This window comes from Balaenoptera acutorostrata, chromosome 16 (assembly GCF_949987535.1).
Source record: "Balaenoptera acutorostrata chromosome 16, mBalAcu1.1, whole genome shotgun sequence".
NCBI classification, from domain to species: domain Eukaryota; kingdom Metazoa; phylum Chordata; class Mammalia; order Artiodactyla; family Balaenopteridae; genus Balaenoptera; species Balaenoptera acutorostrata.
The window spans coordinates 46,690,305-46,762,393 of record NC_080079.1 but is presented as its reverse complement, the minus strand read 5'-3'; the positions used below and the strand labels follow the sequence as shown (position 1 = coordinate 46,762,393).

The window sequence follows — 72,089 nt, the reverse complement described above, 5'->3', positions numbered from 1 at the left end:
TCCACACCTCCCCTCCTGGAAGCCTGTGCAGCCGCCACTGCCAGGGTCCCGTGATCCAGGGACAACTTCCCCAGGAGAACACACGGCGCGCCTCAGGCTGTTGCAACGTCATGCTAGGCTCTGCCGCCACAGGCTCGCCGCGCACTCAGTACCCCTGCCTCCCCCCGGCCTGAGTGAGCCAGAACCCCCGAATCAGCTGCTCCTTTAACCCCATCCTGTCTGAGCGAAAAACAGACGCCCTCAGGGACCTACACGAGGGGCGGGTCCAAATCCAAAGCTGAACCCCAGGAGCTGTGCCAACAAGGAAGAGAAAGGGAAATTCCTTCCAGCAGCCTCAGGAGCAGCGGATTAAATCTCCACAATCAACTTGATGTACTCATCATCTGTGGCATACCTGAATAGACAACAAATCATCCCAAATTGAGGAGGTGGACTTTGGGAGCAAGGATATATATATTCTTTTCCCTTTTTCTCTTTTTGTGAGTGTGTATGTGTATGCTTCTGTGTGGGATTTTGTCTGTATAGCTTTGCTTTTACCATTTGTCCTAGGGTTCTTAATCCGTTTTTTTTTTAGTATAGTTTTTAGCGCTTGTTATCATTGGTGGATTTGTTTTTTGGTTTCGTTGCTCTCTTCTTTCTTCCTTTCTTTCTTTTTTTTTATTACTTTAAAAAAATTTTTAATAATTATTTTTTATTTTAATTATTTTATTTCATTTTACTTTATTTTATTTTATTTTATCTTCTTTCTTTCTTTCTTTCTTTTATCCCTTTTATTCTGAGCTGTGTGGGTGACAGGCTCTTGGTGCTTCAGCCAGGTGTCAGGGCTGTGCCTCTGAGGTGGGAGAGCCAAGTTCAGGACACTGGTCCACAAGAGACCTCCCAGCTCCAAGTAATATTAAACGGCGAAAATCTCCCAGAGATCTCTGTCTTAATGCCAAGAGCGAGCTCCACTTAACAACGAGGAAGCTACACTGCTGGACACCCTATGCCAAACAACTAGCAAGACAGGAACACAATCCCATCCGTTAGCAGAGAGGATGCCTAAAATCATAATAAGACCACAGACACCCCAAAACACACCACCAGACGTGGACCTGCCCACCAGAAAGACAAGATCCAGGCTCATCCACCAGAACACAGGCACTAGTCACCTCCACCAGGAAGCCTACACAACCCACTGAACCAACCTTAGCCACTGGGGACAGACACCAAAAACAATGGGTACTACGAACCTGCAGTTGGTGAAAAGGAGACCTCAAACACAGTAAGGTAAGCAAAATGAGAAGACAGAGAAACACACAGCAGATGAAGGAGCAAGGCAAAAACCTACCAGACCTAACAAATGAAGAATAGACAGTCTACCTGAAAAAGAATTCAGAATAATGATAGTAAAGATGATCCAAAACCTTGAAAATAGAATGGAGAAAATACAAGAAACGTTTAACAAGGACCTAGAGGAAATAAAGAGCAAACAAACAGTGATGAACAACACAATAAATGAAATTAAAAATTCTCTAGATGGGATCAATAGCAGAATAACTGAGGCAGAAGAACGGATAAGTGACCTGGAAGATAAATTAGTGGAAATAACTACTGCAGAGCAGAATAAACAAAAAAGAATGAAAAGAATTGAGGACAGTCTCAGAGACCTCTGGGACAACGTTAAATGCACCAACATTCGAATTATAGGGGACCAAGAAGAAGAAGAGAAAAAGAAAGGAACTGAGAAAATATTTGAAGAGATTATAGTTGAAAACTTCCCTAACATGGGAAAGGAAATAGTTAAGTCCAGGAAGCACAGAGAGTCCCATACAGGACAAATCCAAGGAGAAACATGCCAAGACACATATTAATCAAACTATCAAAAATTAAATACACAGAAAAAATATTAAAAGCAGCAAGGGAGGATTAACCAAGATGGCGGAGTAGAAGGACGTGCTCTCACTCCCTCTTGCGAGAGCACCAGAATCACAACTGGCTGCTGGACAATCATTGACAGGAAGACCCTGGACTTCACCAAGGAGGACACCCCACGTCCAAGGACAGAGGAGAAGCCACAGTGAGACGGTAGGAGGGGCTCAATCAGAGTAAAATCAAATCCCATAACTGCTGGGTGGGTGACTCACAGACTGGCGAACACTTATACCACAGAAGTCCACCCACTGGAGTGAAGGTTCTGAGCCCCACCTCAGGCTTCCCAACCTGGGGGTCCGGCAAAGGGAGGAGGAATTCCTAGAGAATCAGACTTTGAAGTCTAGTGGGAATTGATTGCAGGACTGTGACAGGACTGGGGGAAACAGAGACCCCACTCTTGGAGGGCACACACAAAGTAATGTGTGCATCGGGACCCAGGGGAAGGAGCAGTGACCCTGGGGGAGACTGAACCAGACGTACCTGCTGGTGTTGGGGGGTCTCCTGCAGAGGCGAGTGGTGGCTCTGTTTCACCGTGGGGATAAGGACACTGGCAGCAGAGGTCCTGGGAAGTTCTCCTTGGCGTGAGCCCTCCCAGAGTCTGCCATTAACCCCACCAAAGAGCACGGGTAGGCTCCAGTGTTGGGTTGCCTCAGGCAAAACAACCAACAGGGAGGGAACCCAGCCCCACCCATCAACAGTCAAGTGGATTAAGGTTTTACTGGGCTCTGATCGCCACAGCAACAGGGAGGGAACCCAGCCCCACCCATCAACAGTCAAGTGGATTAAGGTTTTACTGAGCTCTGACCGCCACAGCAACAGTCAGCTCTACCCACCACCAGAGCCTCCCATCAAGCCTCTTAGATAGCCTCAACCACCAGAGGGCAGACAACAGAAGCAAGAAAAACTACAATCCTGCAGCCTGTGGACCAAAAACCACAGTTACAGAAAGACAGAGAAGATGAAAAGGCAGAGGGCTATGTACCAGATGAAGGAACAAGAAAAAACCCCAGAAAAACAACTAAATGAAGTGGAGATAGGCAACCTTCCAGAAAAAGAATTCAGAATAATGATAGTGAAGATGATCCAGGACCTCGGAATAAGAATGGAGGCAAAGATTGAGAAGATGCAAGAAATGATTAACAAAGACCTAGAAGAATTAAAGAACAAACAAACAGAGATGACCAATACAATAACTGAAATGAAAACTACACTAGAAGGAATCAATAGCAGAATAACTGAGGCAGAAGAACGGATAAGTGACCTGGAAGACAGAATGGTGGAATTCACTGCTGCGGAACAGACTAAAGAAAAAAGAATAAAAAGAAATGAAGACAGCCTAAGAGACCTCTGGGACAACATTAAACGCAACAACATTCGCATTATAGGGGTCCCAGAAGGAGAAGAGAGAGAGAAAGGACCAGAGAAAATATTTGAAGAGATTATAATCGAAAACTTCCCTAACATGGGAAAGGAAATAGCCACCCAAGTCCAGGAAGCGCAGAGAGTCCCATACAGAATAAACCCAAGGAGAAACACGCCGAGACACATAGTAATCAAAGTGGCAAAAATTAAAGACAAAGAAAAATTATTGAAAGCAGCAAGGGAAAAACGACAAATAACATACAAGGGAACCCCCATAAGGTTAACAGCTGATTTCTCAGCAGAAACTCTGCAAGCCAGAAGGGAGTGGCATGAAATACTTAAAGTGATGAAAGGGAAGAACCTACAACCAAGATTACTCTACCCAGCAAGGATCTCATTTAGATTTGATGGAGAAATCAAAAGCTTTACAGACAAGCAAAAGCTAAGAGAATTCAGCACCACCAAACCAGCTCTACAACAAATGCTAAAGGAACTTCTCTAAGTGGGAAACACAAGAGAAGAAAAGGACCTACAAAAACAAACCCAAAACAATTAAGAAAATGGTCATAGGAACATACATATCGATAATTACCTTAAACGTGAATGGATTAAATGCCCCAACCAAAAGACATAGACTGGCTGAATGGATACAAAAACAAGACCCATATATATGCTGTCTACAAGAGACCCACTTCAGACCTAGGGACACATACAGACTGAAAGTGAGGGGATGGAAAAAGATATTCCATGCAAATGGAAATCAAAAGAAAGCTGGAGTAGCTATACTCATATCAGATAAAATAGACTTTAAAATAAAGAATGTTACAAGAGACAAGGAAGGACACTACATAATGATCCAGGGATCAATCCAAGAAGAAGATATAACAATTATAAATATATATGCACCCAACATAGGAGCACCTCAATACATAAGGCAACTGCTAACAGCTATAAAAGAGGAAATCGACAGTAACACAATAATAGTGGGGGACTTTAACACCTCACTTACACCAATGGACAGATCATCCAAAATGAAAATAAATAAGGAAACAGAAGCTTTAAATGACACAATAGACCAGATAGATTTAATTGATATATATAGGACATTCCATCCAAAAACGGCAGATTACACGTTCTTCTCAAGTGCACACGGAACATTCTCCAGGATAGATCACATCTTGGGTCACAAATCAAGCCTCAGTAAATTTAAGAAAATTGAAATCATATCAAGCATCTTTTCTGACCACAACGCTATGAGATTAGAAATGAATTACAGGGAAAAAAACGTAAAAAAGACAAACACATGGAGGCTAAACAATACGTTACTAAATAACCAAGAGATCACTGAAGAAATCAAACAGGAAATAAAAAAATACCTAGAGACAAATGACAATGAAAACACGACGACCCAAAACCTATGGGATGCAGCAAAAGCGGTTCTAAGAGGGAAGTTTATAGCTATACAAGCCTACCTAAAGAAACAAGAAAAATCTCAAGTAAACAATCTAACTTTACACCTAAAGAAACTAGAGAAAGAAGAACAAACAAAACCCAAAGTTAGCAGAAGGAAAGAAATCATAAAGATCAGAGCAGAAATAAATGAAATAGAAACAAAGAAAACAATAGCAAAGATCAATAAAACTAAAAGTTGGTTCTTTGAGAAGATAAACAAAATTGATAAGCCATTAGCCAGACTCATCAAGAAAAAGAGGGAGAGGACTCAAATCAATAAAATCAGAAATGAAAAAGGAGAAGTTACAACAGACACCGCAGAAATACAAAACATCCTAAGAGACTACTACAAGCAACTTTATGCCAATAAAATGGACAACCTGGAAGAAATGGACAAATTCTTAGAAAGGTATAACCTTCCAAGACTGAACCAGGAAGAAACAGAAAATATCAACAGACCAATCACAAGTAATGAAATTGAAACTGTGATTAAAAATCTTCCAACAAACAAAAGTCCAGGACCAGATGGCTTCACAGGTGAATTCTATCAAACATTTAGAGAAGAGCTAACACCCATCCTTCTCAAACTCTTCCAAAAAATTGCAGAGGAAGGAACTCTCCCAAACTCATTCTATGAGGCCACCATCACCCTGATACCAAAACCAGACAAAGACACTACAAAAAAAGAAAATTACAGACCAATATCACTGATGAATATAGATGCAAAAATCCTCAACAAAATACTAGCAAACAGAATCCAACAACACATTAAAAGGATCATACACCACGATCAAGTGGGATTTATCCCAGGGATGCAAGGATTCTTCAATATACGCAAATCAATCAATGTGATACACCATATTAACAAATTGAAGAATAAAAACCATATGATCATCTCAATAGATGCAGAAAAAGCTTTTGACAAAATTCAACACCCATTTATGATAAAAACTCTCCAGAAAGTGGGCATAGAGGGAACCTACCTCAACATAATAAAGGCCATATATGACAAACCCACAGCAAACATCATTCTCAATGGTGAAAAACTGAAAGCATTTCCTCTAAGATCAGGAACGAGACAAGGATGTCCACTCTCACCACTATTATTCAACATAGTTCTGGAAGTCCTAGCCACGGCAATCAGAGAAGAAAAAGAAATAAAAGGAATACAAATTGGAAAAGAAGAAGTAAAACTGTCACTGTTTGCGGATGACATGATACTATACATAGAGAATCCTAAAACTGCCACCAGAAAACTGCTAGAGCTAATTAATGAATATGGTAAAGTTGCAGGCTACAAAATTAATGCACAGAAATCTCTTGCATTCCTATACACTAATGATGAAAAATCTGAAAGAGAAATTATGGAAACACTCCCATTTACCATTGCAACAAAAAGAATAAAATACCTAGGAATAAACCTACCTAGGGAGACAAAAGACCTGTATGCAGAAAACTATAAGACACTGATGAAAGAAATTAAAGATGATACCAACAGATGGAGAGATATACCATGTTCTTGGATTGGAAGAATCAACATTGTGAAAATGAGTATACTACCCAAAGCAATCTACAGATTCAATGCAATCCCTATCAAATTACCAATGGCATTTTTTACGGAGCTAGAACAAATCATCTTAAAATTTGTATGGAGACACAAAAGACCCCGAATAGCCAAAGCAGTCTTGAGGCAAAAAAATGGAGCTGGAGGAATCAGACTCCCTGACTTCAGACTATACTACAAAGCTACAGTAATCAAGACAATATGGTACTGGCACAAAAACAGAAACATAGATCAATGGAACAAGATAGAAAGCCCAGAGATTAACCCACGCACCTATGGTCAACTAATCTATGACAAAGGAGGCAAAGATATACAATGGAGAAAAGACAGTCTCTTCAATAAGTGGTGCTGGGAAAACTGGACAGCCACATGTAAAAGAATGAAATTAGAATACTCCCTAACACCATACACAAAAATAAACTCAAAATGGATTAGAGACCTAAATATAAGACTGGACACTATAAAACTCTTAGAGGAAAACATAGGAAGAACACTCTTTGACATAAATCACAGCAAGATCTTTTTCGATCCACCTCCTAGAGTAATGGAAATAAAAACAAAAATAAACAAGTGGGACCTAATGAAACTTCAAAGCTTTTGCACAGCAAAGGAAACCATAAACAAGACGAAAAGACAACCCTCAGAATGGGAGAAAATATTTGCAAATGAATCAACGGACAAAGGATTAATCTCCAAAATATATAAACAGCTCATTCAGCTCAATATCAAAGAAACAAACACCCCAATCCAAAAATGGGCAGAAGACCTAAATAGACATTTCTCCAAAGAAGACATACAGACGGCCACGAAGCACATGAAAAGATGCTCAACATCACTAATTATTAGAGAAATGCAAATCAAAACTACAATGAGGTATCACCTCACTCCTGTTAGAATGGGCATCATCAGAAAATCTACAAACAACAAATGCTGGAGAGGGTGTGGAGAAAAGGGAACCCTCTTGCACTGTTGGTGGGAATGTAAATTGATACAGCCACTATGGAGAACAATATGGAGGTTCCTTAAAAAACTAAAAATAGAATTACCATATGACCCAGCAATCCCACTACTGGGCATATACCCAGAGAAAACCGTAATTCAAAAAGACACGTGCACCCGAATGTTCATTGCAGCACTATTTACAATAGCCAGGTCATGGAAGCAACCTAAATGCCCATCAACAGACGAATGGATAAAGAAGTTGTGGTACATATATACGATGGAATATTATTCAGCCATAAAAAGGAACGAAATTGAGTCATTTGTTGAGAAGTGGATGGATCTAGAGACTGTCATACAGAGTGAAGTAAGTCAGAAAGAGAAAAACAAATATCGTATGTTAATGCATGTATGTGGAACGTAGAAAAATGGTACAGATGAGCCAGTTTGCAGGGCAGAAGTTGAGACACAGATGTAGAGAATGGACATATGGACACCAAGGGGGGAAAACTGCGATGAGGTGGGGATGGTGATGTGCTGAATTGGGCGATTGGGATTGACATGTATACACTGATGTGTATAAAACTGATGCCTAATAAGAACCTGCAGTATAAAAAAACAAACAAAACAACTAATACTAAACTTTCATTGGGTTATTTGTATGGAAATATGTTAATATAAATGTTTCAGACATTACATGAAATTTCTAAAAATCTTATATTTGTATTTGTATGGAAATATGTATGGAGATATGTTAATATAAATGTTTCAGACATTACATGAAATTTCTAAAAATCTTATATTTGTATTTGTATGGAAATATGTATGGAAATATGTTAATATAAATGTTTCAGACATTACATGAAATTTCTAAAAATCTTATATTTGTATTTGTATGGAAATATGTATGGAAATATGTTAATATAAATGTTTCAGACATTACATGAAATTTCTAAAAATCTTATATTTGTATTTGTATGGAAATATGTATGGAAATATGTTAATATAAATGTTTCAGACATTACATGAAATTTCTAAAAATCTTATATTTGTATTTGTATGGAAATATGTATGGAAATATGTTAATATAAATGTTTCAGACATTACATGAAATTTCTAAAAATCTTATATTTGTATTTGTATGGAAATATGTATGGAAATATGTTAATATAAATGTTTCAGACATTACATGAAATTTCTAAAAATCTTATATTTGTATTTGTATGGAAATATGTATGGAAATATGTTAATATAAATGTTTCAGACATTACAGGAAACGTCTAAAAATCTTATATGTTCTGGTATAATGTTATAAGTAATAATCCTAGTTATTACTTTAAAATGTATATCTCAGAAATAACTAATTTTCTTGTCAACTGCATTATTATGAACTTTCATCAAATCTTTAACCATGGTCATTTTTAAGTCTTTTGTCATTTACAGACAGTTCTGGGTGTACTCTGATGATTTTGCAAATATGTTCCTATAAAAGAGTTTCATCTTCAAGAAATTCATGGAAAAGACTCTGACAAGTACAGGTTTCTGGTAACTGACTGTACTGCTGAACTGAATGAATAAGCATTTTCAGAACTCTAATGAAAAACTGATGAACTCATAAAAGTGCTAACAAAAGATCAAGATGAAAAAAAAGAAATTAATTACATGGGACTGAGTGAACTGATGAGGATGAGTATAATTTTTGTGACTTTCTGTCTGAATTAAAAAAAAAAAAAAATCCCACAAGGACTCAGAGGAAAAGAATATACAAATCAATTTTCACTGCAAAGTAAAGGAGCTGTTACAGTGGAGGATTACTGGACTGAATGTCAATGTTATGACATAGTATAAGTGTGTTTCATGTTTGGTAATTGCAATCATTGTTGCTTTTGTTGTGGTCATCCATGTACAATGCTTGGTGTCAGTCTATCTATCTCTTGTAAAAATAAAATACAGTAAAAAATAAAAAAAATAAAAAAAAAAAAAAAAAAAAAAAAAAAAAAAAGCAGCAAGGGAAAAACAACAAATAACACACAAGGGAATCCACATAAGGTTAACAGCTGATCTTTCAGCAGAAACTCTGCAAGCCAAAAGGGAGTGGCAGGACATATTTAAAGTGATGAAGGAGAAAAACCTATAACCAAGATTACTCTACCCAGCAAGGATCTCATTCAGATTTGACACAGAAATTAAAACCTTTGCAGACAAGCAAAAGGTAAGAGAATTCAGCACCACCAAACCAGCTTTACAACAAATGCTAAAGGAAATTCTCTAGGCAGGAAACACAAGAGAAGGAAAAGACCTACAATAACAAACCCAAAACAATTAAGAAAATGGTAATAGGAACATACATCTCGATAATTATCTCAAAAGTAAATGGATTAAATGCTCCAACCAAAAGCACAGACTGGCTGAATGGATACAGAAACAAGACCCGTATATATGCTGTCTACAAGAGACCCACTTCAGACCTAGGGACACATACAGACTGAAAGTGAGGGGATGGAAAAAGATATTCCATGCAAATGGAAATCAAAAGAAAGCTGGAGTAGCAATTCTCATAACAGACAAAATAGACTTTAATACAAAGACTATTACAAGAGACAAGGAAGGACACTACATAATGATCAAGGGATCAATCCAAGAAGAAGATATAACAATTGTAAATATTTATGCACCCAACATAGGAGCACCTCAATACATAAGGCAAATACTAACAGCCATAAAAGGGGAAATCGACAGTAACACAATCATAGTAGGGGACTTTAACACCCCACTTTCACCAATGGACAGATCTTCCAAAATGAAGATAAATAAGGAAACACAAGCTTTAAATGATACATTAAAGAAGATGGACTTAATTGATATTTATAGGACAGTCCATCCAAAAACAACAGAATAAACATTCTTCTCAAGTGCTCATGGAACATTCTCCGGGATAGATCATATCTTGGGTCACAAATCAAGCCTTGGTAAATTTAAGAATATTGAAATCGTACCAAGTGTCTTTTCTGACCACAACGCTATGAGACTAGATATCAATTACAGGAAAAAATCTGTAAAAAATAAAACACAAGGAGGCTAAACAATACACTACTTAATAACCAAGAGATCACTGAAGAAATCAAAGAGTAAATCAAAAAATACCTAGAAACAAATGACAATGAAAACACTCTGACCCAAAACCTATGGGATGCAGCAAAAGCAGTTCTAAGAGGGAAGTTTATAGCAAACAATCCTACCTTAAGAAACAAGAATCATTTCAAATAAACAACCTGACCTCACACGTAAAGCAATTCGAGAAAGAAGAAGAAAAAACCCCAAAGTTAGCAGAATAAAAGAAATCATAAAGATCAGATCAGAAATAAATGAAAAAGAAATGAAGGAAACGATAGCAAAGATCAATAAAACTAAAGTCTGGTTCTTTGAGAAGATAAACAAAATTGATAAATGATTAGCCAGACTCATCAAGAAAAAAAGGGAGAAGACTCAAATCAATAGAATTAGAAATGAAAAAGGAGAAGTAACAACTGATACTGCAGAAATACAAAGGATCATGAGAGATTACTACAAGCAACTCTATGCCAATAAAATGGACAACCTGGAAGAAATGGACAAATTCTTAGAAAAGCACAACCTTCCGAGACTGAACCAGGAAGAAACAGAAAATATGCACAGACCAATCACAAGCAATGAAATTGAAACTGTGATTAAAGATCTTCCAACAAACAAAAGCCCAGGACCAGATGGCTTCACAGGTGAATTCTATCAAACATTTAGAGAGGAGCTAACACCTATCCTTCTCAAAATCTTCCAAAATACAGCAGAGGGAGGAACACTCCCAAACTCATTCTACGAGGCCACCATCACCCTGATACCAAAACCAGACAAAGATGTCACAAAGAAAGAAAACTACAGGCCAATATCACTGATGAACATAGATGCAAAAATCCTCAACAAAACACTAGCAAACAGAATCCAACAGCACATTAAAAGGATCATACACTATGATCAAGTGGGGTTTATCCCAGGAATGCAAGGATTCTTCAATATATGCAAATCAATCAACATGATACAAAATATTAACAAATTGAAGGAGAAAAACCATATGATCGTCTCAATAGATGCAGAGAAAGCTTTCGACCAGATTCAACACCCATTTATGATAAAAACCCTCCAGAAAGTAGGCATAGAGGGAACTTACCTCAACATAATAAAGGCCATATATGACAAACACACAGCCAACATCATCCTCAGTGGTGAAAAACTGAAACCATTTCCACTAAGATCAGGAAAAAGACAAGGTTGCCCACTCTCACCACTAGTATTCAACATAGTTTTGGAAGTTTTAGCCACAGCAATCAGAGAAGAAAAAGAAATAAAAGGAATGCAAATCGGAAGAGAAGAAGTAAAGCTGTCACTGTTTGCAGATGACATGATACTATACATAGAGAATCCTAAAGATGCTACCAGAAAACTACACGAGCTAATCAGTGAATTTGGTAAAGTAGCAGGATACAAAATTAATGCACAGAAATCTTTTGCATTCCTATACACTAATGATGAAAAATCTGAAAGTGAAATTAAGAAAACACTCCCATTTACCACTGCAACAAAAAAAGAATAAAATATCTAGGAATAAACCTACCTTAGGAGACAAAAGATCTGTATGCAGAAAATTATAAGACACTGATGAAAGAAATTAAAGATGATACAAATAGATGGAGAGATATACCATGTTCTTGGATTGGAAGAATCAACATTGTGAAAATGACTCTACTACCCAAAGCAATCTACAGATTCAATGCAATCCCTATCAAACTACCACTGGCATTTTTCACAGAACTAGAACAAAAAATTTCACAATTTGTATGGAAACACAAAAGACCCCGAACAGCCAAAGCAATCTTGAGAAAGAAAAATGGAGCTGGAGGAATCAGTGTCCCTGACTTCACACTATACTACAAAGCTACAGTAATCAAGACAGTATGGTACTGGCACAAAAAACAGAAATATAGATCAATGGAACAGGATAGAAAGCCCAGAGATAAACCCAAGCACATATGGTCACCTTATCTTTGATAAAGGAGGCACGAATATACAGAGGAGAAAAGACAGCCTCTTCAGTAAGTGGTGCTGGGAAAACTGGACAGCTACATGTAAAAGAATGAAATTAGTACACTCCCTAACACCATACACAAAAATAAACTCAAAATGGATTAAAGACCTAAATGTAAGTCCAGACACTATAAAACTCTTAGAAGAAAACATAGGCAGAACACCCTGTGTCATAAATCACAGCAAGATCCTTTTTGATCCAGCTCCTAGAGAAATGGAAATAAAAACAAAAATAAACAAATGGGACCTAATGAAACTTAAAAGCTTTTGCACAGCAAAGGAAACAATAAGCAAGACGAAAAGACAACCCTCAGAATGGGAGAAAACATTTGCAAATGAAGCAACTGACAAAGGATTAATCTCCACAATTTACAAGCAGCTCATGCAGCTCAATACCAAAAAAACAAACAACCCAATTAAAAAATGGGCAGAAGACCTAAATAGACATTTCTCCAAAGAAGATATAGAGATTGCCAACAAACACGTGAAAGAATGCTCAACATCATTAGAGAAATGCAAATCACAAGTACAATGAGATATCATTTCACACCAGTTAGAATGGACATCATCAGAAAATCTACAAACAACAAATGCTGAAGAGGGTGTGGAGAAAAGGGAACACTCTTGCACTGTTGGTGGGAATGTAAATTGATACAGCCACTATGGAGAACAGTATGGGGGTTCCTTAAAAAACTAAAAATAGAACTACCATATGACCCAGCAATCCCACTACTGGGCATATACCCTGAGAAAACCATAATTCCAAAAGAGTCATGTACCAAAATGTTCACTGCAGCTCTATTTACAATAGCCAGGATATGGAAGCAACCTAAGTGTTCATCGACAGATGAATGTATAAAGAAGATGTGGCACATATATACAATGCTATATTACTCAGCCATAAAAAGAAACGAAATTGAGGTATTTTTAGTGAGGTGGATGGACCTAGAGTCTGTCATACAGAGTGAAGTAAGTCAGAAAGAGAAAAACAAATACCATATGCAAACACATATATATGGAATCTAAAAAAAAAAAAAAATTGGTCATGAAGAACCTAGGGGCAAGACGGGAATAAAGACACAGACCTACTAGAGAATGGACTTGAGGATACAGGAAGGGGGAAGGGTAAGCTCGGACAAAGTAAGCAAGTGGCATGGACATATATACACTACCAAACGTAAAATAGATAGCTAGTGGGAAGCAGCCGCATAGCACAGGGAGATCAGCTCGGTGCTTTGTGACCACCTAGAGGGGTGGGATAGGGAGGGTGGGAGGGAGCGAGATACAAGAGGGAAGAGATATGAGGACATATGTATATGTATAACTGATTCACTTTGTTATAAAGCAGAAACAAACACACCATTGTAAAGCAATTGTACTCCAATAAAGATGTTAAAAAAAAAAAAGATACACCATGATCAAGTGGGATTTATTCTGGGAATGCAAGGTTGGTTTAACATCTGAAAATCAATTCATATAACATTAATAGAATAAGGACACAAACAACATAGTTAACTTAACAGATAACAGAGAAAGCATTTGAAAAATCCAACACCTCTCAGGGTAAAAGACTCAGCAAACTAGGTATAGAAGGAACGTCATCAACCTGATAAAGGCCAGCTATAAAAAACCCACAAGTGGGCTTCCCTGGTGGCGCAGTGGTTGAGAATCCGCCTGCCAATGCAGGGGACACGGGTTCGAGCCCTGGTCTGGGAGGATCCCACATGCCACGGAGCAACTAGGCCCGTGAGCCACAATTACTGAGCCTGCGCATCTGGAGCCTGTGCTCCGCAACAAAAGAGGCCACGATAGTGAGAGGCCCGCGCACCGCGATGAAGAGTGGCCCCCGCTTGCCACAACTAGAGAAAGCCCTCGCACAGAAACGAAGACCCAACACAGCCATAAATAAATAAATAAATAAATAAATAAATAAATATTAAAAAAAAAAAAAAACCCACAAGTAACATCATAGTTAATAGTGAGGAACTGAATGCTTTTCCCTAAAGTTCAAGAAATAAGACAGGGATATGTACTCTCACCACTTCTCCTCAACATTACACTGGATCCCTCCAAAGCCATTAGGCAAGAAAAAGAAATAAAAGGTGCCCAGATTGCAATGGAAGTAGTGAAACTATCTCCATTTGCAGATTACATATCTTGTGTATATAAAATTCTAAGGTAATCTCTATGAAAATACCAGCTGGCTTTTTTGCAGAAATTGACAAGCTGATTCTAAAATTTATTTTGGGAATGGCATAAATGTTCTAAAATTAGATTGTGATGATGGTTGCATACCTGTGAATATACTAAATCATTAAATGTATACTTTAAATAGGTGAATTGGTATGTGGTTTATATCTCAATAAAGCTATTTAAAAATAAAGGTGTGGAGATGTGTATGAACTTTTAAAGAGATCTGAACTGAAAATATAAAGTGTTAGTTCTCTAGTTTTTTAGGAAATCTGGCTTTATAGAGCATCATTCGCCCTGGGGCAGCAGGACTGGATGGATGGATACAGAGCACAAAGCAGCACAGATGTGGGGCCAGGTTAGGTGGGTTCAAATCTCGATTTCTATGCTTGCCACTATTTTCTCTTAAGTAAGTGACCATTTCTCTGAACCTCTCTAGAGAAATGGTTGTCTATTTCATAGACTTGTTGGAAGTATTAAATTAGGTCCCATGTCTAAAGTTTTTAGCACAATACTTGATAAATGCTATGGTTTGATAACTGATAACTATTTAATAGTATCTTTGTTGTTATTATCATTTGTTAACAGGGACCAGATTGAAACATATAAGACCTTTAAGCACCCAATGGCTATGTATAGGCTCCAATCATCCAGTTACATGCTTTTATTTCATACTGAGGGATTTTGCCTTAGATTTACTGAGCATTTCTTAACCTCTCAAGTATCAACAGACTCTTATTAAAAAGTACTTCTTACTCTACTCAACATGTTATTAGAAAACTATGAGAGGGACTCCCCTGGTGGTCCCGTGGTTAGCACTCCGCGCTTCCACTGCAGGGGGCACGGGTTCGATGCCTGGTTGCATGCTGTGGGGCACATCCGAAAAGAAAAGAAGACTCTAAGAAACACTTTGGGGGTTTATTTCTGGCCTTGTCGTCAACAGAGGGTTTTGTCTTGGTAGCCAAAGGCCAGCTGATCATCCAGTTGAAATTAGCCGTTGGATTTCTGGTAGCTGGTGGGCCTAAGTACAATTTTTTCCAATGGTTTTCTGCTCCTTGAATATCGGGGTAAGGGAATTTGCTGTTTTCCCATTGGGAACTTGGGAGTGGAGAGAAGTTTAGGGATTTGAGCGAGACCACACGGTGGGAACCAGTGTCTTACCACCAACGCTGCAGTGCAGACTTCCCCGTCCTTATTCTCTGAACAGTCAAGGAGCACCTCCTAGACCTGACAGCGATTAGTAATTCTGTTAATATTTTTCCCTCTAAAAGTAAGCTTCTCAAGCAGCAAATCCTTTCAGGACCAGGACCATGTTTTAAAATAATTCTGCTATTACCTACAGCAACCTGTCCTTGTCTGACACATCGACTGCACCTCTGAGGTGACGGTGATGAAGTTCTCGTGGACCAGACAGTCAGACCTTTACATCATTTGTGTATTTGATTGAAAGAGCCACACACTTAATCCTGACTGCTCATAACTGATGGGATAGTGTGAACCTTCAGGCACTTCTGGGGGGGTCACACCATCGCTGGACATGGGAGACTTGCTGAAAAAACAAGGACTAGTTACTTCTCCAGGTAAATGCCTGGAGTAGAGACGGTTAGGTCAGCTGAAGTTGATTTCCCCGGGGTCAGGATTTATCCAGCATCTTAGCAAGGGGGAGGGTGGAAATGTGCTTCTAAGTGCTAAAAAGTTTTTCAGGAAGGATGTGTCACTTCTGACGGTGAGAATAATTTCTTCCCAACTGTATTTGTCTAGGGCTTTGAGACTAGGAGACAGAAAGGATTCCTGAGCAGGAAGACTGTTGTTAGTCTCCCCAGTGTGGAAGCAAACACACTTAAGGGAGGTGATGAATGATGGGCACTTTCTTGCTAACAGATGGCCTCTAGTTAGGTCACTTTGTGTGCTTTTACCTGATGGTGTTCTCAGTGGGATCAGGGGCAGACTCTGGAAGCTCACACACACACACACACACACACACACAACGGGCCTGATTTTTCAGGTCTTCTATTTTTACGTTAGGATTTGGCTGCTGGACTAGGTTAAACCATCTGTCACCTTTACGACTGGTAAGTGGTGGGCTGAAGTCTCAAAAGTACATCAAGAGTGGGGGGCTAACTGGCCTGTGATCCTTCATTCTTATCATATCCCTGTATAAATACCCAGCTTCTTCTCAACCCTCAAATTCACAAATCACAGCGCATGAAGGTCGTCCCATTCAGTCCCCTCACTTTCCAGTTAACAAAAGTGTGATCCAGAGCAGGGAAGAGTCTTGCCCTCAGTTACGATGCAGTGGATGACAATGCCATGAGCAGACCCCCAGTCTCCTGCCTTCAAATCCATCTACTTCCTGATATGCCCCCACTGTCTCCCCATGTGCATCTGTTCCTTGGCAGCCCAAGAGTGAAAAGAGTGCTCATGGCAGCTTAATTAGCCATAAATACTCTCTTAATAAAGTCACCCTGTTACAGGTTGTTTCTGTTAGAAGGAATTATTATTGCCACAACATAAATTTCCTGAAAAAGATATGGTCGGGTCACACAATGTAGCCTATTATGAGAACCAGGGTAATAAAACAGCCAGATTATTTATGTGTCTCTCTGGGTTCCTGGGGCTTATCTCAAAGAAAAGAGCCAAGATGTTGAGACAAATGGAGAAGTAAATGCATGTGGCTGTGAACAGTATGGGCAATTTGTTCAGAACCATTTCTGCAAAGGCACTTTTCAGATTAAAGCCTGACATGGCTAGTGATGAGCACGATTTCTCTGGGAGATGATCAGCCATTCTCTGTCCTCGTGAGGACAAAGGAAATGGGATTAAACCACTGCAGAAGTCATGTTCACTTCATAATGAGGCAGGATCACAAGTCTGAGAAGGGTTTGGGGTCCAAAGGCATTTTCGGGTCAGTGATGGGTTGTGTGGCCCGCCCTCTGTGCTTGGTTGAAGCACATGCCCCTCTGGAGACAGAGGGCTAGCGAATGCCACGTGAGCCCTCCCCCACAGGGCATTTACTCTGGCAGATGTGGAGACACACATCCCTCTCCCCACACCAGACATTCGACTGACAAGGAGATTTCAGGAACGTACAGGCAGTTGCCGAGCCCCAACTTTGTCCCTCTGGCTCCTGTCTTACTAGCCAGCCCATTTGCCGAGGCTGAGCATCCTGGGCCCGACCTCCAGCCAGATTGCTGCTGCCCACAGGCATCTTCCTAGACCATGAGCTGCTTTCAGGTCCAGGACTCTCTGAATGCTTTTATGACACCCCCTGCCAGTAAGGGGTGGGTGCAAGTGATTGGTATCTCATCAGACACCATGGTGACTTGGGACAAAAGAGAAAAATACTCTTTTCCTATAGGAAAAGGTTCCTGTTCACATCTTGACAAAGCAAATTTCCCATTATCCTTGGAGGTGGGGAGTGCACAGAACAGCTCAGGGGGAAGCACAGCCCTTCATCCCCTGCCCAGCATCTCCCACCAAGTAACACCCCCGCCCCACACCTACCCAAGCCTCCACAGGGGCACCGGGACTGGCAGGGCGTGGATTGGTGAGGCTGTGGCCACTCCTGCTATGAGGTGACACTCGTGTTTATCTTTCCTTTAATTTATGTCTTAAGTCTGTGATTTCCTATGTTGGCAGGAAAAATAGAGAGGTAATTTGCTTTCACTAAGAATGGAGCTCAGGGCATGTTCTCTCCTAGTACAATGAGAGAAGAGTTACTCCCTCATCCCTAACCCCATCTACAGTGGCACTGGGACATGAGAGGAGGAATCGGGGGGACACCTCCCACCATCAGGGGAACATCACATCTGTTGGGTAACACTTCAGATGACTAATATTCTTGTTGGTACACGGTTGCCAGATAGACTTCCCACAGAGTACGAATTTTCGTAAATGTAGAACAACCAACATAACTGCCACTAACACTACATTACCCAGAATCAGCCTCTGATACACTGTGGAGTTGTCTGGTGTCTGACGATCAGCTTTAGGCCACAAGCGTTTCAGTTTTATTCTGACAGTTTGCTTAGAAGTCCCATGTATGGAAGAGAGTAGGATGTTTCAGTCTGAAAGGATCCCAGGAAGAAATACTCACCACTTGGCAGGAATGGGTCATTCATTACCTGGCTTTGTATTGATTATATAAGCTCTGGGCCATTGAACCGAGAGAGACTATTTTGCCACTGCTGACTTAAGTTGGATCTAAGAGTCTGAAGCAAACAGTGTAAGAAAATCTGATGAAATCAGTGTTTCCAAGTAGCTTTGGAATCAGCTCCTGTCTTACAAGTAATAGCTTTATTTCTTTCCATGAGAAGGAAGATGTTTCTCCTTAAATCACATGCCCACCTGGAGATGATAAGAAGGCATGGCCAGACTCCTTGGCCCTCAGGTTTCCCACACGTCCTTGTGTTCAGTCCAGGACACTCCCTGCAAAGAGGCACTGCTCCCACCTTTGTGCTGAGAGGCACAGCATCCCTGAATGGCAGGATCTCTGCACAGCGGCTGAGTCCATCAGATTCTTCTCAGATACTGAGTGTCCTCCCAAAAGAGATTTGGACTAGAAGAGCTTTCAGAAACACCGGGCCTCACGGAAGGTGGGCGAGGACTCCATGGTGACCATGGCCCCCTGACAGGTAAGCCAGGAGCACAGCAGATGAACTTTGCTTCCTTCAGTTTTACCCTCCCCAATCTTCTGTCATCACATCTTCCATCAGTCACTCCCCTGATCAGAATCCTTCCATGGCTCCCACTGATAGGGCAGGGGCTCCAAACTGGGCAGCAAACACTCCCTGTAGTGTTAATTCCTGTGGGCTCTCCTCACTCCATCCATCCATTTGCCCTGTCACATGGGATACTTACTCATTTCTGCATATTCCGTGCCTAGTCCTGCCCCTGTATCTTTGCCCAGTTTATCCCTCTGCCTAGAATGCATTTTCCCTTTTTTTTTCCTACCTGATGAACTCCTAATCATCCTTCCAGGCCCAGGCAGCCTTCTCTGACTGTCCTTTCATTCCATTGTTCTATCTTGTTGACTCCAGAATTGACTGCTCAATTTCTGATGGAAGATGTGATGACAGAAGATTGGGGAGGGTAAAACTGAAGGAAGCAAAGTTTCATCTATGTTCCCATGGCACTTTGCACCACGCCTCTCTTCGGACACTCACTGCAATGCCTTGGGAACCGTCTCCTCCATTGAACTATGGACATCTACTTCCCATCTTTTCTCTCCAGCTCCTAGGAAAGTCCCTGGCACTATCTAAGAGCTCAGTTAATTAAATGGAGTGTGTGCTTCAATTAGCATTGCCAGATTCCCCCAAACATTACCAGGGGAATACAAAATACAAGGCTTGGCTAAATACTCAGACTGAAGGAAGACAGTGTCATGGAACACTGTGGAACAAGTGGGGGAAGCATATTAGGAAGTGCATACGGTAAGTGACAGATCAATATCCTGAGGCCACGAGGGGCAGGCAGACAGGTTTTGTGCTCCTAGCGGCAATCTGCTTGTGGTCTGTTCTGGAAACAAAACATTAGGAAGATTTCTGCAATGGTGGACCAGGCTGACCAATTGCAGGGCAATCTTACCCAGACACCTGGAAGCCCAATGGTGTGGTTTGCCTCACAGAAAGACCATTCCTTGGCAACCTGCCCTACTCAGGCCCACACACATCTGTACAAAATAAAACGCAAGGGACAAGACCCAAGTCGGCCCTGCCGGCAATTTTTGTACATTGTAATACAAAATACCAACTATAGTTTAAGTGGAGTCCCCAGTGCCTTGTTAATTCTGAACTACTAATGCTTCTGATCACGCAGCATCTTTAAAGGGAGGTGTGCAGAGCACTTTGTAAGCGGAATATCATCACACTTCCTTTACTGCCTCCCCTTGAGAGATTCCTGCATGGAGGGAAGCCACTATCCAGGTTCCCCACACTGCAGGGGGGATGTGAGGCCCCAATGGAGAGAGGTATCACAACCCTCCCAATGTTCCAGAGGCCATGGGAAACACCACCTTCCTACACCTCTCTACCTGATAGAGAACTAGGCTTGGTCACAAGAGAGAGTGATAGAGAAGGAAAACATTAACAAGTGGAAAAAGTGAAAGATAAGTTGACAAAACTAGAAATGCAAAACAAATAAACCCATTAGCCAAAGAGAACTGGGAACATAAGGAAGCTGCTTCCAGAAGTGTGGCATTCTGGAGATCTGAGAGTGAGGATTACGTATTTTATGTACGAACAAACTAGTGACCAGTGCTAAAATTCACTGCAACCTGTTGAAAGCTGATTTGGGAAATCACCACAGATGGAAATAAAAAAGAAGAAAGAAAGTCAGGCTGTTACTAATGATACCTCTTACTGATCACAGGTCAGAACTGAAGGTCATGGTAAACATTAAAGCCTTTCATTCTCTGATTCCCACCGCCTTACCTTTTGCAAATGACTTTACTTTGAAACCTTAGCTCTGGCAGCTATTACACACACACACACACACACACACCCCATGCACTTCCATGGGCTCCTGCTCAACAACAGAATTATCCTCTATCACCCTTACTAAACCCATCTGAATCCATCAGCTCATTTCTGGAGGATATCCGAACGACACTGATAGCCCTCACAGCTGGTGAAAGAGCATGGTAAACCTTTCTTGACTGCCAGCTCTGGGACAAGTCGCATTGTTGGTTCCTTCTTTTTCCTCCTTCACTCATACACATAACAATATGCAACTACCATGCCCCTCTCTTTGCAGTCTCCACATAAAAATGCTCCTTCTCTCCAGTAAAAATAAAACCTTGTCTCAGTCCCACATCTCTCGAATAACTCTCATCCTTTCTGTGTTCAAAGGCAAATTTGCACACACAGATCACCAGGCTGACCAGACGCTTCCTCAGACCCCGCCCCTGCCTCCGTTCCTCCACCCCCACTGCAGCTTCTCTGGTCACTAGGCATGAAGGACTTCCGAGTCTAAAGCCAATGATTCTTTCCAGTCTTTCTCTTATGTGAGACTGTTACAACGTTCACTGAACTTGCCCATCTCCTATGACACCACACCTTCTCCTCTCCCTTTTCCTCTGACCACCACGGCTGCATTTGCTTAGCCTCTTCTACAGAACCTTGGATGTCAGAGTTGCTCAGGGTTCTCTCTTAATTGACTCTCCACGTGCCTCCTCCCTGCCACATGGCTCCATCACTGTGGTGCTGCAGACCTGCCTATCTCTCTCTCTCCAGTCCGGCTCTCCCTCCAGGCACCAGACCCCTGAGAAACTAGCTGCCTGCTGGTCGCTTCACTGGGCATTTCTCAAGTGTGTTAAACTCAGCTTTTTCAAAATGTCACTCATCTACTTTGTTCCACATGTCTTTTCCTCAAGGATCCCATCTCAGGAAACGCCACCAACTGTTGATTCTTCATCTTGGATCTTGTCTGTACCAGTTATCAGTTTAATGTGTCTCAGCTCCAAAATCCATTCTTTATTTCTTGTTCAGCAAGCTGTAAGCATTTCTTGTCTGCTACTGGCGCCCATGTGTTCGACTTTATCAGTAGAGGATGCTGGAGGAACACTGCAGGAGGAAGGGGCCTCTTCCTGGTGCCGGCATGCTTCTGTTCGCTTATTCTTCCAACCAGGTTGGGGTGAGGGGTATCCAGTGGCACTCGGCCCTAGCAACAGGTCCAGAGCACTCAGTCCTCTGGCAAGCTTGCAGCCTCAGCCCAGCCCAGTGACACCTCATCACCTTCCCCTGGCCACTGTTCCAACCTCAGCTCTCAACATCCCTCCTCCCTCTGTCCTTCCTAATGTTGGTAATCTGTGCTCTCTTTGCTGCTTAATCAATCTTGCTGGTAGAACTGTACCGTTCCACAATGTGTCTTCTCAGAAAATAGCTTTTGTTTTTGTTTTTTTATCTTGTATTTTTTTAAAAAATATCCTACTTCATTAACTTCATTAACTTCCTCTTTTTATTATTTTTTTCACACTTTGGGATAAACTCAATTTTATGTTAACTTTTTGAAATGACAATATAGCATATTGAAAGTGGCATTTATCCCTTTAAATATTGCTTCAGCTATACTCCACCGCTTTTGATATACAATCCTTACATTGTTATGAAGTTCTAAATCTTTGATAATATTCATGATGACTTCTTTTGATCCACGAAATTTATAAAGGTGTGTTTTTTAGTTTATTGTGTTTTGCTGTTGTTCTTTCCTTATTTTTTTCTTTTTGCCTTTTAACATTTGATATCTAATTTTATTTCATTGCAGTCAGAAAATATGGTCTATATGATAACGATTTGTTAGTATTTGCTGAGATTTCAATCTTTACACATTTCACAAGTGTTTGAAAATAATGACTAATTTCTCTTTTTGTTTCATGTAAAGTTATTTCTATAAAGCTATTATACCAAGTTTATTCAATTAACTCATCAATTATGACAGACGTGTATGAAAATCTCCCACTATTATTATAGGTTTATCAATCTTTATGGAAAACTTTAACCAATTCTATTTTATCCCTCTGATATTATGTTTTTTAAATATATACATATTTTCCCATTGTTTTATCTTTCTGATTAATATTTCCTTTTCCTTATTGAGTAATTATGCTTTCCATTCCTATTAGTGCTTTTTGGTTTAAAAAATATATTTAATCTAACATTCATATTGCTTTAGTTTCTAATTTTTACTTTTATTTTAGGTTTTAGGTTTAGTAGAACCTCTTGTAAAAAGAACAAACATAGCTGAATTTTTTAATCTAACTTAGCAAAGTTGTTTTTAACTATAAGATTAATCAACTTAAATTTATTGTAAATATTGATATATTTAGACTTATCTTTTTTTTTTTTAATAAATTGAAAGTTCTTCTACTGAAAGTTCTTTTTTATTTTTAAGTTACTGTATTATTTTCTTTCTTTCTTTTTTCTTTCCTACATTTCTGTATATTTATCCAGGCTTAATTCATCCTACTCCCTTGTTCTCTAAGTTACAATTACACATTCTATTTCTATTAGTTTTATTAGCTTCCATTACATTTTAACGTGCATGCTAGACTTTACAAAGTATAAAGTTAGATTTTTAACTTCCTCCCAGACAATACAAGAACTTTAGAATGATTTTTTTTTAAATATTTTTTTTATATATATATTTTTTAAAATTATTTATTTATTTATTTATTTATTTTTGGCTGTGTTGGGTCTTCGTTTCTGTGCGTGGGCTTTCTCAAGTTGTGGCAAGTGGGGGCCACTCTTCATCGCGGTGCGCGGGCCTCTCACTGTCGCGGCCTCTCTTGTTGAGGAACACAAGCTCCACACGCGCGGGCTCAGTAGTTGTGGCTCACGGGCCTAGTTGCTCCGTGGCATGTGGGATCTTCCCAGACCAGGGCTCGAACCCGTGTCCCCTGCATTGGCAGGCAGATTCTCAACCACTGCGCCACCAGGGAAGCCCTAGAATGATTTTTGTCCAGCATATCTCCTCCTCCAATCTGCCAACTTATTGTATTGTCTAGTGTTTTAATTCCACCTTTTTTTAAATCCCCAATTTTAGTCATTTTAAAAATTGCTGACAGGTGTACTTTTTTCTTCCTGAATGTTATTTCACTGGGAGACCTTCCTTCTGATTTTAAAACTAACTTCCTTCTTGCTGAATTATATTCTTTAAGTCTTTCATTAGGTTTTGTAGAATCCATCAGATTTTCTACATGGACCATCATGTCATCTGTGAATAAAGACAGTTTTAATTCTCCCTTTCCAATCTGGATAACTTTTATTTCATTTTTGTGCCTATTTGCCCTGGCAAGAACCTCCAATACAATGTTGAATAGAAGTGGTAAAGGCATACACCTTGTTTTGTTTTGCATCATAAAAGGAAAACATTCAGTCTTTCAGCATTATGTATGAATGTTAACTGTAGGGATTTTTCCCCAGATGCCCTTTATTGGATCAGGAAAGTTCCTCTCTATTCCTAGTTTTCTGAGAGTTTTTATCAGGAATAGATTTGGATTTTGTCAAATACTTTTCCTGTGTTTATTGAGATGATCAAATTTTTTTTTCTATTTCAGTTTGTTAATATGATGAATTGCATTGATTGATTCTCAAATGTTAAATCAACCTTGCATTCCTGGGATAAATCCGTTTGGTCATGATCTATTTTATATATGATTGGCTTAAACTTGCTAAAATTTTGTTAAGAACTTTTGCATCTATGATTATAAGGGATAGTGGCCTATAATCTTCTTTTCCAGGAAAGTTTTGGTACTAGGATGAAGTTGGCTTAATAGAATGAGTTGAGAGGTACCATACTCACCTCAATTTTCTGGAATAATATATCAGAATTAGTAGTATTTCCTTCTTAAATATTTGGAAGAATCACCAGTGAAGTGGGCCTGGAGTTTTCTTTGTGGGAAGGTTTTAATAACAAACTATTTTCCTTTGATATAGATTTACTGTATTCAGGTTATTTCCATCTGAGTGAGCTTTGGTGGTTTGTGTCTTTCAAGGAATTTCTCCATTTCATATAAGTCATTGATTTATTTGCATTAAGTTGTTCAAAATATTTCTTTTTTTTTTTTTTTTTATTTAAATTTTTTTATTTATTTATTTATTTTTGTCCGCGTTGGGTCTTCATTGCTGCGCCTGGGCTTTCTCTAGTTGCGGCGAGCAGGGGCTACTCTTCGTTACGGTGCATGGGCTTCTCTTGTTGCAGAGCGGTAGTTGTGGCACGTGGGCTCACTAGCTGTGGCTCGCGGGCTCTAGATTGCAGGCTCAGTAGTTGTGGTTCTCAGGCTTAGTTGCTCCGCGGCATGTGGGATGTTCCCGGACCAGGACTCGAACCCGTGTCCCTGCATTGGCAGGCGGATTCTTAACCACTGCGCCACCAGGGAAGCCCTCAAAATATTTCTATACTATATTTTCAATATCTGTAGAATCTGTAGTGATGTCACTTCCTTCATTCCTGATATTGGTAAATTGGTTCTTTTTCTTCTGTCCTAATAAGTCTGAACAAAGAGTTATGAATTTTATTAATTTTCTCAAAGAACCAGTTTTTTATTTTATTAATTTTCTCTATTTTGTTTCTGTTTTATATTTCCTTGATTTCTGCCCTGATCTTTATTTTTTCTTTTACTTGATTTGGGTTTAATTTGTTCTTCTTTCTCTGATTTCTTAAGGTACATGCTGATGCCATTAATTCGAGATCTTCTTTTCCATAATTGACCTATAGTGCTATAAATTTCCTCTTGAGTACTGCTTTAGTGGATTCCTACAAATTTTGCTACGTAGCATTTTCTTTTTCATTTGGTTAAAAATACTTTTAACTTCACTTTAAATTTCTTTTTTGATCATGGTTTATTTAGAAGTGTGCTATGGTTTCCAAATGTTTAAGGACTTTTTATTGGTTTCTAATTTAATATCTTGTAGTCAAGGAACGTATTTTGTACAATTTGAATGCTTTTAAGTTTATGGACACTTAATTTATAGCCAAAATATGATCTAACTTGGTAAATGTCCTGTGTGCACTTGAAGAGAATATATATTCTGTAATTGTTGGGAGGAATATGTCAATTAGTTCAAACTGGTTGATAGTGTTGTTCAAATTTTCTATAACCTTTTTGATTTTCTGTCTATATAGTCTATCAGTTTTTGAGAAAGGGGTATTGAAATCTCTGACTATAACTGTTGATTTGTTTATTTCTTCTTGAAATTCTCCCAGGTTTTGCTTCATATATTTTGAAGTTCTCTTTTTACAAAAATTTAGAATTGTTATGCTCTCTTGATAAATTTATCCCTTTTTATTTTGAAATTACCTTCTTTATCTCTGGTATTATTTGCTGCTCTGAAGTCTACTTAGTCTTACATGAAAATAGCTACTCCAGCTTTCTTTTGATTAGTGTTAGAATAGTATATTTTTCCATTATTATTTTTTAATTTATTCATATCTCTATATTTAAAGTGAGTTTTATTTAGGCAGCATACAGTCGGCTTGCTTTGCTATACAACCTGATAATGTCTTCTTTTTTAACTAAGGTATTTAACCCATTTACATTTTATGTGGCTATTGATTTGGTTAGGTTTAAATCTATCATCTTGACATTTGTGTTTTATTTTTTCCATCTGTTCTTTATTCCACCTTTTTCTGCTTTCTTTTGGATTAACTGAATATTTTGTAATTGCATTTTATCTCCCTTGTTAGCTTACTATCATCTTTTTTCATTTGTTATTTTAATGGTTTCTTCATGGTTGGTAGCATACATCTGTAACTCTATAAGAACCTTAACAGTACACTTCCATTTCTCTCCTCCCATCCTATATGCTATTGTTATCCTTTAATTCACTTCCTTGAACACATTTATTGAGATGCAATTTACATACCATATAATTTAATCATTTAAAGTATACGAATATATTTTTTGTATAGTCACAGATAAGTGCAGCCACCACAATAGTCAATTTTCACGTGTTCATGTTTTCATCACCTCAGAAAGAAACCACACACCCTTTTGCTATCACCCAGTTATTCCCTTCCCTTACCTCCAGCCCTGAGAAATCACTAAACTATCTTCTGTCTATGTAGATTTTCCTGTTCTGGACATTTCATTTGAATGGAATCATATAATGTATGGTCTTTAGCGACTAACTACTTTTTACTTACCATAATGTTTTCAAGGTTCACTCATGTTGTAGTGTGCATCAGTACCTCCTTTTTATAGTCAAACAATATTGTATTGTATAAATATACCACCTTTTGTTTATTGGTTCATCACTTGATTAGTATTTGATTTGTTTTCAGCTTTTGGCTATTATGATTATGCTGCTATAAATATTTGCATACAAGTTTTTGTATGGACATGTGTTTTCATTTCTCTTGAGTATATACCTAGGAGTGGAATTGCTGGGTCATATAGTTACTCTATATTTAATTATTTGTAAGAACTGCCTGATTGTTTTCCAAAGTGGCTGTACCATTTTACATTCCCACTAATAGTGGGAGAAGGAAGCATGGAGCTGAATGGGGAGTGTCCAGAATTACCCATTTTCCACCAGATTGCTAAATTTTCCACTGATTTGTATAATTTGCCATCTTTATCAGAAACAAACATAAGATTTCAAAGGTTTTTTCCTTTGAAAAAAAGGTGACGATAGACTACCTGGTTTGGGTGGGAAAGCTGAGGATGCCTACCATACTCTGTACCTTCACACTCACCATAGGGACCCAAAGGGACTTAACAGACACTAAATGAGAAAAAAGCACAATGTATTAAGTGTGACTGTAGGTTCCTGAACTAACACCGACCATACTGGGACTCCTGAGGTCAGCACAAGGTCAGGACCCCACCTGGCTTCCTGCTGCCCTGTGCTTTATTTTCAAAGGTGGGTAAATTATCACTGCTCTTCTCCATGGGTGTGCTCTCCTTGACATGGTATATCCTCTCCAGCCAAGGCAAGGATCCCTCCCATCCTGGATCCCATTTTATTTAGATGAAGTTTCTTGTTGGCCAACATAGTTGTTATAATTTGTACTTCAACTTAAACAAGTGTATGTGTTTTTCCTTTCCTTTTGTTTCCCCTGGGTGGGGGGGATCAGCAATTATTTGACTGCTATGGAAGCCTAACACATAAAAACATAAGGGTAAAAGTAAAGACACAGCCAGAGCGATTAGGCAAGAAAAAGAAGTAAAATGCATCCAAATTGGAAAGGAAGCAGTAAAATGATCTCTGTTAACAGATTATATAATCTTATATGTAGAAAACCCTAAAGATTCCACAACAAAACTTAGAACTAATAAGTTCTAAGTTAAGTCAGCAACGTAGCAGGATACAAAGCCAACACACAAAAATTAGTTGCAATTCTATACACTATAAATGAACAATCTGAAAAGGAAAATAAGAAAATGTTTATTCCACTTATAATAGCATCAAAAAGAATAAAATACTTAGGAATTAACAAGTAGACAAAAGACTTGCACAATGAAAACTATAAAACATTTCTGAAAGAAATTAAAGACATAAGTAAATGTAAAGATATCCCATATTCACTGTTTGGAAGACTTAATATTGCCAAAATGTCAATACTACCCAAAGCAATCTAAAAATTCAACATAAACCCTATCAAAATTCCACTGACATTTCTTCAAAAGTAGAAAAATTCATCCTAAAATCCATATGGAATCTCAAGAAACCTTGAATAGCCACAATAATCCTGAAAAAGAAGAAAAAAGCTCAAAGACTTATACTTCCTGATTTGAAAACTTAACTACACAGCTACAGTAATCAAAACCGTATGGTACTAGTATAAGGACAGACATATAGACCAACAGAATAGAACAGAAAGTCTGGAAATAAATCCTCACATATTTAGTCAAATGATTTTTGACAAGGGTGCCACAATCATTCAATGGGGGAAAAGATAGTCTTTTCAACTAATGGTCCTGGGAAAACTGAATATCCACATGCAAAAAAAAACTGGAGTTGGACCCTTACCTAACACCATATAGAAAAATTAACTCACAATGGATCCATGATCTACATGTAATACCTACAGCTGTAAAACTCTTAGAAGAACACACAGGACAAAGCTTCACGATATTGGATTTGGCAATTATTTTTTGGATATGACACTAAAAGCACAGCCAACAAAAGAAAAAAACAGGAAAATTAGACTTCATAAAAAAAATTTGTGTGTGAAAAAACACCATCAGTTGAGTAAAAAGGTTACCCACAGAATGGGAGAAAATATTCACAAATCATATATCTGATAAGGAATCAATATGCAGAATACATAAAGAACTCTTACAACTCAACAACAGCAATAACAAAAACAACCTGATTAAAAAATTGGGAAAACACTTGAATAGACATTTCTCCAAAGAAGATATACAACAGATGGATGAAAAGATGCTCAACATCACTAATAATCAGATAAATGCAAATCAAAACTACAGTAAGATACCACCTCACGACATTAGGTTGGACACCACCAAAAAAAAAATAGAAAATAACAAGTGTTGCACTACTATATATAAAATAGATAACTAATATGGTCCTACTGTATAGCACAGGGAACTCTACTCAATATACTCAATACTCTGCAATGACCTATATGTGAAAAGAATCTAAAAAACAGTGGATATATGTACATGTATAACTGATTCACTTTGCTGTACAGCAAACACTAACACAGCATTGTGAATCAACTATAGTCCAACAACAAAAAATTGTTTTTAATAATTAATTTTAAAAACAAGAAAAAAACAAGTGTTGGTGGGAATGAGCAGAAATCGGAACCCATAGACTTCCCTGGTGGCGCAGTGGTTAAGAATCCGCCTGCCAATGCAGGGACACGGGTTCGAGCCCTGGTCCGGGAAGATCCCATATGCCGCGGAGCAACTAAGCCAGTGCACCACAACTACTGGGCCTGCGCTCTAAAGCCCGGGAGCCACAACTACTGAAGCCTGCATGCCTAGAGCCCGCGCTCTGCAACAAGAGAAGCCACCACAGTGAGAAGCCTGCACACCGCATCGTTGCCCCCGCTCCCCGCAACTAGGGAAAGCCCGCGCGCAGCAACGAAGACCCAACGCAGCCAAAAGTAAATAAATTTATATTAAAAAAAAAAAAGAAATTGGAACCCTTTGTGCACTGTTGGTAGGAATGTAAAATGTTATAACCACTGTGGAAAATAGGCAGTTCCTCAAAAAATTAAAAATAGAATTATCACATGATCCAGCAATATAGATAGATTAAAGACACAAATAGCTATCTATCTACATATTTATATATGTAGATATAGATATGGCTGTGATATATATCAATATATATATATATTGAATAATGGAATATTATTCAGATTCAGCCTTAAAAAGGAAGAAAATTCTGATACATGCTACAATTTGGATGAACCTTGAAAACCTTATGCCAAGTGAAATAAGTCAATTACAAAATGACAAATACTGTATGATTCCACTCATATGAGGTACACAGAGTAGTCAAATTCATAGAGTAATAAAGTAGAATGGAGGTCGCTAGGGCTGGGGAAAGGGAGAAATGGGATGCTAGTGTTTAATGGGTACAGATTTTTAGTTTGGAAAGATGAAAAAGTTCTGGAGATGGGTGATGTTGATGGTTGTACAACAATGTGAATGTACTTAGTGCCACTGAACTATACACTTAAAAACAGTGAATATAGTGAACTTTATGTTATGTACATTTTCCCACAATTAAAATGAATTGGGGGAAAAAAAAGGAAAGACTTCTTCCTTCAGATATGCTTGTCTGAGTCAGTTTGGTCTCTTGGCTTCATTCTACATATGGAGCTCTGGTCAGTGGTCCAGGCACCCCACTGGGCATTCAGGAGTGTAAGTATAGTTTGTTCTGTTTTCTTCTGCATACCTGAAATTTGCTGACAGTAAATCTTAAGTGTGTTCTCACTACCCCCCAAAAAAACGGTAACTATGTGAGGTAATGGACATGTTCATTAACTTGACTGTGGTAATCATTTCACAATGTATATATATATTACAGCATCAGGTTGTCTACCTTTTAAAAAAATCACATTAATAACCTAAATATATACAATTTTTTTCAATCATACCTCAAAAAAGCTGGGGAAAAATTTTACAAATTACATTCAATTTAATTAAATATCATTAAAAAGCAGCCATGTCTACCCCTCAGTGCCCTAGTTATACTCAGAGGGAAATGGAAACCATACTGAGCCCCTCTGAGAAACCAGAGCCCTCGACAGGAAGAGTGGATGACTAGAACCACATTATCAGTTCTTCTCAGTCCCAGAGGAAGGAACTGATTAACCAGACCACAGTAAAGGATGAGTTAGTTTTACACTGGAAACAGCTAAAATTGCTTAGCATGTATTCATTTATTCGACAAATATTTATTGAATGACTACTGTGTGTTAGGCATTCTTCTAACCATGAGTGCAGCGGTCTTGACTATTAATCTTTACTCATTATAGCTGTCATGTCCCATGACATCCTAGGGAAAATAATGTGTTAAGGGGACTTCTCCTGTGTCCAGGACCATTGAGATAGGCGGGCCCCCTTTCTGGAAGACACTGGATCTTTTTAGACATTTGAGACAAGTGGGCCCAGGCAAGAGGAGGCAAGAGACCAAAGGCATCCACTGACATCCCTATCCCCAGAGTGGCCCCGGCTTCAGAACCCTAATCTATACCAGGGAACTCAACTCCTTCTCATCCCCAAGGGGACCCTGGACTTGAGAAGAGTGCTGGGCAGTTGCCTTTGAGGAACTGGGAGCATTAGAGTAAGATGTCCAAATAAGCACCAGATCATCAATATTATTCTATCACCCAACAAATAGTTATTAAACACTTATTATATACCAAGCATGGATCTAGATGCTGAAAATCTAACAACATGGGTAAAATCCCCTACCCTCCTGGAGCTTACCTTTAGTGGAAATACAGACAAGAAGCAAATGAATCAGTACATTGTATGATAGGGTGTGACAAAGGTTATGAAATGGCATACACGAGAAACTGAGATAGGAAATGCTGGGGAAGCTGGGATAGCAGAGGCAATTTTAAGTAGGAGTCAGGAGAAGTACCGAGAACTGCCATCTGAGCAGACCCCAGGGAGGGAGGGCTCCCATGGTCCCTGCAGGCATCCAGAAGGGGAGGGCCGGCAGCTGGAGCCAGGGGTGGGTGGGCATCCCTAGGGAAAAAATACAGAATGAGAGGGGAAAGGGACTGAGGATGAAACTCTGAGAAACCCAATGTTTAAGAAAAAGGTAAAGGACACCAAGAGTTCACAGCAGGAAGAGATCAGGAGAGAAAATGAGCAATTGTATCACTGCTTCTGGGATAGTAAGACAGGGGATTAACAGGAGCTCTGCTTGACTGCGGGGCTGGTTACAGGACTCCATGAACTCAACACTCCTAGCACTCGACACCAAAAAGAGTGAATGCTATTGTATGCAATATTTTAAGTAAACTGATGGGGGCATCTACTAAATTTGCTAGAAGAGCACTGGTGACCCCAAGAGGTGCAGCAGCTTCAGAGGAATGGCAGGGAGGGGGAGAGATGCCATTTTGATGGTGAGGCAGGTGTGGGGTGTGGTGAACATCCAGGTTTCTGGGCTCCCCGGCTGGAAGCTTCCCCGTGGCTTCTCATAACACTGAAACGACCCACCAGGGAAAGCCTTGGCGCACCCTCTGCTTGGCTCCAGTCTCCTGCCTGCTCTGCTCAAACCCCTCTGGCCTTCTTGCTGGGTCCCAACCCGCTACTTGTGTTCCCCACACAGGACCTCGTGCTCCTCCCTGCCAGCCTTTCACACGGCTCCTTGGAAGACTTCCTCAATCACTTCTAAAATGCACCCCTCCATCCATCACTCTCTACCACGTCAGGATGCTTTATCTTCATCACACCACTCTGTCACCCTGAAAATTATTTAATATTTGGGGTACCACGTTTATTATTTAGCTCCTCACTAAGAGCAAAGCTCCAAGAGATTGGAAACGTGTGAGTCTCGAGGCTCACCATAACCCGGGTGCCTAGAACACTGCCACATATTAGGTGCTCAATAAAATTTTCTTATTTTTATTTTTATTACTATTATAAAGTTCAAACTGCTAGATTTTGAAAATTGAACCACAGGTTTCATTTCGAGATTCCTGATGGCCATGGAAAAATGGGAAAATAAGGTGATTGATATTACCCATGAAGTAAAAACATAAAAACCCTTCAGGGTAAAGCAAGATTGTCAGAGAACTTGCTTTGGTCAGATCATCATTGTGGCCTTACTGAGCAACACAGAAGAAAATATTTTTAACATTATTTTTGCAGTCAATAAATAAATCCCATGCAATTATTTCTTCTTTAATTCTTTCAAGTAAGCTGAAGTCAAAAGACTAAAGAACAGCCACAGGGCAGGAATTATTTCTAATTCAGCCTCACATCCAACAAAAAAATTCTTGCACTGACCTCATTGACAGTGTGGATGATCCTCTCCTTTTGTATTTTAGAGGCACACATTTAATTAGTGCTTCAGAAGTGCTACATTTCACCTAACCTCTAACTCTCTGAAATACGTGTTGCATACCCATTTTACTGATGCGGAAACTGAGGTTCACAGCCTACAGTCACAGAACTGATAGGTGATGGAGACAAGGCTTGAACTGAGGTCTGTTTGACTGTCTAGAGTAGGGGTTGGCAAACTATGCTGGAAGATCCGATCTGCTTGCTGCTTGTTTTTGTAAATAAAGTTGTGTTGGGACCCAACACACTTATTTAGATGTATCATCTATGGCTTTTCTCACACTGCAATGGCAGACTTGAGTAGTTCCATATGGTCTGCAAAACTGAAAATGTTACAGCCTCTTATAAATAAGTTTGCCACCCCCTGCTCTAGACTTTGTGCTCATCCCTTTCATCTGTCTACCACCTTAACAAATATGTCTCAGTTTATCTGTTGCTCTGAAGGAAAAAAAAGGCTTTGTATAAAAATAGAAAGAAGAAAATGTAAATTGGGAGCTCTACGTGCAAAATTATTCTGTTACTGAAACATCAAAGAAGAATGTTTTGTAAACACATTTTCTGGGGGAGAAGTTTTCATCTTTTTTTGGGGGGGGGGGGTCCTGGTTCCTTCCAGACCACTTAACTGAAATGGAACACATATAAAAAGGATATTAAAAAATACATTCAATAAGATCATGGCAGTGCAGTATATGCAACAAATCACACAAGCGGCTCTGGTTTTGAATTCTGTGGCTTCACAGCAAGCAGAAGTAAATGAACCTGTTGATATTTATGAGGACAACACCCATCTTCAGTGGGTAACTTAAATGTAACTCTATATTTAATCAGTCAGGTTAACTCAAGTCCAGCAAACACATCCAAATTAACTGGTATTTAAGAGGTCTTCCCAGTTAATCTAATTTTCACTTTATGTATTTCTGGGAGAGGTTACAATAAATGAGGCATAGTACATGCATTGAAGTGACACCCCAGAACTGTACAAGGAGTTTCACTTGGGAGGAGGACTTTCACATTTACTTTCAGAATATTCTTGACAGCAAAGGAATAACGATGATGATGATGATTGTCAAGACTCATGCAGCTGGGTCTGTCCCTGTTTGTGTGCCCCTAAGAGGACAGGAAGCAGAGGAGCCCGTCGGGGGTGGGCCATCTCCAGAACAGATGCTCCCCATGCAGTCACACTCAGCAAGGATGTGTATAGAAAGTGTGAGGTTATTGATTAGAATCTGGGCTAAGGAACACGGCTTCTCCAGGGCTCCATGTAAGGGCTAAATGTGGTGCTGCCATCAGATCTGGAAGCAGCTTGGGGGGTGTGGGGCCAGTCCCACTGCATATGGATATTGTGGATGAAATGCGATCAGCTCCGATGTCTGGTCACCAGGTGATGGAGAGCACAGGCTGTGGTGTGAGACACCCCTGGGGGGTCAGGTCCAGGCTACGGGCTTCTAGGCAAGTCATCTAAACTCTGAACCTCAGTATTTCCATCTTTAAAGTGGAGTTAGTAGTTTCTTCCTCTGAGAATTATTGTGAGAATTCAGTACTGCACTTGACTGCATGTAAAGTGTCCAGCCCAAAGGAAGCAATTAATAATTGCTCATTATTTTTATTATTACCTCAAATTACCTATTTCATTCTGTTGATGGTATTTTTCTAATTAACATTACATTATATTAAAATATGAGCTATTTATTTGTGGAATAAATATTCTTTGGTAACTGTTATATGCCAAATTTGGAACTAGTTCTGAGTTATAGAAAAATTTATAAGACCTAAGTCTTATCTTCAGAGAACTGGTAACATAGAAAATAAAATAGGCACATGCGATTACCTAAAATAATGAGAACAGCAACAATTAATAACCTGGGGCCTCAAAATGTGCCAGTGGTACGTGGGCTGTAGACTGTTCTACGGTGTACGGCATACACGCTTACATTTTTAAACCTCACGACAACCACCAAGTTAACCACTGTTTTTTACAGATGACGACACTGAGATCTGACAGGACAAATAACTTGTCCAGGGTCAACCCAGCAAGCACAGACAGAAGTGGAACCTGGATTGAGTTTTGTCACAAGACTGAGTAGAGCAGAGGCCATCTGGAAACTCTTCTGCTACCAATTTAGGAATAAAATTACAGACCAAGGTTCTGTGATGGTTCCTGGGACCTGTGCAGCTTTATCAAAGGCTCCCCCTGACCCCAGTTCCCTTGCCATCCCCCAGAATGGGAACAGGAAGAGCATCAATCTGGCCATAGTCCAGTGATATGAACACAAAGTGAGGCTAATCTTCTGGTGCATGAGCCTTAGTCACTGCACAGCAGCTCAGTCGGTGGGTTCCCCAAGGAGCCGAACCTCAGCCTGGAGGCCCAGGGAGGTCAGGCCAGGCCCAGGACATGCCATAGTCTCAGCTGGGCCTCCTCAGCCTGGAGGATTCCTCTGGGCTGATAGAGTGAACTCCTTATCTCCACTTAGGGAAGATGCAGTTCAGCCTCCCAAAGGTCACTTTGAGAAGTCCCATTGATTAAAGATGTTTCATGTCATTATCTAGGGGAAGGAGTGGATTTTGCTTCTTAAAGAGGACTAGCCTATATCCACATAGACTCCAGAGAATCATGGTGCCAGAGGTGTCTTAGCGATGGCATAGGCCTTCTTTCCTCTGCTCAGATATTCAGTACTCGCTTTGCAAAGCAGGCACCCTCTTTCTGAACACCTTGAGTCATTAGAATATCTTTGTATTTTAAGCCCAAGTCTTCCTTCCCGTGACTTCTGCCCTCCAGGTCTGTCTGAACAGTCGCTACCAGTCCTCCATGAGAGTCTTCAGAGATGGAGACCATGTCTTAGAGAGGTCTTTTCCAGGATGAACAACCCAGTCTCCTTTACAAATTCCTCCAGTTCCTGGCTTGTCCATGGGTCTTCAGGGTTCTTGGAGCTGAGCCAGATCAGGGTCTGCCAGCGCTGCCTGGGATGTTTCTTTCTTTGCCACAGGACAGTCCTGGCTCCCCATGACTCACTATGTGCTAAACTGAAGTCACAGAGTGTCTCCTTAGATGCTGCATCTGCCCAGCTACAGTTCTTCTATATTATGCTTATGAAATGGATTTCTGGAATCTAATTTTAGAATCTTCCGTGTACTCCTAAGAAGCTTCACCTAGTTGGTCTTGGCTCAATTTACCATTTTTCAAATTTATTTCAAATCATGATTCTGTTTTCCACTGTATATGTTTTCATGTTTTAAGTTATTAGAATGTTAGATAAATATCTTCCATGGTGTCACTCAACTCACTGACTGAATGTTAAAGAGGATAAATGCAATGACAGAGCGCTGTGGCCATCCACTAGCAAAAACACCAACTTGACAAAGAGCCAATATTTAACATTCTTAGATGTAATTGTCCCCTAACCAACAGTCGCTAAACTGAAAATCCAGTAGACCAGAGACGATTTCAAAGGGACTCAGAGAGCCAGGCCTACAGCACTTGCCTTCATGCAGTGTTTCCTGTCCTCAGAACTGAAGCCTCTGGGTTCTCATCCTTAGTTTTTGGATCCACTGCCCTTGACTAGTCCTCAGTCTGCTGATCCAGCGTCTAACTTAAACTGTCAGCCCAGCGTGTAGGCCCAGAGCCCTGCAACCCTGACCAGATGCTCCAGGCACAGCTTCCTAACGCTCGCGTTGTCACTGTTTTTGTCGTGTTAATCTTGCTACAAGGGGCACACAATTTCTCTCCAGTACCCCCTGGCAGACTCTTGGGGAAAATCAGTGTGTGTGTGTGTGTGCGTGTGTGTGTGTGCATGCGTGCGCGTGTGCATGCGTGTGTGTGTGTGTAAAGTGTGTGAAGCCAGAAGGCCTGAATTCCCCCACTAAGCGGGGCTCCTCCCATCCTTCTTTTCATAGCTAATTTAGAATTTAGTTAAGTGTTTAAACAATGTAAATGTGGCAGCTCCCCTCTGTTAAAGCCACAAGATTGAGGACAGCTGCCGCCCAGCTACCAGCCCTCCAATCCAACCTCCACCAGCTTTCCTGAAATAGCAAGGCCCGCTTCCGTCCCTGCTTCCCTGGAATAACCCTGGGGGAAGGATACTCCATTTCCTACGCCCAGACTGCATTATTTATTACCACCTCAAGAGTCCATATTTGGAGAAAAAAATATCACCACCGTGTGGAATGAAATCATGCAGTTGCAAATAACTGATGTGTCTGAATTCAAAGGAGCTCTCAAGGAGATTGTATATGTATGTAAATAGGCGTGCACTTCTCAGACAGAGAGTATATGATCTCAACTCCATTCCCTGACACGCAGGGTGACCCAGGACAGGGCAAGCAGGGCTCTGGCAACCTCAGGGACCCTGGGGAGCTTTTCTTCTAGATCACTTTCAACTCACCTGGATGAGGATACCAGGGAGTTCATCTCCTTAAAAACACAAAGTCACTGCCGAGTCGCTGGTTAGAATGGAGCCCACACAGCACGTTGGAGCACATGCCCATGCTTTTTCTTAATTATCTGCTTACTGAAAACAGTCTACTCACCTTGCACCAGGTGACTTAGTTTTAGGCACAGATCACTCCTGTCCAGACCACACATGGTCTCTTCATTTTACACTCCAGCTGGCCATGGAGAGCTTCAATGATTTTCCTTCCTAGGTGCACAATGGCTGTGCCTTCTGCAATAAATGCATTCCAGAAAAGTCATGTGGAACCCTAATCTAGTTTGCAACACACTAAGAGTGTTCAGTATTTAAGGTCCCTTGAGTTAGTCTGTGCAGTGAAGAATCACTTTATAAATCACTTTATAATCACTCTATAAAGGATCACATGTGCTCCTGCAATGTTTCTCAAAATGAGACATGCCTTCCTGAGTTACACAGTTTATACTTCCAGAGCACTTTAGGCTCCATAATAAAATTCGCTTTTCCCAAAACACAGCCCTTCTAGAGTGAGTTATTCTCGTTCCACGACGGCAGTCCTCTTAAGTGTGTAAGTCTGAAATCCAAGGCAGGAGTGAGAATGAGTAAAAGGTCGCTGTCCTCATGTTGGAAATGGAATCTATTTGCTCCATGGACACTAACTAGATTTTAATTCCATCACTGACCGAGGGGTCAACAGTTGCCATCTAGATGAAGAATCAGAGCTTGGGAGTCATTCACAATGGATCAAAGCCTCGTTTCTCTTCTTCTCCTTTTTAATGCATGGCTATGGAATCTCCTGACCTCCTGTCTACGGCACATGCAGGGGGATGTGCTCATCACAGGCTCTCAGTGAATATTTTATGATGACAACGACCATCATCATGGGGATCTGCCAAAAGCACTGAGTGGTCTACAACACAACCAAAAACTCATGGACTGCTGGTCCACTGGTGGAATTTTAATTGCTAGAATCTACTAAGATATTCTTTGTGATGAAATTGTAGAAATGTTCTAAGTACATTTTGAAAAGTTGTACCTTCATTTTAGGGACACAAATAAGTTACATTGTTTGAACCCTCTACACACTTACTCATTTTTGTCCACTAGATTTGTCCCAACAGAGTGTGTCAACATCACCTACTACAACAGCACTTCTCTTCCTCTTGTTGTATTGCTAGAAACTTTTGTTTACTACATTTAATGATTTTACATTCAGCATAGAAGAGTATAACCTGTTATATCTTCATGGCGGATTTTTTTCTTTTAGTGGAATAAATTAACACTATTTATCATATTGACTGTGTCAGCCTTGGGTTCCACCTTGTCTCCTACTCATGTTCCACTCTTGCCTTCTTTTTTAAGAAGAAACATCACTTGGTCAAGATTTATTTCAAGGCCTGAAAACAGTGACTAATCGAAAATGGTCCTACTGCAATTTCTTATAATATATAAATACTTAATATAAAACTTAAAAAAATGTAGACACTATTAACTAACTCCTAAACCACACACTATAGATTTTTCAAAAGCAATAGTTATTTAACAAAACGTAAGATGACAATATCAAAGAATTTTCACACTTAATGAGGACACAATCAGTCACAAGCTACTCAAACACAAATCTTTTTTACATTTTCCATGTTTGTTTTTAACCTTGTTTCATAGAACCAGTGATAATTGAGGCTTCTTTCAAGTATAGGATTTCTAACATTAAATTACATTTTCTAAGTATTTCTATAAAGAAGAAATGAAAAAGACACATACTACATTGTTTGCCATAAATTCATACACCAAAAAGTCAAAACAATCCAACTGAATTTATTCCTGCTTCTCCCTTCTCCAACATTAGCTTTAGATGTTTTTCTAAATATTATATAAACAGTTTTGTTAAAATCAGTTCTCTCATTTATGCAGATTAGGGGAAAATGGTTTTATAATGAGTTATCTTTAAAATTACTTTCTAGATAGCACTCTTTAGCCTTAAATTACATTGTGCACACACAACTACAACTGTTTGCATTTGCTCAGGAACATATAATCACATTAAAAACAAATAACTTTGTATTTCATAGTTTAGTTGGTTCTTAAATAGTTTCCCAGGGCCTGGTGGAGGGGAACAAATATTTTGTGTTGTTTAAGAAACTGGTATATATAAATGAACTGCTAGGTGTTCGTTTAAACTTTGAGGAAACCTACAGATGAAGTTTTGGGTGTTTTTTCTAAAATGCAAGAGATATGAGCTTAGTCACTGTTCATATAGTGAAGGGATGGGATGGCAGATCGCAGATGAAACTCTACATTTTGTAAATGTAGAGTTGGATATTCTAAATGGAAAAACTGACACTGACAATTGTTTACAGGAAACAAAGGTTAAGAAAAATGTTGAAGAATATGTACTCTTAAAAAGAGAGAAGTGTTATACAACACAAAAGTGAGACCTAGAGATTCGAAAAACACTCATTTTACTGTTTTAAAAGAAAAACAAAAAATAATAGGGAGAGAGTCTAGACCAATTAGAACTGAGGCAGCTGTAAAAAAAAATGGAACACAGTACAATGATTTGAGCCCTTAAAGGAAATGACTAATTAAAATGAAATTTCACAAGTTTTCATGTCTATAATAATATATAAATGCACGAAATACAAAAAATACTAAGTCTGGATTTTTCCCCTTAGGTTTGTAATAAACTGTCAACCCTCTGCTTAATATAGTTACTTTTATAAGCCTTCCGATTAGCAGAGCATGCTATACACGTACGTGCATGCTGAAATTTTACCACGAGAATTATAGTTCTCATCTCAAACTAGTGACTTGCCTGTTACCCGTATTTATATATATTTCATTTCCATTATAAAACACTTAAGACCTTTCCAGTGGTCCATTTTAATCAACATATTATGTAAAAAATAATCTTGATTTTTAAAATGAACCTTTTTAGTACTGTAATATGATGGGTTTAATTGAACAGTTGGAACATAATATGGTAACTACATTGTACTGTTTAATTCACAGCTGTAGGAAAATGTTTGATTTTTAAAATATAACCAAGATGAGACTGTAGAGTTATGAGCAGTAAAATATTAGAAAACAGTGAATGAATAAATAAGATGCTTTTCCATCAGTGGCCATTCATTATTTTACTTTTAGGAACCTGGAAGAAATTGTCTTCTCTGAGTTTCAAATGTTCTGGTAAATCTAGTCTTTTCTTAGCTTCCTCAATATCACCTTGAATTGCTGAAATAAGTGACTCTAAAGAATCAAAGTTCTCTTCTGGTCTGAGGTAGCCAACGATGGCCACATTGAGAATTTCCCCATAGAAGTCCTCTTTGAAAGCATTCATGTTATGAGTTTCCATGGACTTTTTTGTATTCTTGCAGTATGGGTTCCATCCTATGCTCACCACCATCTTATGGACGTCTCCACTTCCAACAGTGGCCCAACCATAATATATGCCAGTGGATGCATCAGCTGGAAGATTATCTACTACTTGTTCAGGAAAGTTAGCTGTAGGGATGCCCAGCTGCTTGGAGCCGCGACCGAAGCTCCGCACCACCTGGCCGCGGCATTAAGTACGGCAGGCGCCTCATGACTCCGTCCGCTCGGAGTGCGGGCTGCGGTCCAGTCCGCGCGTCCGGCGGAGCCGCAGTCGAGGCGGTGTCCGGACCCCCGGACCAGCCGGGGGACACGGGCGGGAGCTCCGCAGGCCGGCCGCCCGGGCTAGCGCACCGGCGTACACGGGCAGAGCGGCGCGGACGACACGCCGCGGCGAGACTCTCCCGCCGCTGACCGAACAAAAGGTGCCGAGTGACTCAGAGGCTGCGTCTGGGCTCCGGAACGCCGGCGACCGCGGAAGTCTCTTGCCCTGCTTTTGTTTGGATTCATCTTCTTATGTCTTTGCCCATTGCCTTATTTTTATTATTTTTGGATTGGGTACACTAATACAATATTTAGTTTTAACCCAATATAAAAGTCTGTGATTCAAAATGAGAGTTTATCCTGATCATTTTATTAACAAGATTTATATGTTTAGTTTTATTTCTACTATAAAACATGGTTTTATGGGTTTTGTTGTTTTATGGTTCTTTTTAATGGACCTTTTTAAAAAAATTTTTATTGGGGTATAGTTGCTTTACAATGTTGTGTTAGTGTCTGCTGTACAGCAAAGTGAATCAGTTATACCTTTTTATAGACTACAGTTATCTTTTTTAACTTGACTTTTCCCGTGATTTTGGAAGTCATATCTACTATTTTTATCCTATTAGTAGTGACATTAAATTAAAATGTACTGATATCTATTTTCTCTAATTTCATTATCAAAAATAGAGCAATGTCAATTGATTATTCCTTATGTAATATGAGGAATTTACTTTGCTTTTACTTCTTGTCAACACACATTTTAACTGACAATCCCATTTGGGTCACAATCCTTTTTTCCTCATAATTCTGTAGACAATTCTGTCTTCTTCATGTTGCTAAGGAGAAGTGGGAGGCAAGCTTTATCTGCATGGATACTCACTGAATCTGTTTTTATTCTTGAAATTAAAATAAATTATCAAGATTAAGTCTAGGCATTAAAATTTTTTCATTATTTTTGTCTGATTTTCAGAAAACTCAAGACTTTCTCTAGCTCAGGAAAACTTCCCCCAAATTGTTTTTTAATAATGGATCCATTTTTATTGGTTCTTTTTCTGAAATTCCTAGTGTTTACATATTAAACATGTCTCTTGTCCATGCTTTTTATATATTCTCCCATTCTTTTTATCTCTTTGTCTTTTTTCTCTGAGTTTTGTGATGTAAAAGTTGACTTCTGCTCCATCAAACCTGTTTGCTGCAGGATCCATTTTGCTGTTCACTTCCTCCATTTCAATCTGAAATGAACATTTTTTTTTAAATCTCCGTGCTGGCTTCCATAACCTGTTTGTTTTTCTCTTTATGGTTCCCTGCTCAAATTTCATAGAAGAAATGTCTGTTTGAAGCTTTTTGGAAACAAAAATCAGGAGTGTTTCCCGCGTCTCTTGTAGAAACTATATTTCATAGAAAAATATTTTCTCTGATTCCTCAGAGTGGTCCCTTCTGTTGAACTCTGCTGTCTTTTCATTTGCCTGGCAATTTTTCTCTGTGTGCTCATCATTACAAAGGGAGCATAATATTTGTCCAGGACCAGGAATTGAGATCCCAGTCTGAATTGTTCCGACCCAAGGGAAGGGAAAGGAAGAAAATATAGGTTTAGATTTACTAAATACTCAAGTTTTGCTTTGCTGATTCAGTGGCCTGGGGAGCTAGGCAGCTCAGGAGTGAACCAGCAGAGGTGGCCCCGCAAGGAGCTCTTCACCTCTGCTCAGTGTCTTTCCTAAGTTTCGGAGGGCGTCAGGTGTTTTCTGGGAGTGTCCTTGTTCTTTGCTGAGTGCTGGCCGAGGGTCACTCCTGTTCTTGACCTGGGCTCATCGTCCACAACAGGTGTCATCTGGGGGTTAGAGCCACCGTGGGTTTGTGAACTGACAGCGTGATTTCCATCTGCTGAGTCCTAACTCCCCCCAGCGCCCCTCCCCCGCAGCGCACTGCCCGGTAAAACTACTACAGGGCATTGGAGGGAGTCTCCCAGCCTTTCCTCCTAGTACTTCCTGGGTAGATTCCTCCTTTACATGTGAGGAACTGCACATCCTCACAGTGCTCATCTAAAAGAAGCTCTGGGACATTTTGGACATGAGGCTGTCACGCTCCCCTACTCTCTACAGCTGATTCACATTTCCCTGTTTTCATAATAACTGAACATGTTAGTACGAAAGTTGCTGAGGATAATTTCTCTTATTTCACAGTATACATGTTTTGCTGAATTTTCTTCCTGGAACTGAAAGAGTCCAATTTTCTTTCCTTTGGAACAAATGGTATGTAAAACGCCATATAAACCCCATTTTAATTTGGAAGCTGTTCCATGGAATATATTGTCCAGTTTAACAATGAGTCCCATTGTCAAATTTATTCTCAATATAAAAAGCAGTCACAGATTATCAAAACTTGCAAGCTGGTCAGTGTTGTTTCTATAGGTTTCTGGTGGGATGTTTTGCAGATAACATTTTGTGTAGGAAGCAATCATGGCTTCATTCCATGATAGGCAAGTTGCCAGGAAATACTAAATCAAGTGGCAATAGAGTCCCTAAAGAAAGTTGTTCCTGATTTATGATGATTGTTCCAACAATACTGCTGAACTTTTTACACATGGAAATGACCACTGAGTTATGTTTTGCATTATGTCAGAGAACAGCCAACCTGCCAGATCCAACGTTGCAGCTGGAATGCAGAAAAGCCCCATTATGTTAATTTCCAAAGTCTGGGAAAAATGACTTATTATTCCCAAAGGGTAAGTACTTTTTTTTCCCTCCAGCACATCTCACACCCTGAATCTATGGTGGCATTTAAAAAAGTGGGAAACAGCCTAAGCTGGGTTTGAGGTGGGGTATGGTGGAGGCAAAGATGGCAGGAGTGGAGGGGCTGACGACAAGGGGAAAAAAGGAAGACTGATCAATAGCAGGGGGTCGCCAAGGGCCGAGGACGGGTCTGCATTATTTTCGAGATTGATCACAGTTTCAAGAGAAAAGTTCAGCAGATTTATCTTCCAACTGTTGGAGTTGCCTGGAACCCTCAACAGAGTGTGTGTGTGTCTGTGTGTGTGTGGCTGTGTGTTGTATCTGTGTCTGTGAGATTGTATGTTCCTGTATTTTGCTCCTGGAGCTTTAAGAAAGCCTAGACCAGCATTATCCAGCAGAAATGTAATACAAGCCACATATGTAATTTAAAATTTTCTAGTAGCCACATTAAAAAAAAAAAAAACTAAACAACTGGTAAAATGATTTAATAATACAATTTAACCTAATATGTCAAAAATATTATCATTTCAACATATAACATACCTAAAACTTATTAATGAGATAGGTAACACTTTTCTTTTCATAGTGGGTCTCTGAAATCTGGTGTATATCTGGTGTGTATTTTACACTCACTCACAGCACATCTCCCTTTGGACCAGCCACACTTCTCAATCCCAATAGTCACATGTGCTAGCTTGTGGGATGGGGCAGGCTGGACAATGAAGAACAATCACCCTCTCAGTTCTGACTCATTCAACTCTGCTCAACTCTTGGTGTTTCCCTAAACCTGCAGCTCCCCCTCCTCTGGAGACCCCAGAACACACCTGTCAAAGGCACCCCCACTACCAGCTCCTTGAAGAATGGTACATGAAGCATCACTCTTTTGGCTGTTCCATCAGCCTTCCTTACTCAACAGGTCAAGAAAAACCTTATGATTAAAAACCCAAGAACCTGGGAAATACATGTGTAAAAAGCACCTTGACACATCAACATTACATTTGGACTTCCAGGAGAAAGCCATTCTTTCTCCCTTGGTCTTCGCTGCCCCCTTCCAACCTGTGTCTTGCTAACATTTCTCAATAAATGTTCTCCTTCCTTCCTCCCTGGTCTCCTTTTCCAGACTGAGCAGGATGTGGGCGAGGGGGTGCTGCTGGGGGCATTTCTGTGTCCTGTCCTGGGGAAGATGCTTGCAGAGGGGAGGCAGGGAAGGTGAAGCTGCCTCTCACTTCACTGTCAGTCCTGCAGCAGAAAGTCTGAAGCTGGACCAGTGCATCTACATAAAACAAAAGGCAAGGCTGGAGGGACTCCCTGCAATGGTTCTCGAAGATCTACAGAGGGGTGGACACATGAATGAAGCTGTCCAGATGTCAGATGAGATTGGTGGGAACAGTGGAGAACTGGAGAACACTGGCCCCACCCAGGGCATTTCAATTTACTTTTTAACCCTGTGCAGGCCAAACTACACTGGACAGAGCCCCAGAGTCATTAGTTTGTGGTTCCTAGTAAAGGGCCATGTCCTGGGGATTCACATCACAGCCTGACAGTGGATATCTGGAGATCTGAGGCTTTGCCTCCTGGCTCCCTCTTCTTGGGATCTGCTGTCTATCAACTGCCTGGCTTGAAGTTTGGGGAACCTGCTCACCTTCATCTTCATGCATATTGACAACCATATCACTGACCTTACAACCAACCTCCTGACCTTGCAGATTCTCAGTCCTCACTTCTAATGGCCCAAATTCCATTCAGAACTGGATCCTCAAATGGGGTGAAATGTAACATGCAACTTGGAATCATGGGGCAGTTTGTTACCTCTGAACCTATGTCAGTCACTGACTTTCTCCACAAAGCTGTAGGCACACCGAAGCCCAAGTATTTGGAGGCTTAAACCCACCAGCTCTGCCCAGAAGTCCAGGTGGAAGCACTGATGCCCTGCCCAGTCCTGACCAGACCTCTTCTCAAGAGGTTAGACTCTGCCCTAAACTTCCAGCAAAGTGCCAGACAGATCAGGTTGAATAAAAACGTCATTACCTTCCTATTTCACCTGCATTTACTGGAAACTTCTGCTATTGCCCAATGACTGGAACAGATTTCCCCTTGGAAATGACACTGGCTTGGATCTTGCCTGCCTCTGCCACACCTAGTCCAAGCTTCCTCTTCCTCCTGGCTCCGGCCCCAACACACTGCCCTGCCAAGTCACACAGGTAATGACCTTTTTTTTTCCCCATGTCTTTCTTCTTCTTGGGAGGAAATAAGCTAGAATGAGGAGAGGAAGGGCTTTTGAGTCTGAGAAATCTGGTTTTGAATCTCAGCCCCAAGATTTAATGTTTCTGTGATCTCAGGCAAATTACTTAACATCTTTGAGCCTCAATTATTTTCACCATTAAAATGTGATCAATCCTATTTCATAAGCTTGTGGGGAAGATCAGAAAAGACAGTGCTCCTAAGATACTTAGCATATAACAGACATTTGGTACACATTGGCTAGTGTTACCATTGAACCAGCACTTTGCCCACGTTGCGACTACCAGTCTCTTCTTCCCTCTTCCCTGTTCTCGATCACCATTAGGAGCCTTTTGACCCCACTGGTAGCAACCATAGCCTGGGTCCCACGGATTGCTATTTTCCACTGGTCTCCCATAGACCGCCTAGCAACGCCCTACCCATCCCCAGCTCTCTTGGCATATTCTCTGCCTGTGGCCGGGACCCATTTAGTCCTTCTCAGGTCCCTCCCTGTCTTCTTCCAAGAAGCCACATCCCATGCTCTGGATGACTGGATTAGGGAGGGGCACTAGCCTCAATCATCAGGAGGGCCAGAAAGAGATGAGGAAATAGTCCAGCTCCTAGAGATTTCCAACACAGCATAAACCACTATGGGGTGAAAACAGCTTCTCTAAATATAGGCTAGATAGATATGGCAACAGTTCACTGTCAAGACCTTTCCAGGGTTGCATCTTAATGGGTACAATGTTTATTTAAAGTCAACCATATCTGAGCTATCTAATAAGAGCAACCATTGAATACTGTTCTTGTCTCTACCTAGAGTCTATTCTAGAGCTCAGCCCTTTTAGGTTATAAATCAATGTCTCAGGGTGAGTGATGCTAGCTCCTACAACTAACCCTAATATCTCAGTCACTTAACACACAAAGGTTTATTTCTCAGACAGTATTTGATGTGGGCCAGGCAGACCCCTCCATCTTGAGCTATATGACCTAGGACAGTGGCCTCCAAAGTCCCAGCGGGAGGGAAAGAGGAGGCACACTGACCTGAGCATCCCGGAAGAGACCCTTGTCACCTCTGCTTACAGTTCGTTGTCCAGAACATTTGACTCACTGCAAGGAAGCCTGGGAAATGTGGAAAGCGTATGAAATACTGTTGAGCAGGGCTCTGCTCTAGAGTGTGTGTTTGTGTGTATGTGTGTGTGAGGGGTGTTTATGGACGGCTGATGCACGTCCCTATGTGTGTGTGCCAGTGCCTTTTCTATTCCTAAAGTGTCCTCGCCCTGCTCCTCTACATCCCTCTATTCCTTTGAGGGACTTGTGAGGGACCAGCCTCCCACAGTGTTTGCAGAAAATAGGTGCTTTATCATTTCAATTTAGTACAACTCACTCAGCTTCTGATGAGTGTCTCTTATAGTAATAATAAAAATAGAAAAAGGTGTCATTTATCAACTCTCCTCAAAGTTGTAGGCTCTATGCTAATAAGCACTTCATATTTCTTATGTCATTTAATTGGCCTATGAAATAGGTGCTGTTTTTATCATCATTTTACAAATGAAGATACAGGTTTGTAAAGATAATATAACATCCCTTGGTCAAAAGCAAATAAAAGGAGATCTTGGGACTCAGCCAGCCCATCCGACTCAGACCCTTTGGGGCTGGCCTTTACACCACACATGTCTCTGAGGAAATGCCAGCATGACAGGGTGAAGACGGGAGCTATCTGCAGGCTCACAAGTGAAATGATTCCTATGGGTTTTCTTGTTTAGATTGTAATCCCCAAAAATTCAGGAAAGTATTGGGAACATTCACAAATATTTGAAGTTCTCATTTCACAGCTTATATATTTTTCTCTTACAATGCAACACAACAATATTTCCAATGAGACAGCATCAAAAATCCTTAGCACCATGGGGCTTTGCAAACTAAGACTATAGTGTGATACAAATAAAACTGTTTTTCTTAAGATATTTATAATGTTATTGGATTTATTTAAATAAGCTTCATTTGTTATATCAGCTTTAGAATTGTTGTGAACTTTAAAAAGGCAATCAATAATACTCCATAAAATTTGTTCCTAACTTTTTACAAATTTATTTTTCCTCACTATTTTAACGTATCACGATTTTCTCCAAAAGCCTGAAAATTAATTTTGGGAAAAATAGATAGATATACTACACTAAAGTTGCAGAGAGCTAAGTGCTCATGAAGACTTACACCACTTTACAAAGAGGGTTTTTGATTCAGGTCAGGCTAGATGTCAGCACCGCAAACACATGAAACCTGGCTGTTGAAAGAATATTTGACTTTTGTATCCCCAGTTCTCTCTCACTGGATTTTCAGTTTCATGTACCTGTATGAGTGTATCTGTGTCCTTTCATATTCCCACATTACCCTAGTATTCTTCTTCAGTATCTGATTTTGTCTAATTTCAAATTTTTCTTTTTAATAACTCTGGCCCTGGGACTACTCAATTTTCACCTAGGGACCAGGAGAAAATACACATCAGCACACTGATAATAAAAGTTTCTTTGAAAGTGCTCCTCACAAGTCATGCTTGTTCAAGGTCCACAATGAAGCTATATTTCTAGTTATTTCCTTCAATTGCACACAGGCGAAAGGCTCATATTTCCAGCACACTCTTGCTCCTAGAAAGCCGAATTGCAGGGGAGCAGCTTGGCCCCCTGCTCATCTTCAAGCTGGATGCAGCCCTGCAACAGTGCAAATGAGGCCAGACGGAACTCACTGTGGCAGCTAAATCCCCAAGGTTTGCTTACAGAGCCTGTTCCTGTGCCACTGTCATCAACCTGTCATGAGACTCCAGCCATCATTCCCAGAAATCCATGTACCTGGCCATCTGCTCCCAAGTCAGATTGCTTACTTTGGGGCACACCTTCTACACAAAGAGAAATGAAACTTTAGGAAATTCAGACTGACTCCAAGCCAAGCTCCCAGGCTGAAATAGCATGCCAGTGCTGAAAGCGTCTGGACCTTGCCCTCCTTCTCAAAGGCCTCCACCAGGAGCCTGGACCCTTGCAGCCCTTAGAATGCCCAGCCGTGCATGCAGTATATAGAGTTCATAAAGCACTTGGCCAACTTTCTATTCAAGATGATTTTGGTTACAACTTAGTTGTATCCCCATATGAGAGAGGTATAATTTTAAAAAATCGACCTGGGACATACTCCATTTCACCCTTCAGTTATCAATCCCAGGTCACCAGCTGGCACTTGGAAGAATCCTGGGGACAGATTTGCATAAACAAGAGCAGTCCCTCGTTTGCTTAATTCCCAAGATATTTCTGAACACCACTGCCCTAAGCCCTAATTGTGGCAGCTCTAATTCATTCCTCTTTCCTCTCGCAACCTTCAGCTACAAAAGAAAAAAGAAAAAAAGAAAAGAAAGAAGAAAAAGCAGTGTGACAACTAAACAGGATGATACATTTAACATTTGAATAATGCTTTACAGTTTAAAGTGTTTTGTGTGTATTATCTCATATAACCTTCATTATAAAACTGTGAGGAATATAGGGTAGATACTAACTGCACCATTTTTTCGGGTGGAAATAAATGAACTGGCCCTTGAGAACGCTAATGCCGTAAACACAGCTTGACTGACCTTTTAGAGGCATGAAGTGCAGAGTTCTCTGATTTGAAAGCACGAATGTACTCTAGATGCAATCACAGTAGGGCCAAAAGAAAGGAGATAAATCCTGCAAGGTTTTGCTCCCCCTGGCAAAGCCGTAGCATCCAGTGGTCTGGGGCGTGCTAGGCCATTTCCTCCCAGACGAAGGGCACATTGTTGCACCTTATACCTCCCCGCCACTAAGACAGGACATTGTGTTTAGTAGGCCTTATGGATTTTGGAAACAAAATAGACCACACTTGGAAGCACTGATTTGACCCACTTATCAGATAACCCAGTAGGCTGCCATTCTGAGTGGAGCTCAGAATAAGAAAAGGCTCTACCACAGGTCCAGCTATGCACTAAGTGCCCTGCCTCTCAGGCAATGCAGCATCTGGTGGAACAGGACTCTGCAGGGTCTCTGCAAAGCCCCAGTAGCAGAGCTGGGTCACAGACCCCTAGGAGGCTGAAGCAGGACCTCCCCTTCTGTGGCAGAAAGCTACTCACTCTTTGAACAGCAGCTCCAGGCATGTCAGTGGGCCCTGGTAAAAATGAGCTCCTAGCCCAGGGAGGGCAAGTTACCATGCAGCTGGGGCTGGATGTAATCATGAGTTTGGGTGGGCACGGCAGCAATCTTTTGCCACAAAGGAACTGGCATGTTCAAGATCTGGCCTATGCAGACCCAAAGGGAAGGGAACATTATGTAAACTGATGGCCCAGTCTCCTATGTCTGCCCCGCTGTTTCACTGACATCTGCCTTCAGCTCACACCTATGGACTCATGGAGCTTCCCTGTGGCCAGCTGCCAGAGGAGGGAAGAACCAGGCCTGGTCCCACACCTGGGCTGGCATCCTAAAGTGGTGCTCACAGCTGAAGCAAACTGCCGCTGTTCTCGGTACACTCATGGCTCCCGAGAGGAGGACAAGAGTAAAGGAAAAAATCCCCTGCTAGGCAGCGCTGCAACAACACATGTGGCTGATGAAGAAACTGATTAGAAGACGGGGGAAATCAAGCAAGGTATAGAAATAAGACTGGGCTCTCCCACCATCACCCCCTCGACCCTCTTATGGATTTTGTGCTTCCTGTCACTGCCACCTTAGGCTTTGACCGATCAGAGGCCCTGGTTCAGGGGATGGAAGAGTGATGGTCGGGGAGAGGCTTCTCTCTAAGTGAACATAACAGACTGTTCAACTTGAAGTAGGAACTCTCACCTGGTCACTTCTGGACCACTAATGCCAGTGAACCAGTAGGTTAAAAAAAAAAAAAAAAAAAAAGAGGAGTTCATGGTGGGGGTCCTGGATCCCGGTTGCTCTGAGGAGCTAGGGTTTCTCCTGTGTAATGGAGTCAGGGAAGGGTCTATATAGAACTCAGGTGATTTATTGGTTTATCTCTTGGGGTTTCCATACTGGTGAGAATGGTGAACAGGTAATTGCAGCAACTGCCAGCTGACAAAGGCAAGACAACCAAGGACTTAGATGCTTTGGGTAAGAAGATCAAAGTTCCCACACCAAGAAAGTGACCTAGACAAGCCCAAGTGCTGGCCGAGAGTGACAGAAATCTAGACTAGGTGGTGGAAGAATGGTCACTGAATACTAGTTATTGCCACATAGCAAGCTGCAATAGTGACTTGTTTCACTAATAATATTTAATTAAATATTTGCAGAGATTGCAGCAGCTACTACCTTGAAGCTGACTCTGTGACAGATGGCACTGAATGGATGGCCTTAGCAGATACGACTGGTACAAGTGTGGCCTGCAGCGGACACCTGTTGGGCATCCCTTCAAATGCTCTCAGCCTCACCTGCCTCCTGTTCTAGCCACTATGGAGCATCCAGTGTCCTGTAGGAGCCAACATCCTTCACACAGGTACAACCCGGAAGTATCACTCCTGTGTGCCTCTCATTTCCTGTCAGTGTTTCTCTGTAACCTGCTTAGTATCCAGAGATGCTCAACCCAGAAATCTGGGGGGGAGGTCACCCTATTGGGGGGGTTCTTTGACTAATGGGGATGGGAGTCAATGCATAAATGTTTCCCTCTTTCTCCTCCATAGAGAAGATTCTGATATTCCTTTCACATGACTCCTTAAACTGTCCCCTGGGATCAAGGATCCAGTTGCCTGTAGCAGTGAACAACACGATGATAAATCTTTTTGTGTTTTTTTCTCATTCCTTGCCTCACTCCTCCTGACCTTACTCCTACCCCCTGGAATTCAATAAAGCATTTTCACTCAAGTCTCTGTTTCAGGCTCTGCTGTCTGGGGAAATGAGGCTAAGTTACATCACCCATTTCCAGCTACAACCTTTGTCATCTTCCGGCCTTGTGATCATTCCATTGCCTCCGAGTCCTATCACTACCCTGGTGAATTTAACTTTCAAGCCCTACACCTAGAGTTCTCAGTCCTTTGATCAGCTCATTTCCAGTGAACTTCACCTCCATTCCACACTATCACCTCGCTTCCATTGCCTCCTTGAATGCTGTCATCACTGATTACTGCTGTATGCATAAGTCCAAAAGTTAGAAATCCCCCTCTCTTCCTCAACCTTTCATCCTCCAGTCCCTTTCATTCAGTTACTCCCACTGCACCAATGTTGCAACATCATGAAGACTTTGTGGCCCAGGAACTGTCTATGTTCCCATTACCCAGCAGCTTTCTCTTGTCCTCCTTTTTTTTTTTTTTAATCCAGTTAAAATTCCACAGAACACTATTTCTATCATGCTTGCCAATTTCCACAACTCCCTTGCCCTCCCAACTCTCTTCTTGAAAAATCCCTCTCAGGATTAATGCATCTGTCCAACTTTTTTTGTACTTATATCCCAGGTGTTAATCACTGTTAGAGAAAAACCATAAAGCTGAACAATTTGGTGCCATTATAACAGCTGCCAACATTTATTGAGAGCTTAATCTTTGCCAGGCACTATTCAAAACACATTACATAAATTATCTCATCTTGCTTCCTACATCAGGCTGGAAAGTTGCCCAGAAATTCTGTTCTCAAACCTCTGAAGTTCATTCTCATCAGAACACTTTCTATGCTGCTACTCAGAGAAAACAGAACTCATCAATTAAGAACATGGTACACATCATCCTTCACATTTCAGTAGCATTCAACAGAAATGAGTCCTCCCTTCTAATCCAAACACTCTCTTTATCCTTCATACCACACTCTGCTAGGTTTTTTTTCTACCTCTTTGTCCCCATTTTGCTTATTTCCCATATTCCTTTTTCTCACATAAACTTTTTCCATTATCTCTATCTCCATCACCATCTACCAAGCCCTCCAAAAATAGCAATGTGGGTTGCACCCATAACGTTCCCTCTCCCTCACTGTCTACCCCCACACCTTCCAATCTCTAATTCCATAGTTCCTACTTCTTAAATATCTCTGGGGATTGTCGACTTCTCTTTCCATCTATTGCTGTAGTCTAGATCATCATCTCCCACCTGCATAGCTGCAAGAAATTTCTAGCTAGTCCACTTGCCTTCAGTTATGGCTGTATCAAATGCAGTTGACTTCTTCAGGCTCATGCCCACAAGTCTTTTCTCACAGCTGTCAACACATATTGATATATGTTTTTAGGACTGACTCCTCACCATTGAGCTCCCTGGGAACAGCCACTATGTCTTGCTCCTATCTTGGTTTTCCCCAACTCATGCCCTGCCATGAGGTTGTTCTCTATAAAGTTTCACTGACTGAGTGGATGACCATTAAATAAATCAAAGACTTAATCCATCAATTAACAAGTAGATAAGTGGTATCTATTTTAAACTCCTCATGACTGACTCAGTTTCCATATTTTATTTACCTCCCATCATAACACAAACCAAACTTGAAATTACAATAATTACTAAATTTATTAAATGAGTGTATGCATCTCAGTTCCAGATAAAAATTCTAAAGCATTTAGGTATATTTTTGAACACACTGGATAATATTTTACTTCAATGGACCAGAAGGATCTGTGAGCAAATTTGTTGGACTTCAGAAAGACAGACACTCCACAAACTTCCATCTTCATTTTATTTCCATAACTGGGATTTTGTGACCTGCAAAGGGGTGAAGGTGGGGCCTGAGTACCCTGAAACAGTGAGTGTGGACATCTGGATTCTGGGGATGCTTGGCTCAGCTGTGCCATGGATAAGATATGGGGACATGTCTAACGAGCACGGCCAACAGCAGAGGGGATCTGTGGCAATCTTCAGACTCTTGAGTCCAGAGGCTTAGAGTGAGAATGAAGAGATATGGCAGAAATGAGAGGACCCTGGAGGGGAGGCAGGGTGCCTCAGATACAAGGGCAGGTGGACCTTTGGTCTAGGGTTCTGTCCGAAGATAACTGTGTTCCAACCCCTTCTGGCTTCTTTTTCTCCACTCAGGTTTTCATAGTCCTAAAAGGGAGGATGTGACTGGCTTGAATCAGGCTCCTCTCCCTTGAATCAATCAGCCATGGCCTGGAGCAGGATGGATGACCACCACTCACACCTTGCAGGAATTGTGAGCTAGATAACACCACTTTCTATATTCTGCACATCCCAGGAGAAGTTTTTTTAAAGTTCTAATTAAAACTTGCTTAACCAATTCAGGCCTAATTCCAGTGATGCAAATCTTACATCTGTTACATACAAATAATTTATGGGTCTTGATGTATTTAGTCTTCAAAAACATAGGATCATAGGCCAGATCAAGCAGTAGCAAGTGGATATTAAAATTTGAGGTTCAATAAATGTTTGAGAGGCAGTTATGGAAAACAAGATGAAGGCAAAGACTTTGCTCTGATAGGAGCCGATGAAAGAAATGGGCTTGCTGTCTGCCATCCAGCATGGAAAGGGGCAGAGCTGGGCGACTGGGAGTCTGAGCTGTCCCTCACATGTGCATATCTACAGCAATAAAGAATCCAGGGCATTAGCAAGTGACACCAAATCAGCCTGCACCATTTAGCTCTGACATGCCTGAGTGTGAACTCTCCATAATATGTCACAGTGCAGAGAGAACAAGAGTGATAGGGGACCTGGTGACCTCTCCAAATCACACACACACTGCCCATCCCTGAAAGCTGCTGGGAGTCATGGGCCTCTCAGCAGAGCACGGATTTAATGCACCTCATGATATCTACTCCCACATAGAAGTGGAGGAAATGTTTGGAAAAGGAGAGCTTTGTATCAAGGCCTCGCACAGATGTGTTGCATCAGTGGCAGTGCTGCCTGGGGACTTCCCTCCCCAGTCTGCACTCAGAAGGGCAGACATTGTCTGTCTGGGGCCCTGCAGTCACCCATTCCAGGAATTTGGTCACAACCACAGACGTCTAATTTGTAATATCTGTCATTGTTCTGTGGTCATGCAACAGAGCCCAAGGGCACATGGTACAATGTCTTTGCAATAAAAACTTGTAGTGTCTCAGAGAAAGTGCAGTGCTTTACCAAAATGCATTGCTCTGTAACTGCTGCCTTGGCTACCTCTGAGTATCTCAGCCCAGGATTTGTAGAGTACTTAGTAATGATCAAGGTGGCTTTAATCCTTTGACCTAATTTTGCACTTTTCTATGATACAGGTCAAACAAGCATTCAGTAGTTCATTCATTCAGTGGGCAAACATTTAGTAAGCATTTGTCTATTGGTCCTTAGGTGAAGTAGAACCGTGACTACAGGTTCCTTCCTAGCTCAGCATGACTTACATCTTAATATAGGATCTAACACATTCTTTTAACTTGGCCTAAGGAGACAATCAAAATGTTGTCCAGGTTAAAAAAGGGAAGAGAGTCAAGAAAATTCCACCCATGTTTTTGGTTATTAAATTTGAATAGAACTGACCCTATTCAAAGATAAACATATTTAAAACCACAGCATTCAATATTAAATAAAACTTTAACAAAAGGAGGAAGAGAGAAGCAGATACAAGTTTAGTAGGAGAGAAGAAGAAGGGGGAAAAGTAGGAGAGGACAAGGGAAGGAAAGCATGAAACATGCAAAAGGTAATTGAAGAGAACACTGTAGGTTAATTACTCTAGGAAAACAGAGAAGAAAAAAACAATGGTAAGAAAGACAAAGAAATGAAAGTTAGAGGGGCAAAACTAACAGAGATGAATAGGAGAGAAATGGAAACCTAACATAAAAATAGTTAGGATACCTAAAGTAGATACTAAAAAAAAAATTGTAAGGAGTGTATTCAGACACAAATAGGATCTTTCATGCAATGAAAGAAAATATAAATACAATGCAAAGTCTTAATATGTCCCAATAAAAAGAATATAGGATGAAAAACACCAAGATTTGTCCAATAAAGAATCATAGATTCACTGAGAAAGTAAAAACTGGTACCCTAAAAAGAAAACAATTCATTGACTATAATATTCTCCTCAGCATTTCTCCATAACAGAACACAATGAAACTACAGAGATTTGAAGGAACAGTGTGTCTCAGGAGATCTATTACTTCCCAAATTGTCATGTGTCTAGTCTATGGGCAACAGAAGCACATTTTAAGATAGGCAAGTCATCCAAAAGCAGATTATCATATAACTTCCTGAAAATTATTCTTTAATTTAGCAAGAGCATATTAATCAAAATTAGGTACTAATTTATTGAGAACATAAAAATTAAATGACTTACAGTGAACACTTAACCTACTTAAACTAAAATTAAATGTAACAGAATTTATGTTTTAAGTAACTTAACTGAGTCCAAGGACAAAGATCACAAATATTTATAGGAAGACAAAAATACTGAGCATCTAACAAGATAAAATTCATAATATCTGGCATCCAATAAAAAACATTACCAGGTACGCAAAGAAGCAAGAAAGTATAACCAACAATGAAGAGAAAAATCAATGAACTGAAACTGACCAAGAAATGAAACAGATGCTAGGTTTAGTACAGCAGGACATTTTTTAAAAATGTTATGACTAATTTCCATATGCCCAAGGAAGTAGAAGACTGAACAGATTAAGTAGCAATCTGGAAGATATAAAACTGGCCAAAATAAATTTAACTTCTATAAATGAAGACTACAATGTGTAAGATAAAAAATACACTGGATGGAATTAATGGTAGATTACACAATCTTGCAAAAGACTGCAAAGATTAGTGAACTGGAACACAGAAATAGAAACAATTCAAAGTGAAACACAGAAACAAATAAGAAATTTCAAAAATGAAAAAAGCATTAGTGAACTGTGGAAATACTTCAAGAAGCCAAGTATGGGTATAAGTTGAGCCCCTGAAGGAGTCAGTAGGTGACTCAAAAAATATTTGAAGAAATAACTGCCAGAAATGTTCTAAATGTGAGAAAAATTATAAACCCACAGATTCAAGGACCTCTATTAACCCTAAAGAAAAGAAACATGAAGAAAAACTGCACCAAAGTATATCATTATCAAATTGTTGAAAAACAATATAAAGAGAAAGTTCTAAAAGAAACCAGAGAAAAAAAGACATATTACTGCAAAGAAATATAGGGATGACAGCATATTTCTCAGCCAAAAAGTACAGGCTAGAAGACAGTGGAGCAACACCTTTAAAGTACTGGAAGAAAAAAAACTTTCAGGCTAGAATTTTTTAAGCAGTAAAAATATTTTTCAAAACTTGTTCCAAAATAATGGCTTTTTTTTGACATACAAGATCTGGAAGAATTCATTACAAGCAGGCTTAAGTACAAAAATGTGAAGTCTTACAAGAGAAAGAAAAATAATATCAGCTAGAAATCTTGATCTACACAAAATAATAAAGGAATAAATCAGTCAGTAAAATCATCATGTTAATAAACATAAAGAAAATCACATTATCATTTCAATAGATGGAGAAAAAACATCTGAAAAAAATCTATCATCAATTTCTATTAAAAATTCTCAGAAAGAGAAAAGACTTCTGATTCCTGCCAAAATAAAATAGACCCATTCCTCCCAAGTCCTCCTTCTTACAACTAAAAACCCTTAGCATAACACAACAAACAGGCATTGGAAGGGACTTGAAAAACAACATGGTAGTGAGTTCTCTGGGTGTCTTATTGCCTTCCATATATTCTGGACTGGGTCCTGCAGAAACCTCCAACTGTGACCAGGCACAGAAAAGTTCCAAGAAAAGCCTATTCCCCTAGCCAAAGGACTGGGGAAAGGATGGCCTTGCAACAAGAAATCTTTCTTGTAGTACCTGCCCTGCTCTAGCAAACACCAAGAGAAAATCACCTACCAACTCCTCCACCATGGTTTCAGTGGGCCAAGCAGGGATCTTTCATCTCACCCTCCCCACATACTCACAGCCTACAGAAGCAGATGGCAGTGCTCAGATTCCCTGAACCAGTGGCATCACTGGGGCTGAGCAAGGAGCTAATTTCCCATCATTCACTTGGCAGAAACAGGCATCACTCTGTTTCCCTGCTAAGATAGTGTCCGTGGACCTAGTGGAGAGCCATCAGAAGCAAGCAGTACCCCCAATTCACTGCCAGGGTATTGTCAGTGGTGTCCAGCAATGAGCCCAGTCTGTACTGCCACCAGTATCAAGGAGTCAGTGTGAGTCGGGGCTGCTTGGCACTCCCCTGCTCCTTCCCCGGTGTCCTAGAGCCCAGTGGGGAGTGAAACCTCCAGAAACACCCAGCATCAAGGAGACTGAACAAGGTCATATAAAGCAGGGCTAGACGATACTCTGCTTCTCCCCTTCACCAATGTCAGTAGGGCCAAGTGAGAAGCTAAGACTCCACCACAACTTAGTTGACACTCTGCTCCTGTTCCTCTTTCCCCGCAGTGTCAGCATAGCCTGGGGCAGGGAGGGGTGGCTGAGTCTCAACTCCCACACAGAACCAATGAGATGGAACCAGTTGGTCAGCAAAGGGGCCAGTTGGCACTTTTCTTCCCTCATTCTCCTCCCTGGTGACAGCAGGTCCCAGCAGAGAGCTTCCACTCTCATCCTGCAGCAACAAAGCAGTAGTCAGCCCTTCACTCCTTGCCCCAGGTGTGAGGGCACGCAGCAAGGAACTGAGTTTATACTCTCATTCAGAGGCAACAAGTTGGTGAGAGCTGGTTTCCCACCTGCACCAGGACGGTGTCAGCAGCACCAAAGGGGAAGCTGAAGCCCTACCCTTGTCATTTGCAGTGAGGCAGCATGAGCCAGTGCTCCATTTTTGCTGAGGTAGTGTCAGTGGAGCCCAGCAGGAAGCCTAATAAACTCATCTACCCAGCCCTCAGGCTACACCTCAAAAGGGGGACTACCTGATAAAGCAAGATTAGATAGACTCCAGAGTCTCTAATATAATATATAAAATATCCAGAATACAATTGAAAATCAACTTATACCAAGGACAAGAAAAATCACAACTTAAATGAGAAAAGAAAACATGCAATGACATTCAGATAAATTCATGTTAGAATTATCTGACTAGAATATTTAAGCAATTTTATTTTATAATAAAAACTGGCAATGACCAATTCTCTTGGGAAAAAAACAAAAAATAGAAAATCTCAGCAAAGAAACAGAACTTATTAAAATAAAGAACCAAATAGAAATTATAGAACAAAAACATGCAATGTGTTTGTCTGTTCAGGCTGCCATAATGAAATACCCCGAATGGGTAGCTTAAACAACAGAAATTTATTTTCTCAGAGTTCTGGAGGCTAGAAGTCAAGGTCAAGTGCTGTAACATTCAGTTTCTGGTAAAGGCTCTCTTCCTGGTTTGTAGAGAGCCATCATCTCACATGTGTCTTCACATGGCCTTCCCTCTGTGCAAGCTCAGAAAGAAAGACAGAGAGAGAGAGACAGCACTCTGGTATCCTTCACTCTTCTCCTTTTCTAAGGACACCAATTCTATCAGATTAGAGCCCTGCCCTTATGATCCCATTTAATTTTTTTTAAATTTTATTTATTTAATTTATTTATTTTTGGCTGCATTGGGTCTTCGTTGCTGTGTGCGGGCTTTCTCTAGTTGCAGAGAGCGGGGGCTACTCTTCTTCATTGTGGTGCACGGGCTTCTCATTGCAGTGGCTTCTCCTGTTGCTGAGCATGGGCTCTAGAGTGCAGGCTCAGTAGTCGTGGTGCACGGGCTTAGTTGCTCCGTGGCATGTGGGATCTTCCTGGACCAGGGCTTGAACCCGTGTCCCCTGCATTGGCAGGCAGATTCTTAACCACTGTGCCACCAGGGAAGGCCTCCCATTTAACTTTAATAACTTCTGTAAAGGCTCTATCTCCAAATACAGTCACATTCAAGACTAGGGCATCAACCTATGAATTTGGAGAAGACACAATTCAGTCCTTAATATGCAGTAAGTGAAATTTTAAAACTGTCTGGATACATTCAATAGTAGAGAGGAGCTGGCAGAGGATAGAATCAGTAGACTTGAGGGCCAACAAATAGAATTTACCCAATCTGAACAACAGAGAAAAAGCAGACCGAAAAAAGTAAGTGCAGTCTCAGAGACCTGTAGGACAATAACAAAAGAGCTAATTCTTATAATGAGAATCCTAAAAGAAAGGTTAGAGAGTGGACTGAAAAAGTACTTAAAGAAATAATGGCTAAAAAGTTCCCAAAGGTGGACAAAACAAAACAAAACAAAAACAAAAGAAATCTACAGATTTAAGAAACCTAATGAAACCCAATAGAATAAAGCCAAAGAAATCCAGATTAAGACATATCGTCATAATTAAATTTCTGAAATCTTTAAGACAAAGGGAAAAAAAAAACTTGAAAGTAGCCAGAGGAAAATAACGTATTACTTAGAACACAAATTTGAATGACAGTGGAATTCTCACCTAAAACCATGGAGACCAGAGGAAGCAGCACAACATTTTTCAAGTACTGAAAGGAAAATATTGTCAACTGTAACTTCCATATCTGGCTAAAATCCCCTTTTGGAAGGAAAAGCACATAAAGAAATTCTTAGATGAAGGAAAACTAAGAGGATTGGTCACTAGCAAACCTACCCTTGGAAAATGCTTAAAGGAAGTTTTCTAAACAGAAAGGAAATAATAACAGAAGTCTTCAGGGGAAAAAATCAGAATGTGTAAAAAGAAGATCAAATATAAATATAACTTTTATGAGTTTGTTAAATCATATTGAACAGTTAAACAAAAGACTATAAGACCTTCTGATGCAGTGTATGCAGAGCAATTGATTGAATCAATTATATTTTAAAAGAGGGGAGGGTCAAGAGACCTAATGGAGGTGAGGTTTCTACATTCATTTAAGGTGGTAAAATATTAATACTGTAAAAGTAGACTGTTACATAAGTATGTTGTCACACAGAGAGCAAACATTAAGAAAACTATTTTTTGAAAAGCAGAAGTAGCTACATTCATACAGAAAATAAACTTGAGAGCAAAAAAAAAATTATTATAGACAAAGAAAGATATTACATAATGATAAAAGAATCAATCCTCCAGGAAGACGTAACGATACTAAATGTGCATGCACTGAACAACAGAGCCTCAAAATACATGAAGCAAAATGGATAGAGCTGAAAAGAGAAATAGACAAATCCACAACTATAGTTGGGAACTTCAACACTCCCTCTCAACAACTGATATAACTTGTAGGCAGAAAATCAGCAAGGACATAGAAGAATTATCGAACAACACAATCAAGCAAGATGATCTAATTGATATGTATAGAACACTCCACCCAAAAACAGCACATTTATTTCAAGGGTCCATAGAACACTTCACCATACCCTGAGCCATAAAATAAATCTCAACACATGTTAAATTTTTTAAAAAACTGAAATCATAAAGAATTTTTTCTGACCATAATGGAATCAAATTAGAAATCAGTACAAGAAAGACTACTGGAAAACCTCTAAAAATTAAATAACACATTTTTAAGCAATCTATGGATCAAAGAGTAAGTCTCAATGGAAATAAAATACATCAAACTAAATGGAAATTAAAATACAACCTAACAAAATATGTGAGATGTAGCTGAAGTAGTACTGAGATGGAAATTTTTAACACTAAAATGTTCACATTATAAAACAGAAAAAGTATCAAATCAGTAATCTAAGTTCCTTCCTCAAGAAACTTGTAAAATAAGAGCAAAATAAATACAAAGCAAGCAGGAGAAAGGAAATAATAAAGGTAAGAGCAGAAACAAATAAAATGGAAAACAGAAAAACAATACCTCTAGGAAGATCCAAATCAGCAGTATCAGAATTGAAACACGACCTCTAGGAAAATACAAATCATCAGTGTCAGAATTGAAACAAGAGATAGATATCATTACAGATTCCATAGCCACTAAAAGGATAATAAGGAAATACTACGGACAACTTTATACTTAGAACAATTTAGAAGAAATAGACCAATTCCTTGAAAACCACAAACTATCAAAATTCAACGAAGATAAAAAGTGTAAATAGTCCTATAACCATTATAGAAATCGAATTCATAATTTAAAAGTTCCCACAAGAAATATGCAGGCTCAGTAGGTTTCACAGGAAAATTCTATCAAACATTTAAAGAGTTAATACCAATTTTACACTCCTCTTCCAGAAAATAAGAGGTAATAATACTTCTCAACAGATTTTAACAATACAATAAAAGAAAACTACTAATTAATTTATCTCAAAACTTAGACATATTAATCTAAAACAAAATATTAACAAATCGAATCCAGAAATCTATAAAAAGAATTTTACAGCATGACCAAGTAGAGTTTATTCCAGGGAATGTAAAGCTGGTTCAATATTCAAAAATCAATCAATGTAACCCACCATATCAATGCACTAAAGAAAAAAAGATAAGTGCTCATATCTACTAATACAGAAAAGGCTTTTGACAAAATCTGAAGCCATGATAAAAAGTACAATATCGGGCTTCCCTGGTGGTGCAGCGGTTGAGAGCCTGCCTGCCAATGCAGGGGACACGGGCTCGACCCCTGGTCTGGGAGGATCCCACATGTCGCGGAGCAACTGGGTCGTGAGCCACAACGACTGAGCCTGCGCGTCTGGAGCCTGTGCTCCACAACAAGAGAGGCAGCGATAGTGAGAGGCCCACGCACCGCGATGAAGAGTGGCCCCCACTTGCCGCAACTAGAGAAAGCCCTCGCACAGAAACGAAGACCCAACACAGCCAAAAATAAATAAATTAATTTTTTTAAAAAAGTACAATATCCAAAATTATCATAAAAACGCTCAGCAAACTAGAAGTAGAGGGGAACTACTTCAGCTTAAATAGAGCATCTACAAAAAGCCTACAGGCAACATCATACATGGTACTGAAAGACTTAATGCTTTACTCCTAAAATCAAGAATAGGGCAAGGATGTTCACTCTCACCTCGCTTATTCAACATAGTAATGGAAGTCCTGCCCAGTGCTATAAGAAATAAAAAGATACAAAAAAAAATACAAATTGGAAATGAAGAATTGAAACTATCTCTATTTGCAAATAACACAATTGTCTACACAGAAAATCCCAAGGAATCGGAATCTACAGAAAGAAAAAAATCCTGACACCAATAAGTGAGTTCAGCAAAGTTACATGATACAAGATCAACACACAGTAATCAATCAAATTTCTATTTACTAAAAATAAACATGTGGAAACTGACATTAAAAGCACAATACTATTTATAATTGCTTCTCCAAAAATGAAACACTTAGGTACTAATCTAACAATACATGTACAGGATCTGTATCCTAAAATTAACAAAATTCTAATGAAATAAATAAAAGAAGACTTAAATAAGTGGAGAGACGCCCCCTATTCATGGATTGGAAGACTCAACATAGTAAAGGTACCAATTCTGCCCAAACTGATCTGTAGATTTAATATAATTTCTATCAAAATTACAGTCACATTTTAAAATAAGACAAGTTTATCCTAAAATGTATATGGAAAGGCAAGGACTTAGAGGATTGAAACTATTTTTTGTTTTTTTTAAATTAACCATTTTATTTTTTAAATTTATTTATTTATTTATTTTTGGCTGTGTTGGGTCTTCGTTTTTGTGTGAGGGCTTTCTCCAGTTCTGGCAAGCGGGGGCCACTCTTCATCGCGGTGCGCGGGCCTCTCACTGCCGCGGCCTCTCCCATTGCGGAGCACAGGCTCCAGACGCGCAGGCTCAGTAACTGTGGCTCACGGGCCCAGCCGCTCTGCGGCATGTGGGATCTTCCCAGACCAGGGCTCGAACCCATGTGCCCGGCAATGGCAGGCAGATTCTCAACCACTGCGCCACTAGGGAAGCCCGAAACTATTTTTTAAAAAAGATAATGAGGTAGGAGAAATCACTCTACCCAATGTTAAGGCTTACTATATAGCTACAGTGATCAAGAAAATGTGGTATTGACAGAAGTAGATCAATAGAACCTAAAAGGAGACCAACTCAAATATACCCAACTGATCTTTGACAAAGGTACAAAAGCAATTCAAAGGAGAAAGCAAGGCCTTTTTAACAAATGATGCTGGAGCGATTGGACATTTATAAGCAAAATTTTTAAAAGTAGCCTAAACCTCACAGCTTGTGCAACTATTAGTTCAAAATAAATCGTGAACTTAAATGTAAAATTATAAAACTTTTAAAATTATAAAATTTTAAATGTAAAATTATAAAACAGGAAAAAGTCTTTGGGATCTAGAGATCTTAGACTTGACACTCAAAGCACAATCCATAAAAGGAAAAATTGATAAATTGGACCTCACCAAAATTAAGATCTTTTTGCTCTGCAAAAGACTGTTTAGATGATGAAAAGGCAAGTTAACAGACTGGGAGAAAATATTTGCAAACTACACATCTGATCAAGGAATAGAATCTAGACTATATAAAGAACTCTCAAAACTCAATTGTAAAAGTCAATCACACCAATTAGAAAATAGGCAAAAGACATGAAGAGACATTTCACTGAAGAGGATTATCACATGACCCAACGATTGCACTCTTGGCCATTTATCCCAAAGAAATTTACCCCAGATTTATGTTCACACAAAAAATCTGTACATTAATGTTTGCAGCGTCTTTATTTGTAATAGGCATAAACTGAAAACAACTCAAATGTCCTTTAATGGATGAATGGTTAAACTCTAGTACATCTATACCATGCTTGGCAATAAAGAGAAATGAACTACTGATACCAGTAACAACTTGGGTGGATCTCCAGGTCATTATGCTTAGTGAAAAGGCCAATCTCAAAGGGTTAGACACTGTATGATTCCACTTATATCACATTTTTGAAAAGACAAAATCATAGAGATAAAGAATAGATTAGTGGTTGTCAGGCCTAGGGAGGAGGAAAGGAAGGGAGGTGGCATAGAGATAAAAGATTAGCCTGAGGGATCTTAGTGATGGAATTGTTTATATCTTAACCGTGGTCACGGTCACAAAGTTATACATGTGATAAAATTGCATAGAACCACACACACACACACACACACACACATACACAAACAAATGAGTAAAATCACAAAACTGGTGAAATCTGAATAAGGTCAATGGTTACATCACTGTGATTTTTCTGGTTGTGAAACTGTGCTATAGTTATGCAATACTTTATCTTTGTGGGAAACTGGGCAAAAGCTGCATTATTTATTAAATCTGCACACCAATTATCTCAAAAATAAAATTTGAAAAAAACCCTCTCAGCAAACTAGTAATAGAAGGGACTTCCTCAATCTGATAAATGTCCTCTACAAAAATGCCAGCTGACCACATCATTAGAGACTGAATACTTTCCCCAGGAGGTCAGGAACAAGGCAAGAATGCCTGCTCTCACCATTCTTTTTTTCTTTTTTTCACAAATAAAAATTGTGTATCTTTAAGGTGTACAAACTTTTTATATGTGTATACATTGTGAAATGATTAGCACAATCAAACTAATTAACATACCCATCACCTCTCATAGTTACCTTTTTTAAAAAATTCTATACTGAAATCAAAGTTCTAGCTGAGGCAAGAAAAAAAATATATAAGGCATCTAGATTGGAAGGTATGAAGTAAAATTATACTTAGGTGCAAATGACACATATAAAATCCTGTACATTCTATGAAAAGCTACTAGAACTACTACATGAGTTATCACAGTTGCAGGATGTAAGATCAATAACAAAAATCAAATTATTTCTTTATACTAAAAATGAAAATTCAGAAATTGAAAATTTTTAAATTAATATTAATAACAAGAGCAGCATGAAATATGAACTACATAAGGAATTGTTTTATCAAAATTTATAAGACCTATATGCTAAAATCTACAAAATGATGTTGAGAAAAAATTTTAAAGACCTAAATAGAGAAATATATTGTGCCCATGGCTCTGAAGACTCAATATTGTTAGGACAATTTTCTCCAAATTGATCTACAGATCCGATGCAATCCTAATCAAAATCCAAGGAGAACTTTTTTTGTAGAGATTAACAAACCTATTCTAAAATTCATGCAGAAATGCAAAGGACCTAGAAAAGCCCAAACAACCTGCAAAAATGACAATAAGAGTGCAGATCTATTATTACCTGATTTCAAGACCTATCAGGGTGTAGTAATGAAGACAGTGCGCCATTGGCATAAAGACAAACTGATCAATGGAACAGAATCTAGGGTCCAAAAACAGTCCCACACATTTATGAATAATTTCAACAAAGGTGTAAAGAAAATTCAGTGGAGAACAGATAATCTTTTCAACAAATGGTGTTGAAAAAATGATAATCCATATTTTAAAATGATCTTGAACCTATATCCTGTATCATATACAAAAATTACCTTAAATGGATCACAGACCTAAATATAAATGTTAAACTGTTGTATTTCTAGAGGAAAGCAGGAGAAAACCTCGGTGACCTTGAGTTAGGCAAAGACTGCTTGACTTGACAGCAAAAAAATGATCCATAAAAAATATTGATCAATTGGATTTTATCAAAATTAAGAAATTCTCCCCTTCCAAATGCACTATGAAGAGAACTCATGGGAGAAAATATTTGCATATTAATAAAGAACTTGTACCCAAAATATATAAGGAACTCTCAAAACTCAGTAATAACAACCAACGCGATTAAAATGGGCAAAATATTTCAACAGATATCTTACCAAAGAAGATACATGGATGACAAACAAGCATATGAAAAAATACTCACATCATTAGACATTTGTGAAATGTGAAATAAAATCACAATGAGACCACTACACACCTATTAGAATCTCTGAAATTAAAAAGTCACCAAGCGCTGGCAAGGATGCTGAGCAAGTGCAATTAGCAGACACGGATGTCGGTACTGTAAAATGGTACAACCACTCTGGAGAATAGTTTGGTGATTTCTTAAAAAGTTAAACACACACCTACTATATGATGCACCCATTCTGCTCCTAGGTGTTTATCCAAAAAAAAATAAAAGCATGTGTCTATACAAAGACTTGTCCAGAAATGTTCCTAGCAGCTTTATTTGTAATAGCCTAATACTGAGAAAGACATGCCCATCAACAAGAGAATGAGTAAATAAACTGTGGTATATCTATATGATGGAATACACTCAGGAATAAATAGAATTTAACTACCGATACACATGGAAATGTAAAGAAATCTCAAAAATAATTATGCTGTTACTGAAGCCAGACAAAAAGCATACATACTAAATGGCTCCATTTATATAAAATCTGGAAGATGCAAACTAACCTATACTGACAGGAAAGAGATCAGTAGCCATCTGAGGGACAGGATCAGAGAAGGGCAAGAAGAAGGGTGCAAGGAAATTTTTAGGGGTGATGGATATGCTCATTACCTTGATTGTGGTGATGGTTTCACAGACATATGTCAAAGTGTACACTTTAAATATGTGCAGTTAGACATAGAGAACGGACTTGAGGACACGGGGAGAGGGAAGGGTAAGCTGGGACGAAGTGAGAGAGTGGCATGGACATATATACACTACCAAATGTAAAACCGATAGCTAGTGGGAAGCAGCCACATAGCACGGGGAGGTCAGCTCGGTGCTCTGTGCCAACCTAGAGGGGTGGAATAGGGAGGGTGGGAGGGAGACGCAAGAGGGAGGGGATATGGGGATATATGTATATGTGTAGCTGATTCACTTTGTCATACAGCAGAAACCAACACAGTATTGTAAAGCAATTATACTCCAATAAAGATGTTAAAAAAATAATAATAAATAAATATGTGCAGTTTATTAAATAAATAAAATAAATAAATAAATAAATAAGAATTTAACTAAAAATTTTAAAGGTTGACTTAAGGTTATTACTTAACATTATAAATATAGAACTAAAAATATGCTCTATCTTCCAAAGTAAAAAATAATAATAAAACACAGGCCATACTGCAAAAATAGAAACCAAAGGAAAATCAACAAAGCATAACATAAGCACCATTAAAAAAAAGAAACAATTCCAAAACCCAAACATTGGCTGTGAACAATAAGTTCACATTTTTAAAGAAAAGTAAATACTTTTAGATATTTTCAAATTTATTTATTTTTAATCTGTAAAAAAAACAAACCCAAAACATAGGACCTCCAATAGGTGGAAGCGAGGATGGGTAAAAACACATGTCCCCCAGAAAGTGAGGATGGGAAATAAGGCATGCACTCAGAAGTGAGGTTGGGAAGAACACACGTACCCCCAGAAAATGATGGTGCACATCTCCATTTGTTGGCCAAGAAAGTGGTTCCCAACACATCATTGAGCTGACAAAGCAGGTCAAACAACAACTGTTTTAATGTGATCCCACTCATATAAAAGTACTGGCAAAGTGTCAACAGTCATAAAGGAATACCTGAACAAATGTTGATCTGAGTGTTAACAATGGCCATCTTAGGCTATTGGGACTCTCGGGATTTTTAACAATGAAGCTTTATCACTTTACAATGATACAATAAAGCTATTTTTGAAGCATTTGTCTTCAAATTAGAAATTCATGCTATTGAGGGTGTGTTGCATGCATTTAGACAGAAGCTATTAAAATTTAAAGTATGCATATGCACTGGCCAGGGATCAGATCTTATGTCATGAAGATATAAATATGTTGGCAGGGTCACAAAGTCACCATTTGGGCTTGGAGGGTACAAAGATTTTACAAGATTACTTGTATAGACCAGAAGAAAGAGGAGAAATGAGGAGCGGGGATGGGAGGAAGCATAGGAAGAGTAAAAAGGACAAGAAGAGACTCAAGACTTAATCATCGTATATCCATATTATGGAGTATATGAAATAAGTTTTGAAAAATAAGCTAAGATCTATTTGAGAGATGTCCAGGATGTACTGTTTAGGAGACAGAGGTCCATTTATTTAATATTAGGTGACAGAAACAAATGAAAATAATAAGTTCTCACTTTTTTTATTAAATAAAATATCCTATACATTTTTGTGTGAGTTTTACGACCACTAAGAAAAATGTGGAGAGATGCATACCAAAATATTAACATCAGTTACCTCAGTGGTGTGAGTCTGGGGGGAGGGATGGGTATTACTAGCTTTTAACTTATACACATCTGAATTGTGTAAATTGTTACACATATTACTCTTTATCATCTAAAAAATACAATTTGAGAGCAAACTGCAACTATGTGAGGCAATGATCTTTAAAATTCTCTTCAGAATGCTAACTCCTTTGCCCTTTTGCTTTGGTTTCTCATTTTCTAGTATTCGGTGCACCTTACAGTTAATTCCTTTCTTCATTCAGCCATCCATCCATCTGCCTTCAGTCCATCCTTCCAGCCATCAAACAAGCACTCTGCCAGGAGCTGGGGACTCAGAGCCCACTGGGGAGCAGCTGGAGACCTCACAGCATAGCATAGTAGACAGAAGCAAACAGAAGAGCCCACCGCACTGTAATTAATCAGTGCTAATTAGTGCACAGAAAGGGCCCACTTAGCCACTTTCTAGTAATTGAAATGCCAGTGGAAAAATGAGTGGAGATTTTAGACAGAGTAAATCCAAGGACAGACTTCTGATTTTGGAAATGTAAGAAATGTTTCTCAAGGAGAGCTCCAGGGACCAGCTGCATTAGAATTAACTATGGGGTGGTTAAAAGTCATCTTCTACTGTCTCAGTCACTCAGATACTGCATTTTTAAACACCCGAGATAGATGATTCTTTAACACAATCAGAGTTTAAGAACCACTTTTCTATAGACTCTGCAAAAGCCCAGGTAGAGCCAGATATTACAAAACCCCGAATGAAAGCTTCCAAAAACCCTGCAGGTACCCCAATCCCTGGGGCAGAGGGAACCAGCACAGAAGGAGTAAGAGCAGAGGGGAGTCGCTGCCCCAAGGGTGAGCCATAAAGCCTGCTCCTCCCAGGAGGCTTACAGGTGCAGGAACCTTGGAGCCAGGCATTCTGTGCAGTGCAGAGTGATAGAGCTTGGAGACCCAGAGGTGGAGAGAAACATGCAGGGCAGACAACTCGAGCTTCACTCTCCTGGAGAAGCACTAAGTTTTGAGTTTTTAAGAGGCCAGTGTAAGGTGGGCAGTGAGGAAACAAGCACTGCATGTTGTGATGAAGGTACTATCGCTGTCAGCTCACCTGGGAAAGTGTCAACGTGTTGCTCAGAGAAGAAGGCACTGTTCTCCTGAGACCTGAACACCCAAGTCCCAAATTTCAGGAGGTAGGACGGAAGTCTTGAAGACTCAAGCTTTTGCGTTGGAAAGCTGGACCATCAGGAGAAATCGCGCTTTTTGTATAAGAGTGAAAGAGGGACGATGGGGCTTCCGAGACAGGGAAGATGCCTGGGCAGAAAGGGCAGGTGAGCCCTGGGAACCTGTGCCCCACCCCACACCGAGGTCTGGGGGCAGCCAAGGCTCTGGGGCAGGGGAGTCAGTCTTCCATGGCTGCACAGAAGCTGCAAATTACATTCTGCTGTTTCTGAGCTCAGTGAGTGGCAAACACTCCCTCTAGCCAATGACATGTTATGAGGCGTTTCTGTGCCCTCCGCCAAGCCCCAGTGCCCTACAGATGACAGGAGAATCATGTAGCAAGGAGGATGCAGCAGCGACAGTGATGCTAACCACACAGGCTAAGAAGAAGCTCTTGTCATTCCCCTGGACGTGAGCCCCAGGATTTCTGTGTGATCTAACTGAAGGGGAGAGAGCCCCAAGAACGGCCAGTATTGTGTTTCTTTCTAACCCTGTTAGCGAGGAGAATAGATGCTCGGAGCCAGATGTAATTTGATTTAGAAAAATGAAATATGATGCTTCTTGCACCTGAATGTGGAAGGGCAATTCATAACTTACACCATCCTCTTATTAATCCTCTCTCCACGTGTAAACGATTTTAGATCACCTTGACTTCACTCCTGAAAGCCGCATTCCCCTTATCGTTCAACATCCAGAGTATTCGAGGTACTTTTGCGGGAGCTAAAGTTTATCAAATATATTATGTCTTAAGTTCTTATCAAAAATCAGTTTTCCAGTATTTATGTTTTAGATTTCTTGCACTTTTGCGGGTGGGGCAGGGAAGGGTGGAGTGAGTTCTCAGCCAGAAAATTTTAAAAGTGGCTCCCAAGAGAGTGAGGAGTTGAAAAGTATAGAAAGCAAGCCTTGAATGTTTTTGCAGCAGCCTGAAGCAATTTAAGAAGTAGGGTTAGAGGGCTTTCCAAAGATACAGGCATGGAAATTATTTCCCTTTTTAATGCAGATAGATGAAAATAAGAAAACTGTAATCCTAAGAGGTAATTCACACAAAATAAATAATTCACTGTTGCTTTTGTTGTGGTCATCCATGTGCAATGCTTGGTGTCAGTCTATTTATCTCTTGTAAAAATAAAATACAGTGTGTGTGTGTGGAAAAAAAAAAAAGAAAAGAAAAGTCTCAGCACTGCTGCCAATTGTACATTTATTTTCCAGTGAATATAAATTTAACATGTATATACATTCATATATACACATACATATATTTATATTTACTAGAAAAAAAATTGTAAATGTATAATTGGTGGGAATTTGAGACTATAGATATATATTTTTTTCTTTTTTTTTAGATATATTTTTTAATTGGTACAAAAACCAAAAGTGACCAGAGAAATACAAAGAAATAAAAACAAACAT

General features: G+C 39.7%; 1 pseudogene; it reads right to left on the bottom strand.

The window, feature by feature from the left end:
- Positions 1 to 41,057: 41,057 nt before the first annotated feature.
- LOC103015004 (riboflavin kinase-like) lies at positions 41,058 to 42,178 on the bottom strand (annotated as a pseudogene).
- Positions 42,179 to 72,089: the final 29,911 nt, after the last annotated feature.